The sequence below is a fragment of the Cyrtonyx montezumae genome, unplaced genomic scaffold (genome assembly GCF_038088225.1).
Source record: "Cyrtonyx montezumae isolate F1298 unplaced genomic scaffold, pur_monq_1.0 scaffold_9, whole genome shotgun sequence".
In the NCBI taxonomy this organism is placed as follows: Eukaryota; Metazoa; Chordata; class Aves; order Galliformes; family Odontophoridae; genus Cyrtonyx; species Cyrtonyx montezumae.
This window is the reverse complement of record NW_027072100.1, coordinates 5,451,656-5,507,076: the sequence shown is the minus strand read 5'-3', so window position 1 is coordinate 5,507,076 and position 55,421 is coordinate 5,451,656. Positions and strand designations below refer to the sequence as shown.

The following is a 55,421-nucleotide window of genomic DNA, read 5'->3' as shown; positions in this document are numbered from 1 at the left end:
TGTTACGGTAACACGGAGCCAGCTGTGAGTGCTTCCAATGAAATGTGGTGGTAGAAAAGCAGAAATCCTGGCAGAAAGGTCTGAACTTCATAAACCTGCAGGCACAGCAAAAGCTCCATTTGATCTCTGCAGTGGCATTTTTGAGACTGATCAGGTAAGGATTTGAGACACTGTCACCAATCCCTGCCAGCATCATCCTCACAAACACTGCTGTGTTAACGCTGCACACGATGGAATGGAGCTCCTGTGCTTTGTGTGCTGGAATGCTGCTAAAAGCTCTTCCTCTTAAAGGGGAATTTATTAATCATTTTTATCCATGTGCAGGCAGAATAGAAAAGAAAGGCATAGTTCTCACCTTGGGAGAATGCGAAGTTGTCATGGCTTTGCAGAGCTGTCATCTGCCCGATGCACGGTGATGCTTAAATCCTCTGTTCTGAAACAGCGGGCACTTGTGGGAAGGGGAGTGGGGCTTTTGCTTTGCTTTTGCTCCCCTGGCTCCTTCCCGGGGGAGACAGACATACCCAGAAAAGCTGAAGGGATGAGAGGCAGGCAGCAGCAAGGGGAGAGAAGGCAAAGCAAGATGGGAAGAAAGGTGAAATAGAATAAAACCATCGCACAAAAAGCAGAGGAAGAAGAAAGAATCTCAAAGGGACAAAAAGTGGCTCTGGAGGAAAATCCAGCACAGGCAATCAGGGCTGTGTCCTAGGAAGAAAAAAGGGAAGCGGGCAACACCGCGCCAGGCTTTGTCCCCATTGATACCAATATTTCACTCATTCACTTTTCTTGGAACTACATGTATACATCTCCTGGTTGCCCCTTCCTTCAGACACTGGTGCCACGGTCTCCTTGTACCCTCCAACGCATACAGAATAAGATCTGATTTGGAATTTGTCTTTGGGACACTTAGGGGAGAGAGGCACGAGAGGGGCATGCTTTTCCAAGCTCAAATAGTCTGGCCCAAGTCAGCTCTGCTCGAGTTGGGGCTATGGGCACTGCTGGAACAGGGACCAGGACGAGGAAGGGTTGCACTAGGGAACCCTGGTGCTTAGTGCACTGCTGTGCCCAGGCACTCAGCACACTGCCCCTCATCCTGGTACAATTCCATGCTCTCAGTGCTCACTTGCATGCACACCACACCGGCCCTTAGAGAAACTTCCCCGTGCTGTTCTGTTTGCATTCAGAGGAGCACGGGCAGCTGCACTTAAGCAGTAAAGCAGTGTTCACTGCTGACATTTTCCATCAGAGCCACCTCCATCCATAAAATCCACTGCTTGGAAAGTTTACTGGGGAAATTAGAAGCCTGATCAGACCCCTTGCACTTGGAAACTGCTCTTGTTGCAGTACAGTATTGTTAAACATTCAGAAGTTTTTTTCTTTCCCTCTAAAGAAAATAAGCTTTTCTCTTTTATGGAGATCAAACATCATTCTGCTCTTTTCTTGTGTAAAATAACACAGCCAAACAAGGAAACTTGATGTTTTAAAGGTCTCCATCCACATGTTGCTTTCTTTAAGAATCTTTTTTGAGCTAAAGATCAATTGCTTTTGAATCAAAACCGTGGAAGAATCTTAACAGAAACATTCTCCCACCGTCTCTCGCTTCCAGTAACAAAAGCACTGTGTTCACCTGCTGGCACTGTGCAACTTCGGGAGACTCTCTGAGCCATCCACGGGGGATGCTGGACACACAGCAGCCTCAGGATGCAAAACATGGCAGTGTTTGTCTCCAGCACACACTGATGGTGAAGCCCACCCTGCCTTTGTTGAAGTCTTGAGAGCTGCATGGGTGTCTCTTATTGGTGGAGGGGGGGCTCCTCTGAGTGTAGCTGCGCAGGAGAGCTCGTGGGGAGCAGCTGCAGATGGTCGTTGTGCAGTGATGTGGGCTGGTGGGGAGGCTGCTCTGGGCAATGCCTGCTGCTGACTCATTTCAGGTGACTCCAAAGGGTGGAAGATGCTGGATAAGGTCACCCTGTTCCTGTTCCTGCATTTAGTCACAAGCTCCATCTCCTCTCCTCTCTACCCAGCTCTCAGGTATGATATTGGCTGTTTCATCCGTACTGTAACTCTCTGCCTCACCTCTGACCTTGCACAGAATAACCATGTGCCAAATGAAGCTTGCCAGCCCTTCTGAAAGACACTGGCAAACGTTATGTCTTTACCCTGGCTTAATTTTTTGGGGAATGCTGCTAGTTTACAGGGGTTTCAAAAGAAGGTAGACACTTAAAGTGGAATATTTCAGCCCAGCAATTGGTTTTGGCATTAAATGTTGGGTCCTAGTAAAGGAAATGTGCCAATCTCCAGAGCAGCCAGCACCATCAGCTTCATCACTGCAATTTGTGCCTGGAGGCTACCTGCACTGAAATCAACTGCAGATATTCCAGTATGGGAACTCAACAACTGCTAATTAATATTTCAAGTGTTTCCTTGCCAACTGTTTAAAGTTAATACCACTTCCCACCATTACAAAATTGGCCATAGGGCTCTGTAAAGTGGATTCACAATGTCTCATAGAAAATGCTTTAGACTTGTGCCACAGCCACAGCATGATGATACAGTTTTGGTTGACACTGCTGGAAACTCAAAGAGGGTAAAATGCATTTGGGGAAGATTTACCAACTGCCTTTTTGCTGCTTCAGGGCAGTTTCTAACTGGGGAGAGTGATGGACGAAACTGGTGTTACTGATGAGGTAGAGTAAGAAAGGGGAGAGAGAAAGAGCAGAATGTGGAGTACTGCTGAAGAAGACCAATCCCTGCCTGGCATTGGAGCACATTTCACAGTACACCTTGGTTTTTTCTTAAAGGTACAGCCCAGGATCTGTTACTGGCAAGGCTGTGAACTTCCAGCTCCTGGACCACAGCCTGCTGCAGAGCCATAGCCCCTCAGCAGAGGAACAGGATGAGGAGGGTTTGTTAACAGACTCCACTGAGAAAAGGTTTGTACCTCGTCTCTCAGTGCTGCTGCAGCACAGGGTACTGGCCCAGCACTTCTGCAGGGAGCATCACCTCTCATTTCCACACCCGCCAGCAGACAAGGCATGGTTGGCCGTCTTAAATGCAGTGACTTCATCCTTGCAGCACTGAAGACCATGCATACGGTTTATGCTTCCCTGACCTGTGGATTTTCTGTAGTCTCTGTCCAAGGCTCCTGCCACCCAGACACCGGGGTGTCCCACAAAATGACAGCTCTGCTGCAGAGCATGGGAATATCCCACCCCCAGCTCAGCCCTCTCGCAGCCTGTGGTTCTTCCCTTCCCCACACCAGCACTAGCTGAGTTCAGTCCTTCAGTCCTTCGCCTGTAACTGCTGAGATCAGCCACATCTGGTGCGTTAGGACACGGGAAGCACCCACTCCCCACAGTGCTGCTCAGGGGCTCGCTGAGCACACCCTTTGCTGTCTGCCCCTAGGATGCAGCGCCATGCTGATGCCATATTCACCGACAACTACCGGAAATTCCTGGGGCAGATTTCTGCCCGCAAATTCTTACAGAGCATCATTGGCAAGCGACTCAGGTAAGGCACAGAGATCTGCTGTCCTCGGGACAATGCTTTGCTGATTGTTATTTACACACGTAGCAGAAATAGCTGCCTGTAGCTGCCTTCCACTGCAGCAGAAGCAATCTCTCCTGCTGCTCCACACCCAGAAGGACATTACACATTCCCACATCTAAGATCCCTCTAATCACAACAATCATCAAGCAGCCTAATTAATCCTTCCCTCCAAGCCTATCAGTGTCAGATCAGCTGAGAGCTCTACCATACGAGCAACCAGCAGCAGCCTTTGCAGATTAACAACTGCAACCATTCACTGGAAGGAATCACCTATTGCTGTGCTGTAAGTTCTGGCCTATTTGAACACAGAAAACTGCCTCTCTATCAGCACTTGGGCAGCTTTGCTTAGATAGATAAGCCCAGACAGTCAGATGTAAGCCAGCTCTGGGCAAATGCAGCTGTGCTTTCTTAGGGAGCACAGAACAGCCCCAGGCCCAGCAGGCTCTGTGCCATGCTGCTCAGCCAGAGCCACCATCCGAGCAAGGGACTGAAAGCACCTCTCACACAGATACATTTCTCATCTTCCTGTAACAGAAACAGTGAGAGCAGCCCAAGAGAAGGGGTGCATGAGCTCCTGACAAGGCGCCAGTCAGACAGCATCCTGATGGACAGCCGCTACCACCAGCAGATGGTACTGAGGGACTTCTTGGGAGCCATGCTGCAGCATCAAAGGTAGGTGGGAGCCAACTCGTTATCTGCTCACTGCAGGAATGAAACAAGGCCCTTTATGCTTTCTGGCAAACACGAAGCAGAAGTGAAGCTACTGGACCAGGTGTTATCTTTCAGATACACCCAGGGAAAGAATAAAGCTCCTGCCTGAAAGCACAGCCCATTCTTGGGCCGGTGGGGGACACGTAAGGCACAGTGCTGGCCAGCCTGCAGCACCCACAGCAGCACCTCCCTTGCTGCATCCTCACATCCAGAGTTCAGTCAAATAGCAGCGGAAAAAGAAAGCATCTTGATCCCAGCAGAGGCATCATTTATCCTACTCTGTTCTTTCACAGGCCTCAGGATGTGAGCAGCAGTCGGACAGAAGGGTTTCCCAGCACCCTGGCTAAGTTCATGTAAATATTTTTCCCTTTTTCGTCTCCCCACGCTCCGGTGAGTACCATCCCCTGTGCAACTCCGTAAGCACAGCACCCAACACAAGGCTGGAAGGTTCTGCCTTGGTAAAGCCAGCTGTCACTGCTGCTCACGAAGGAAAGAACATTTGTTGATGTTTCAGAGGAAAAAACTCCCAACGGGTTTTGTTAAATACCGAAAGACCCATTAGTCTGAACAGACACCGTGTGAACACCTAGGCACGTGTTTCCCCAGAATGCCACCTGATCTAACTGCTGCAGCCCTGTCCCACAGGTACAGCTCTCACAGCAAACCCACACAACTCCAGTGACCACTGGTGCAGCTGGGTACAGGCCCACAGCAGCCACAGGCAACCTCATAAAGCTGAGGTCAAGGCCAGGCTACAAGCAAACAAAATTCTTCTCCCAGGAAGCAGACCCTACCTTTACATGCCCAGAACATTTCAAGTCTTCCCTTCACAGTGCACTGAACAGAAAATGAAGCCTCACAGTTTCTGTACTCCAATGTCCTAAAATTAGTCTCCTGAAACTAGAAATATGCTCTAAACCTTGACAGCCCTGGGGGACTGAGTGCCCCCAGACAGACCATCTTCATTCACACAAATGTGTTTTCCTTTATGCAGCAATCCTATCTTACTCCTCTGTCTCAGAAATTAAGCTTGCCTAACTATAGCCAGCACAATACGAAGCAGTGTGAAGAGACCTGTGCAAGTACTACACTGAGAGGGGACTGTGGGTAGCAGGGCAAGACCAGAATGGTACAAAGAAATGATGCCTACGGATGCAAGGCATTTCAGCATTTGACTCGCCATGCCTGAGTTGGTGATGTTCAGCAGTTCTTCCCATAGATTAGACAAACCAAGAAAATACTTTAAAAAGGGGGAAAAAAACCCAACTTTCAGCATGTGCTCAACGATAGCTTTTTCTTGATTCTCTTTTCTTCCTGCTTCTGTCCAGAATGATTCAGAGCTTGTGGATCTAACCGTACAGCAATGAAGACATTCCTGGAGGTGACCAACTGGAGACCGATGCATACCCTCCTCAAATCTGCTGAAAGGAATGCAGTCCTGATGCACTACTCCATGTACTTCAGTCTGTACTATTCCCCTATCTAAACACTGGTTTGTGTACTGAATCAGAAAAAAAAGCCCCAAACCTCTGTGGTTTAACCTAAGGATGCTTCATATAGGCTAAAAAAACTCCAGCACACATGTAATCCTGGGGGCATTAATTACTAATTAAGGTTTGCAGATCATGAAGTGTAGCAAAATTTCTGCCATATCATCATTCTGTTTGAGGGCCCAATTAATATACATGAGGCCACCAAAAAGCACCTTTGGGCAATTCAGTGAACTCATTACAGCCTCCTCTACACAGATACAGTTCAGCACAGGGTGAGGTCCGACGTGAATCCACACGTTTGCCACCCACCACAAGCACTGCTAGGGGCTGCTGGCTCCTCGATAGAGCCCTGGCAGCAAAACTGAACTCTACAAAGCTCATAATAAGCAGTTACTGATCAGCCTCAAGGTGTTTGAACTGAAGCTACAGCTCAGCTCTGCAAGAGTTAAAGGAGATCCCTGTGCAGCAAATGGGGCTGACACTCTGTTTTTATATTCAATCTGGCTCAGAACTTCACTATGGCTATAGAGTTACAGCAGTAGATGTTTGCACTACCACTTACGAGTTATGAGGACAATAATCTCTCACACAGCAACTTCCTTCCCTGTCACCCGAACTCTTCTACTGTTTGTGTAATATTTACGTCTTCTGAAATGTAAATAATAGCAGGATGGGGTCTGCTCTCCCATCATTAGCAGGGAATAAAAGTTGTTCTAAATAAACCTGTTCAACAGCAGGCCAAGATGGCTCTTTGTCTGTCGAGACTTTAACTTTTTGATTCTGGGCACAGAATGGAACTGTTGAACCGAGGGACAGTGCACAGAATATGACTCAGAGCTGTGCTTGCAAAGGCACCAGGGCCAACCACTCAGGACCAGGCTGGAAATACACCTGCACACAAACATACTGGGGCCTACAGCACCTCTCCTTGCACCTGAACAATTCCTTGCTAATCTGCAGTACATAACCATCTCCTTTTCCCTCAAGTGATCATGTTTTAGCATAGTAAACTCCAGCGTACATGAAAATGAGCTCCTACTTGCACCAAACTCCTACAGATTACATTCTCCCTGTTCAGGTGACAATTTTAGAGCTATAAAATTACAAATGATCTCTAGTGGTCCCTTCCAACCCTACAATTCTGTGATAAAAAAAAAATTACCAACTGTCTTGCAGCTTGTAAAGCAATGAGGGGATGCTGTACATCAGTGAAGCTGCATTGGCAGCAAGTGCTCTAATGGGCAATCTGTAACCCTTACACAGGCAGGGAACTGTCACGATGAGACACATGACATCCTCCTGCTTCATGGTGCAGCTGGAGAAAGAACTGCAACAGAATGAACGATAGCTAACAATCTGAAAAGTCCTGGTTTGTAAGGCTGCTCTGTCACGTCAGCCAACGTGCCTGAAGCCATTACAACTTGCTCCAAGGAAAGGAGTGTGAAAAAAGAACAACAGAAAACCATATCTGAAAAAGTGTATTCCTAAAGTATAAAGTAAACAAGGTGGGAAAATTGCAAGTGGCACAAAAAGGGCTCATTTGGAAGTTCAGCTTCTGTCAAAATGAGAAAACAAATGCTCAAACTCTGACAGGTAAAACACTTGAAATAAAACAAAGTGTGCAACAAAAAAACTAAGGCCAGAAGAATAGAAGCATCCTTTCCAAACATATAGACAAATAAGTAGAAAGAAATCAATAGCAACAAGCAGAGCTCAGGAGACACATCACAGTAGGACCACGTGGTTTTCTTTTCGCATCAATACTCTCCCTGGGGAACGTGCCACAGTTCTCCTACAAGTCAAGAACTGAGGTATCTGTCCTCCTGTGAGTACGAGCAGAAGAACACGGTATGACACAAAGTTGATAGGTGTGTAGTAAAACAGAAGAAAACGTGAGGCTCAAACGAACTCAACAGGGTGAAAAGGAATTGCAGAGCATACGTATGGGAGATGAACTGACTTATCACCTGAGGTGAGCACTGAGTCAGCCACGGGAGCACAGGTGAAGGTAATGCACCTGTGTGACCAGAAGGAGTGGAGTCTTGACTCCACCTCTCCCAGACTCCATTTAAGGGCTGACTCCCCCTAGGAAAGGAGCTCTTCCTGGAGATTGCTCCTTCAGAGTGTCCTACTGTGAGCCTAGGACACGGGTGAGCATTTTATTTGGTTGTCTCTTTCCATCGTGATAATCTTTATACCATCTGTAAAATATCTCAGCTACAACACTACTTGGCACTATTCATTCTGTTAACCATACAGCACAATACTACGAATAGTAGCTGAACTATTGGTTACAAGGCCGTTATTCCCAGAAGGCTGGAACACAGCATGAGCTCACTCTTTTGAAGGAGTGCAGGAGAGTTCATTACACCAGTATTGTCTTCGGTGCCAAGCTCACCGTGAACAGAACAGCAGGAACTGGTATGACAAGGAGCAGGAACGGTGAGCTAAGTGTGAACAACTGCAGTGGGGAAGAGGCAACATGGCTGTCAGAAAGCAGAGCTGTGGTTCACACATGTTGAGGTGCTTTGGAGGAATTGGCCCCACACCCTTCAGCCGCATACTTGCTGGTTGATATAATTTTCTTGGAGTTCCAAAAGACATTTCATTAAGTTCCTCTGCCAAAAAGTCTTTAAAGAAACCCATCTGACATGGGACAAACGGGAGCCAACACAGAGATGCAGGGGAAGGAGCCAGGAGCAACTGCTAAGTTTTCCACGTGGAAATTGTTCATCAGGAGAGCTCTCCAGAAATCTGTGCTATTCCCCAATGTATTAATCCCCCATTTCCCTACAAAATTACTGAATACAACTTCAAAGTTCAGTGTCACAATTAAACGTGAGATTGATCCCTAAACCTGCTGGGGCTTGTCCTCTCTGAGCTGGGGGCAGCTTCACCCTGACTCACAGAGAACACCAGTTAGCACAGAAATGCAGATGAAAGCATCACAAAGGACAGGCAGGAGTGGGAAGTGTCCCCACATAAATGCATCCCTCTGGGAAAGGACAGGAAAGAACAGGAAGCTCCTCACCACAATGACTAATACACAAAAATTACCCACCAGAAAAAGCTCTTTTCACATTCATGTGAGCCCAACTTCCAACCAGAGAGTCTGAAACAGCCAAACCGAAACTCAGGACCATTCTTTCCTCTTTATTCACAAATTGTTTAGTATGAGGAGAGGGCACCTGGGGAAAGGCAGAATTACGTTTTCCTTTATCTTCTTTGTCAAAAAGAAATCAAAACATTCTAAGAGAAGAGGGGCAGGAATGCAAGGAAGAAAGGACTTTCTGGTTTCATATGAGAAACACTCAAGGAGCATGAACACAACAGTGAAAAATGAAGATTTTTAAAAAAAGTTTACCCAGAACCCTCTTGACTTAATATACATATATAAAAAAAAAAAAAAGCTGCTTCTGCTTTAATTCTTCTGCTCTTTCAATTACTTTTTCACTTCTTTTCTGAAGGCATTTGCTCAGTCTTTCCCCATTTCTTCCATTCTTCTGGTGCTACTGGGTCCTGGAAAGGGAAACCCAACAATTAACTCTCCCAGGCAGCAACGTGCTTCCTCACACAGTACAAGTGCCCCCAGACCCCTTATTCCTCTGAGAGGAAAGCGATAAAACCAGCGCTGCAATGTCAGTGAGGAATTAATTCAAGTAGTATGGAAACGTTCAGGCAAAATGAAGGGCGATTTCTGATGTAAAAGGAACAAATGAGCCTTGAAAAATACAAAACTGGTCAAAAAAGCAGGGCTGAATGCAAAGTAGCCTGCAGCCACTCTACCACTCCTCCACTTTCAACAGGGCCATTATATCCAATTGGAACCAGTTGGTAAACACAAAGGAAGGATCGTCAACAATGTGGGCACAGCAAGTCCATTTTTTGGGGCCCTTTTTCCTTTCAAGGAGCTATATCAAGGCATAGCTGAGTGCACTCAATGATCCAGCCCCAGATGCTGGTAGCAATAGTCTTAACGTATCTGAGGCATCAGAAAACTTAGCAGTAAGGAAAAGTGCCTGTGACTGCACATGGCAGCAATTATGGTTTGTGGATAAGTTATTTATATTTCCAAGATCTTCCAGGATTACTCACAGCCCATAGGGAATCAAGGAGTTAAAATACCCAGCTGAGAAGTAGAAAATTTGCGAGCTGTGGAGAGCATTCTCCCTAGGTATTTGGCAACAGGCCCCTAAAGCTGAAAACCACTGGCTCTAAGCTGTGCTAAAAAGAGAAGCATCTAGCAACAAGAACACAGTGACAAGTGACAGGCACCTCCAGTAACCTGTCATAGATTGTTTGCTGCTATTATACCTCTATACACTCCAGGGAGGGAAGAGGCGGTGCCAGGCTGTTTTTCCTATGGAACACAATGCCAGTTGTCCACAGGTAATTTTCCTGAAGCCATCCTCCATGCTACCTGATGTGCAAACAGGAGCTTATAGCACAGTGCACATGGTTTCTGATATGCAGCCACCCACACTGTTTTGCTTTGCACCACCAAACTGAGCTCTGTTCAAGGTGCTGTGTGTGTGCCTGGAGCACTGGCTACAAGCATGAGAGCAGGCTCTGATGAGGTGCAGCAGCAGTGCACATTCTGCAGTGGTTCTGGTCCCAGGGCTCATCCAGATTCTCTCTCTCATCCCTTTTTTAAAATGCGTTAATAAGAAATGGAGCCATACACACAAATTGGGCAGCATGCAGAGTGGCAGCAGTCCTGCCTCCCATCACACTGTAGATGTAACAAACCAGGACCTTACCTGCTCAGATTCAAAGGAAATGAAGGGCTTTAACCAGTACTTGCTAACAGAGATCCTATCAGATGACAATATTCATTCATGGGGAGTTGGCTGCTGCTGCCACTGACTGAGCCATCGTGACCAGTTCAGCCTTACTGAAGGGTGAATCCTGGATTAGGTTGTGTCCTCAGCTGAATGACATGGTGCTGACCTGGCTTCTGTTGCACACAGCTCTCATCATCCAAGCAAGGGCTCACTTTAGCTCCACCAGCAGTCAGAGGGCCTAGCAGCTGAATAACCAGGATACTGCAGATGGGAATAGGAGTACCCACAGCAGGATGGGAAAGGCCCAGATATGAGCCACCCTCATTATGTTCTCCTTTAGCTAACACTGCTAATTATTTACAAGAACAACACTGCTTGAACTATGTTCATTTTCCTACATCCAATGTAGCGTGCACATATCACCACACAGATGAGATTATTAAGAAATCATATGAAAATCATTGCATTCTTCAAAGACATACACTGCTAATATGCAAACCCAGCTGCAGCCAAGGACACCCTAGGACTGCTTTAGAGCCAGATGAACAATGCTGAAATGAAGCAGCTTCAGCTCAGGTATCTTTTTTGTGCAAGAAATGAGGAATGAAGTGAAATGAAGCAGACAGCACACCCCAGAAAGGCAAATTCCAAAAAGACCCTTACTTCTAGTAGAGTTGGTCACTAGCAAAACCCCTTTTTACCGCAGCGTTCTATACTTTGCCAACCTACTGCTCTGCTCTGCAGCGATCCTGCCAAAAGGAGAGAGGAAGAAAAGTTCAGAGAAGATAGGAAGGAGGAAAGCAGCCCTGCTCCAAGAACCAGAGCCCATGATAGAAATATGCAAAGAACAAAACCAGGCCTTCTGGTAACTTCAGAAAAAATACGGTTTATAGACAGCTCCCCTCCAGCCCCTGCCATCATTTTCCACAGTGGAACAGCAGCTTTGCCTCAAAGTGCCATTGAGTTAATTATCAGTGCACTTGACATCTGAGCCAGACCTGCTGCACATTAACAAAAAGTTGTCTTTTGTAACTTTAAAGTCACATACAAAGGGTTTAACTTTAGCCTGTACAAGTTCTACTTTCAAATTTGCCATTGCAGTCGCGGATTCATGTCACATACAGTAAAAAGGCACAGGACACCCCCTGCAGTGTTTTGAAGTGGGAACCAACCACCAGCATTTATGTGCTAACAGAAGCCCTGGTTGAGCTAAGACACTCAGAAGTAAACTTTGTTGTATTCTTTTCCCCTCACATCTGTTACTTAGGAAATCTGCTGTTAATAACGATTCTCCTGTTACTCTAAATTAAAGGTGAAACATTATTAAAACGAACAAGAGAACATGCTATGCTGCAGAGGGCTGGGAGCAAGTCAGAGACAGCTGAAAGGACAGTATGGAAAGAGCTGATTATAATAATTGCTGCTCTGCTAACACCATGCAAGTAGAGATGTTTGAAAGGAAGCACACCTATGTGAAACCACTGAAAATCCTACTCTGTGTCTGTGAGGTTTTGTTATTGTTGCTGTGCTTTTATTCATTTATTTATTTTTAACTGTTCTTGTCCTTTTGTCAAGTGTAATAAAAATAGGACAGTTCGTGGCTATTTATGCAAATAGGTGTGTAAGGATAAAGTTCTAATGGCTCAAAAAGAGGAAGCAAGAAGAGCATAGACTTGATGACAAAGCAGGTCATAAGATCATCTTCAAATCCAAACTGTATTAAAGTGCTAAATTTACATGTCATGTGGAAAATCCATGTGGCAGAAGTGTTGGAGAGCTAAGGGTTCAACTTCTGATTAATGCATTGTATTGGAAGCTTGGGTCAGCAACCAGACTGCAGGCTGCCTGGTGTGGCACAGAGATGAAGCATCCACACAGACTGTGTCCATACCAGGCAAGGCACTGCTGTACCATACTTGCAGTACCCACCCAGGTGTGCACAGTACAATGCATCACACAGAGCTGCTGTGGCACAGGTCCCAGTAGCAGCCTCATGGCCCCAGGTTTCACAACCTGGTCTTCAGCAGGGTTTCACAGTCTAGGAACAAAGCCACACTGGGCTGCTATACAACCTCTAGCTGTAGAGAAAGCTTGCCCAGGGCTGGCTGGTGTTTCACACTGCTTGATGTAGATACCTGAGTGCATTTATTACAGAATTGTACAATAGTTTAAGTTGGAACAAACCTGTGGAGATTATCTGGTCCAACTGTGAGCTCCAAACACAGCTAACATTAAAGCTGGAGCAGATTGTTCAAGGTAATATCCAGCCAAGTTCTGAATATCTCCAGGGAAATAAAGGTTTCACAACCTCTAATTCTCTTTTCCAGTGTCTTTCAACCTTCAATGAATTTTGTATGCCTAACATTCATCAGAATTTTCCATGCTGTTCCTTGTGTGTGTTGCACTTCATCTGCCATTACAATCCTTCAAAAAAAAAAAAAGCAGCTGCCTCTCTTTTCTAATTCTGGTTCAGGTAGAAGACAGCAATAAGATAACCCTCACCTTACCTCCCTCCTCTTAAAACCTATCTCACAAGCACGGTTGCATAGAAGTATGGATTTTCTGCATTTCTATCAGCTTTAGTTATCTAATATTATCAAAGCTTGGTACACAACGAAGTGGAGCAATTTTGTCAGAGAACATTTTGCCAGAAGTGGGTTTCCCCATGTCAAGGTGTATGTGCTTTCTTTCACTCACTGCTTTCTCCATGTGCCTGAGCACTTCACAGTCCATCCCTGCTCCCACTACAGCATCAATGCCTGGCTTACCGTTTTACTGCTTTCTGAGCCAGCATCCTATTGCCTGCCAGGAACGTGACACCACCCAAAATGGCCAAGTACTTCAGAGTTTGGAACATGTTGAGCTGAGTCCAGTAGACATACATGAGTCCCAACATTGCTGTGAAAAAAGACAGGGTTTAGAGTTGAATCTGTACTACAAAGAAAGACCATTAGCTATTCCCAGAGCAATTCTTACGTTGCACTGCCACACCTAAGCACTTGGTTTCTAAACTCATCTCTGAAGCTCCAAAGGGACAGATTTAAGGACTGCATATGTATAACTGCCAGGAGCAGAAGGCATCTGGGTCTCCATACTTCAGAAAAATGTGACACTGACAGCTTGCAACCAATCCTCCAGTGGCATAATTACAGATGTATTACAGACCTTGAAGGCTATTATACAATGGAGGATATTCTGGACTGTAACAGATGATATTAACCTTTGCTCACTTTTAAGAGCTTATAAAGCTTAAAGGAAACTGGCTTGGATTAAGCAGAACGTTGTCATATGGAAAGCAGTAGATCCAATGCTCTCCCAACCTGCCATGTTTCTGAGTCCACAAAGACAGTAAATAACTGTGCGACCAAAAGTACATTAAAATAGATGACAAAACTTGGTCCAGCCTAGGAAGATCTTCACAGAAAGCACTGTAAAGAAAACACGTAGATGGTAGTCCCAGATGTTTCAATCCCCACAGAAACTCTGCTTACAAAGGATAAACATGCAATAACAGAAGTGTGACCTCTGGAAATAAGTTCTATTAAGTACTGATAAACGGTGTGTGAGAGGAGCCCAGATAATGACCTTTGTTATAAGCTGATGGCCAAAACAGATTTATCATCATATTAACAATCATGAAAAGCAGGAAGGCAGATGAAAACACGAGAACAAACGTTGTGCTATTATGTCATTATAGTTAATAGGCTGCAAGCCCATTTACCAACACAGTTCACATCTGTAACTCCCAGGTGAGAAGGTCAAACAAAGCAGAAAGCCTCTGACACTTACCAGCATGTCCCATGTGGAAAACAATGGTGCTGGGAGCAAAGCTGAAGTTGGAGATGTTGGCACCAATCTTTATCCACTAAAATGAAAAGAAAGGAACTCTGAATGAACAGTCCTTGGAAACACAAGCTTTTATCTTAAATATCTTTCAAGTCTGTTTCCCTTAAGCTTAAGTTCTTCAATGAATACAGTGTATTCTCTACAGAAGCACATTGTTTTCTCGTATAGAGGACAGAATGGTAACTTTGTCAAAGCCAGCACTGTTGAGCTCCTTCAGCGGAAGTTTCTCCTACTGTTTCTGAATCCTCAAAGGCAGTCCCTCACTTCAAGCAAAGAGAAAGTATTATTCCAAATCTATGTTTTCTAGAAAAATAAATAATGCAATTTATTTTGAGCTGAATTAATTCCAATTAACCAAAAACACAGCGTTCAAGTTTTGGACAGAAGACCACCTCTAAGTGCAAGATCTTTCTTCATAAGAACAACAGTTTTTAGTGAATGGAAGAGAAAGGCATGAAAGGTGGAAAACAAGCAGACCAATAACATTTATCATCAGCACTTGCATTGCTAACTGCAGAGAGCAGTGGACATGACTATTTGAATGCCAACCTTCTGTAAGAATAGCTGAAGGGCAATTACTACAAAGTAAGGCTTACCCTCCAAATAAAGTGTAATTTAACTTGCCTAGATGAGATGTGACATATATTAAGTACAAAACACTGAGTTGACACAATCAAAATAGAGCTAGATGCTACAAATACCAATTAAGTTCACAAATGGGAATCAGGCTGATATGATTAATTTACACATATTTTGTGATGGTTGCATTAAGTGCAAGGCAGCATCACTGCTTCCCTCCTGTAGAAGTCTGATGTTAGTTAAAATTTACCTGCCCACTATTATTCACCATGACTAGCAGAACAACACTGGAGAAATCCCACTTCTAGCAGGCTGCAGTATTTTTCTCTTTTATAAGCTTGAAGAACAGCTTAGGAAAGAGACAAAAACAGACCAACATTCTGCACAGACACTCACTAGCTATTACTGCAGCAGTGCTGTGCTGATTATAATTAATCAGGAGTTTTAATATAAAGTTTAGATGGTCAATTTAAGTGACTTTAGACTGAATGGGAAAATTTCTCCTTGATCTGTGGCTCAGTTCACTCACCAGAATGAGCAGCAAGAGTAGTGGTGAGAGAATCAGTGCTGTGAATGTGTTAGACACCACAGTGGGAGGCCTCTTCTCAGGCTCCCTGAAGAGGTGCTGCAAACAAACAAACAAACTCAGCTGGTAAGAAAGTATTCAGCAGAGCACCCTCCCAGCTCCAGAGAGGACCAGCTGCAGCCCTGCTGCTGTCAGGTGTTGTTCTGGACAATAAGCATTCCTCTGACAGCAAAGCATGATTCTTTAAAGTAGTGTCTACTGCAGTCTGTGAACATTTGATCACTCTCTCAGTTAACCTTCCCTCACACTCACAGGAGCAGTGGTTAGCCTGTCATCAGCACAAATGATGACGCAGAAAGCTTTCTGTGGTGCCTACTATCTGGTCTACTTCTCATTTGAATCTTCTCACTGACACCAATTACTCTCTCCCTGGTGGGGCACACAGCTTACTCATTCATAAAGCAGAGGACTGCAATGGACTTCTTTTCATTAAGCAGTAGATCTGGTTTTATTTTAATTACATTTCTTATACAGTACAAAATGTTAACGAGAGATCACTCAACAAAAACAAATTATGATGAGGGCAGACTAGATAAACAAAAGTAGGATTAGCCCCCTCCCTCCAATCTCTGCTGTGTCTTTTAGTTTTGATTTTACCTGGATTTCAGGCTTGGGAACAAAGAGGTTCTTGGACTGGACTGTGGATGGCACATCCTCTTCTGGGAATTTTATCACAACATCAGCCTAAAATGAAATCATGTAACTTTATGAACGTCAACGTTAAGTTTTCAAAAACCTACTACATTTCTGCTGCCAGCTTGCTAATCATGCCAACCATACACTGAATGATATATATATATATTAAAGGGAATCTATAAAAAAGCCTCCAGAATTGAAAAACAAACTTTTCCTTAACAGAAGCAGCAACATGTTGGTTGGACTTCTTTCCAGCACAGCAAGCACAGAAAGGCTAAACCCTCAAGTGTTTGCTGTGAACTTAAAGTCATGAACACTCCTAAGTTTCTAATCTACCCTGTGAATAAATCAACATTTATTTAAATCCCACTTTTATGCTTACTTGGAGGTTGAAAACTTAAAACAGCAACCCTCAGAGTCCAAAAATTGCCAAAAAGTTTCTGCTTCACTACAAGAACATCAGAGCTTTTTTTCTTCCAAGCCTCTACAATACCCTTCTGCTAGACTGTCAGTAATCTCAGAACCACACCACCACACTTCCAACTACATACCACGTTCCACAGGATTGGATTTTCCAGAGTGGCATCTCCAATTATCAAGTACAGAGTATAGGTACCAGAGGCAGAGTCAAATTCAGCCTTCCTTTCAGAGGTATCCAGTTCAAACTTGTACACATTCTTGCTATCTGGTTCTGCAACAAATACTACCTCCTGGCCAGTCTTCTGGTTGTGAAGTCGGACAAAAGTCTGAAAGATTAAAGCGTTGCTGGAATATCTCGCTGTGTGAAATGAGAGATTGGGAAATGAACTGGGAGGCCTGCTGTCTGTGTTGACAAATGATCAAGAAAGTACAACACCTCTTCAATTAATTCTCTTAACACAGGGTCAACACCAACCTGAGGCCTACCCGAGGTACAGGGCAGTGTAAGGAATGCTACCAGAGAGGGTATGTGCAACAACAGACAAGAGGATGCATACATAGATATATTTTAACTTACATATAAAAAAATAAAGAAAGTCTGCAATCATGGACATTCTCAGCAAACAATCTATATTCTTAAGGATAGAAATGTACCCTTACAGGGCAAACTACCAACACTAATTTTGCTGCAGTACATGAAATACCAGAGCAGTAAGAGACTTCATCAAACACACAGACAAAACAAACAGGGTGAGTCCGTCAAAAACATAAGGCTTTCTGAAACCTACTGAATCCTTCCAAGAGCAACTGTCATCAGACACTACGAAATGGAACACTGTGCTGACACATAACGACACGAATTTGTTCTAACCTGGTGAGGGATGAGATCAGCTCCACTGTTCACATCTATCAGCTGGAAGGATAGAGCAAAATTCTGATGGCTGTCAGCAGTGAAGGAGCCCTTGGCTTTGGCTGGGTAAGCCACCCTAGGAAGCAGAAAAAGAGAACCAAGGTGATCATCCAAAAGAAGGCCTGGTGTTCTGTGAAACCAAGGCACACAAGTACACTAACAACACTGCAGTCTACTAGGCACAAATGATCTATTTTACATGATTTCAGTAATACTACATCCCAAGTTTCATTTAACCAAAGTTGTGCTACAAGAAGGTGTGATGGCAGCATAACAGAAAAGCAGTCAGATTTCAGCACAGAAAGGCTGTATCAATACAGAGAGGACCTCAGTGAAGCTATACAAATGAAGTTAAATTCAACACATTACATTTTAACTGATGTTAGTTAAAGCAGCTAAAAGCTCAAGTAAACACAGCCACAATATAATCAAACTCCCACAGGTAATAATAGAAACATTAAAGCAAATACTTTCACTTGCTTTTGCTACAGAGAGACTCCACAGAGGAACAGAAGATTAAGGTTACCTGGTTTCTGTTAGTACCTATTTTAACATTAAGGAAAACCTCCTATAAAAATAACCAGCATTCTCTTATAAGAAGAGGTTTAAGAGGAATAGCAATGCTATAGTTTTGTTGGCATTCCAATACAAAGTTCCTCCAGTTTAAGTTTAGCAGGTAAAGCTCAGAAGACCTGCAATCTAGAGACAGAACTGCTCCAAAAAGGGTAAAACAATGAGTCATTTTACCTGGTTGTTTTTGGTGCAATACTCTGATCTTTATCCACTGTAGAAAGATCCACATTAGTAATCCCAACTTCCGTGGACACTTTTACTTTCAGCTGCAACAAAACACAACAGAACGTTACTTGGACCACTCCTACTAATTATAGTCGAGTTCACTTCAGAAGCCTTAGTCCTTCTGTCCCCATTCCCCACAGAGAATCCTTCACTAAGCCAGGACAGAACCCAACCAGAACAGGCAGATTTACAGCAAATTCCCTTCTGGCAATGCTCCTGCATCAGTCACTATCCCCAGCCCACTCCCTCTCCCTGCACGAGCAACCATCTCTGAGGGCAGCTGATTCTCAGTGATGCTGGAGTTGGCTCCCTCTGGAGCACTGTTTTTAATGAAACAGTCCAAATATCCACATCTGACTAGTTTTCCTCTTAAACAAGCAGAAGCTAGCAATTAAATCTGACATCGCATACAACTTGAAGTTGCACATGCATGTGTACTTCCATGTCCTGGGCAGCAACCTGAGATGAGAGAAGTCTCCAAACAGCAACCAGTTAGGCTTTTGGAGCCAACAAAGGCATAACAGGTTTCTGCTGATTTTATTACCAGCAGGCAACAGCCAAAGCATTCCCACAGATCTGCAGTTTTGCTTTCTTTTTTTTTTTTTTTTAATTTAGACTGTGCCTCTGAAGGAAGGCTTGCTATTTATCACTTAGTGCATGGCAGCCAATAATGCTCTGCCATTTATCACAGCTCCTCTGTCCTAAGTGCTCTATAAACCTGAGCAGAATGACTCCCCGCCCCTCCTGCCCCAAACCACAAACAGTGAGCTTCAGTGGGTTTGGCCAACTCCATACCTCCTCTCAAACACAGCAGCTCCTGCAGTGTGTAGTTTTTAATTAGCACGTTTGTTCTCACAACTTACAAATGCTCCCCAGGAGAATTAGTTTCATTGCCAAGACACTTTCCAACACATCCTACAATTTGTTGCTGCAGGTTTGCTCATGCGAAACAGTCCCCACCAAAGTACTCAGCTCTGACTTCAAACACAACAATTTTGACAGTTCCTTTACAATGAAAGGTGTAATTTAATAGAGGTTGGCACCAAAAGTGGACCCATTAACATACAGGCTATTCAGACTAGCTGTAGCAAAAGCGTATTTTGTTCCAAGATGGCAGCAAAGAAAGATGGATTAATGAAATAACCATTAAAAAAAAAGTTACATGAAGGCAACTCAGATCTGCTGCACACAGCCCCTCTGACTGAACAGTACACAAACATCTCTCAAATATTTTAATGTCAGGAAATGCAGGCTCTGCCCGGAGTAATAACCCACTGGTTTAGCTCATTACTGTCAAAAACGACGGGTGCATTAAGGACAATTAATGCTAATAACAGTAAGGAAAAAAAAAGCAGTTCCCCCAGCAGTCCTCCCCCATAACAATGTGTCTTAATAGAAGCTGCTCACACAAAGCCTCCCCAGCGTTAATGCATTCCTACTGGTACCTCTGTGTGCCAGCAGCGAGCTTAAGCAGGACCAATCAATCCCCTTTTGACACTCCTAAGTGCCATTACTACTACAATGACAACATCAATTTGACACACACAGTAAAGGTCAGCAGTTGTAAGCAAGTGTCTTCCTCTACTCCATGCTGATGATGTTGCAAGACTTTAAAAGCTAAACTTTTCCTTAAATAGGCAACTAAAAGCAAAAATTAACCCTAGGAACAGACATCTCTGGAGAAGAGCACTGTCAGCTATTGACACTACAGTGAATATATGAACAGCCAGAGGTCACACGCTTCTCACCATTATCCAACTTGAGGAGGAAAGTAAAACCAAATGTTTAATACAAAACACTTCTTTATAGAAATACTTACACCCAATTAGGAGATGCCAAAAGACCACTAAGGCTCCTTCCTAAAGCTCTAAAGCTTACATAGACAGACAACATCAAATGCTTAACTTCCACGCACCAGGCAAGCACTAGACATCACTTGGCCACTAGCCAAGCCTTGAGATTTACAGGTTCTGATTTGAATGCTTAAATTTGAAGAACATTATTAGTAACTGGTTTTGCATAGCTACTTTAAAATATGGGCTGCTACACAAACACTTCCACTATCAGCCTTTGTTCACATGCTGTCAAATCAGCAAATATCTAAGTGATAAGTCAGTTCTGAAGTTTACAGAAATCTCTTTTGATCATACACTAATCTGGTTACTGGTCATAATCCTGAGTCAAAATCCAATGCATGTGCCAGAAGAAAACATGCTAGAAATGCCATACAACATTCTTAGCAGACATAAAAAGCTGTTTCACTGAATAGCACGGAAATGAAATGCCAACCACACACCCACCTCAACTTTGTTAGCAATAAATCGGTTATCTCCACCAACACTGATAGAGAAATCATAATATCCACTTGCAGGCTTGACATTCATGAAGTTCAGCTCAAAGACCTCCCTAGAATTTAAAAGAAAAAAAGCTTAAAGGACCTCCCAGGACACGAACAGAGTGGCCTACAAGTAGGTAGCACATCTTGCTACAAGATGCCTCTGAATCTATTAAAACAGACAAACATAAATGCTGCACAAAAATAACACTAATTAGTGTGGGGATGAAAAATGTGTTCAAAGTTCCCTCCAAGTCAGGAGCATGTTGCAATTTCACTATCAAAACATCTATACAACAGAAATTCAGCATCACAACAGACAGCACTGTCACCCACTGTCAACAAAATGTACGATGGAAAACTCAAAATGCTGTTGTTACAAGCATTTACCTGGTAGAAAAACATAAAAGAGAAACAAATCCAACACTATTTAAATTATTTTATTCTGGAGTTGAGGGAAAATAAATGTTAAGTTCTTACCCTGACAGAGTAAATGCTGTCTGCTGGAGGACAGTGGCTTTGGATGATGCAGACTTGGCATAGTCTAGCTTTACAGAAGCTTGAGTGAGCGGCTTGGACATAACATTGGTCACTTGAAGCTATAGGAGAAAAAACAAGAATTTCTGGGAAATCCATCGTCTCACAAAGACAGCAGCAGCACAAACTGCCCCTCTCTGTATGATGCACTCTCCTGCCCTGAATCCAAGACTGACCTAGTCCTTTTTAACATAATAGAAAGCAATTATGTTTGTAAAAGAAGCTGACTTCTACAAAGTCATGATGTGTTTTTCAAAGTAGTGTCTGCCAGGTCTTGGGTAAGCAGAGGTTTCTAACAATTCTCATAAAAGTACCAAACACCAAACTGCCTGCAAGCTGGGTCCCAGAGCCTACAGTTAAAGGTATCACCTTACACGTTCAGTTTGCCCAGATCTACAAGATGAAAGACTGAGCCAAGAGACGAGTTAAGGTTTTTGCATAAGGACTCACCCGAAGTACAGGCTGATGGTGAGACACAGCTGCAGGACCCTCAGGGACAATGACCACAGGCAAGTGGTAGCGGTTGTGGGATAGAGAACCTGCAGCACAAGCAACACTGAAAGCCTCTGAGAGCGTCTCAAAATTTTTCTTGCTAAAAATGGCATTCATCAACTGGATAATTTGATCCTGAAAAAAGCAAGCCACACATTAGCACCAGTAGCTTACCACAGCTGGCTCAGCAAAACATTGTTAACAAGAACATCACTCGTGTAGACTGTTTAATTTTTCCCATTTGATTTTAAAATAACTCAACTTATGAGGTAGCCCAAAATTAGCTATCTTTTGAATGTCACATTAGCATTGTTATTCTTGGTTGGAAGGTTCCAACCACAATCATTTTAATTGTGCTAAAAGTGCACAAAACCAAAATTTGGATCTACCTCTCCAGACTACATGCTTAAGAATGGAAGATGCTGTCAGCTCAACTATCCAGACTGCATGCAGCTGCCTTGGCTCCAGAAGCAGTACAACTGCCTTCATACAGCACAGAAGGACTAAACTACATGTTCTGGTTACCAGCCAAACTGGGACAACCTTGGAGTTGTGATGCAAAGCTTCCTAATAGCTCTAGGAGGAGTCAGTCAGGCTTACTCCCTTAGGCACAGTAGCATCCTTAGGCTAAGGATGGCTATGCTTTCAAGTAGTACCACTGAGAGCACAGATCTAAGCACCCTGACTTCGTAGTGTTAGTGCACCAGGCTGTTCTCACTGCAGACTACACTGTGTTATACAGATTGTTCCATTCCTTCCTGTTATTCTGGAAAGCAAGGGTTTGGTTACCTGTATTTTGATCCAAACAAAGGACTGTGGGCTAATTTCTAAGAATGATCAAAATAATCCCAAATAAAGCACTGTCATAACACTTAGTGACTTGCAGATAATGAACACTTTAAAAGGAAATCCACCACATCTCAAATTTTGTCCTCTGGCACCCATGAACACATCACCTGCTTACAGAAAGCACCCAGATAGATACCACAGAACTCCTGCATAACACAGTTTTCATTTACGTGAAGTGCATGGCATGGCTTCAGACCTTAATCAGCAACTGACACATTTAAACTGTGGAGAACCATTTACAGGAGACAAAGCTTTGAAGTCCCAACAACAGCACTTCTAACAGTCCAATTCTCAATCAGCACTAAACAGTTTTCCTTTATTGGTCTTTTTATTCTTTTCTTATACTGTCTGGATGCTGACTGCTAGAATTGTGTGTAGCAGAATCACCACCTGAATGACATTACAAAAATAACTTTGCAGTTAGTCTGCTGGCAGCAGCATGGAAGAGAGCCAGGAACTAACTCAGATGCCTTACACTGGCTTCTGTCCCAGCCCTGACTCTCTGCCTTTTATTTTTGGGAGCTGCTGTCCTCAATCAAAAGCATGTGCACTTTGGTTTACTTGTTACAGAAAAAAAATAACACCAAGAGAGCTTGAAATAAGCATTAATAATTAATAAGCTTGAATAAGCCCTACTGAAGAAGTACAGTACTAATGTTGCCTCCCTTCTGGACACCACTAACTAGGGTGTCTGTATTTCCTCACAAGTAAATAACATTTGTGAAACACTCGAATATTATAAAGTGCTAGGAAAGTGCCAAATACCAGAACAAACTCTGAAACGAGAGCTTTTTTCTCCAACAGCTTGTCTCAACAAACAAGATCTAGGTCTCACTTGCAATTTCCTTCTGTACATTTGAAAAAAAGCAACAAAAAACCAAACATACACAAATTCAGCCTATGATCTTGAAGATTCTTTTTGTGAGCTACAGTGTGTAAGGGAAGAAAAGGCAAATACAGACCTCTTTCATTGCTGGTTCTGTTCCCACATGGTCTGACAGCTTATAGGCAGCAGCAACAAACAGTGCAGTAGTCTCGATTCCTTCTTCAAACTGCAGATAAACTCCACCCAAGTCATCCAGGCGAGCAACAAGATCCTGACAGAAAAAGTCATTTCTACTTAAACTGCATTCCAGTAGACCCACAGAAGTTAACTGCACTGTTAAGCATCTAATCAAGAGTATTGGTAGTGGACTCACCGGAGTACTTTGTACATAATTTAGAAATAGGAAGAAAAAATACCTTCAGTCTTTACTGAATCTGATTACATTAAACTCAGTATAAGTCAACTGACTTTATGGCACAGTCCACTGTGAAACAACAGAAGTTCAAGGGAAATATCTGCTCCAAAGAAAGATCCAAGCCAACTCACATGATGCAGAAAAAGGATTAGCCAGATAGGCTTTTCACTGCACGTTTCACATTAACACATCTTTTAATATTACAAACATTAAGCAAAAATTCCAGAGTAATTACAGGCCACAGTGCATCCCTACCTCTATCTCTTCAACAATGCCACTTAAATCTGCCTGCTGAGACAAGTAAGATGCTGTCTCCAAAGCCTGGATGGTTCTGAAACAATAAGAAAGAAAAAAAAGTGTATGACTTCTGTTCTTTAGAAGTCATACATCATTGAAATCAAAGCAACTACAGCCTCTATTCCAAATGACATGTGAAGTAGCATTAGTGCGTTCAGTTGACCCCATGCAATGAACACAATGAGATTTACTGGAAATTTAGAATTCAATAGAGAATGCCATATTAGTTGGATCAGCTCTGGAATAAACTCTTACATTCAAAGAAGAAAGCAACCTTTGATCTCTGCATTGCACAGACCTCCAAACGTGCTAGCAAGGCTTCAGAAAGCAAGCCATTACAGGTCTCCCTTTCTGCCCTACATCTTGAAAAAAGCTCTATTCTCTCCTCTCAGTAAAAATTACTCTAACAATCCTCTGGTACTAATTGCAAAGATTCCTTGTGCTTACTGGCACCTCACTCTTTCACCTCATAGTACCTGCATTCCTACAAAGGAAATGGTCTAAGGAAGAACATCCAGCCTACCACAACTCTAAATTATCAAGAACTACAGCTGGGTTTTAATTTTTAGTGATTTTTTTTTTAAAGAAGCATCTTTGGCATGCACCATCTTTACTGACCATTATACTTGAAGCAAATTGAGTACATAAGGTCATTTGCAAAATCACAAGAGAACAGCTCAATACACATTTAGCAAATTTTCCCAGAGAGCGAATAATGAACTGGACAAAAATCCCTAATGAAAGTAGTGTGCTCTACCAAAACTAGATTACAAAACCAAACGTTAAAATACCCTTTACTGCAAAATCCAACTGACTACAAGGTACACATGCAACAGTGAAACATTTCTGTTTGAAAGACTTACGCCAGAACATTCTCTTCTTTGCTAAGGCGAGCAGTAAGAGCACCAAGTGCCTCCTGAGAAGCTAAAGGAAGGCCAAAGCCACTCAGGGCCCCAACAGCATGGAAGATCTGGGTGATTGAAGAATCCTCACTGACAGCTGCAAGCAGCAGCTCCCTGGTCTCATTTGAAATGGTAACCTGAGGGAGAATTCAGGGAATACATTAATTCACACTTCAGAACGTGTCTTTCTAGTCACCACTGACTTCAACCTGGGGCAGTACACTCGTCTGATGAACTACTACGAGCTGCAGGGAAGAAGACATTCATTATCTTTTAGTTTAATTAAGTACCTAAGCATTACTATCAACTCCCAATTAGTCAGGATAATCCAGGTTTATCCTGGTAACCTGCTGCTACCTGCTTTTCATCTGACATCACGTAACTGTGCAGCACCCAATGATATTGATGAAAAAAGGAGGTGTGCATAACTCAACCACAATTTAGCAAGTGTGATTCTGCGTGTGATTTGTTGCAGTGTTTCAATGCAGGGCTTTCATCCCAACAGCTTATCATCTGTCCACAGTCTACATAATTGATTCTGCTTTATTGAATTCATTGTTTTCATTGACTCAAATGCGTTGGTTTCTTTTTTACATGGCTACTGATGTTCTATCAAGAGAGCCCTGAAACACTCCAACCTTCTGCATCAACACTCTTACAAACAAGCTGGCTGTGCACACAGGAGCAGCTCTGCATTCACACACACACCTTGCTAGAGCATGCAAAGGGTATCTGGGAGCACTCAAAGCCATGAATATTGTAACCATCAGTTATGTGAAGAAGTATTTTTTCTGTATGAAAAAGTATGACCGTTCACAGAAATTATTCATTGTGTATAGGTTGAAAGAGCAAGTGCCACCATATAGAAGGTCAGAAAATAGCTGAATTAGGTGGTAAAAAGGGAGCAGAACACAAGAAGCTGCTGGATACCAAGTGTGAAATGCAGACAGGAGAATACTAAAGCCATTTGCTCATTCTGTTTCAGTTATCTGGTTGGTATCAGCAGGGCACAGACAATCCACCCTGTTAGATTTCCACATCACTCAGGGAAGAGAAAGGATACCATACATCTCAAGATGCAGCAAGTAGCACAATTTTAAACAGATTTTACACACGTCAGATTTAACAAAAAAAGGCTTTTTACAGCTGAGCTTTATTGATGATTGTGCTGTTCAAAATGGAAGGTTAAAAAACAACAAGAACAACAAAAACAACCCAAAAACCTGTGAGGACAGCTCCAAAAATTATGCCTCCTGTTTTACAATATTGGCCCATGATGCCAGAGGCAAACAGATATGGCAGCAGGAGCTGTACCCTCCTGCCAATACTGCTGAAATTCTACATGACAGAAGGTAGCAGAGGGGCAGTCTGACAGAATGATGTATGTAATGCACACACTCCCAATCAAAGCAGTGGAACTGAATACCTCCATGCAGGAAAAAATGGCACCCCTTGACACCTGCTGAACATTTATGGAGATCAGACAGTGGACGTGAGCACAGTGATGCAGTGGGTGGTGCATTTCAGCAGTGACAAAAGCAGGGCATCTCTGCTGGCTGCAGATTTTGATCAGTGCAGTGTGCAGGTTCTTGCTCATTGCTGGTGAAAATGGATAACTAATGGTGTCACTGTGTTGAAAAAAAATCTTGTTCTGCACCTGAGAATTTGCTCTACCAAATCACATTATTACGCTCTTTATATCTGTTATAGTTTCCATGGAAATAAACAGGAGGCATTACTTTCTGAGAGACCTACTCAGCTTCTTCTGCCCTGTTAAAACATCAGAAAGTGTCTGAGGAGACAGTATTGGATCAAGTACTCAGGGGTGCTGTGAAAAAATACTTGCTTTATATCTTTCCACATTTCCTTGTCTGGGACACTTTGTAAGTTATCTCCTTAAGGCACACCAGAGTAATTGTTGTACTTCTAGTAGAAGTTATGTTTAAAAAAATAAATGAATGAAGATATTTAGGTAAATGCTTACTTGGTAACACCTGCATTCAAGCCTTCAAACTCACCTCGCAACCAGACAGGACCCGGATAGATTGTGCAGCATAGAAAAGGGAATCAACGCTACTGGAGTCTACATGAGATTTGATGAAACTGCATGCAGCCTGCAAAGAAAGAGATTTTAAATTATGCATCAGTTTTAAGCCACCAAGAGGAGATTTCAATCATATTATTATCTTGAAAGAATTATAAAACAACAAAAGAATTTCAAAGTAATACTTTTGAACATGGTCCCTGTTCAAAGAGATAAGTGAATTTCAAATTAACTCTATTGCAACCAGACAAAATTTGAGTATAACATCTACCAAAATAAAAGACCCACGTACGTTTAGTAAGTAAAAGCTTCAAGGAGAGAGAAGAGATGTGCAATAATTCTGTGGGAAAGCTTGCTTCCATCTCTTCATCACACACACACTTATTTATGGATGCAGAATAAAGAACTTCAAAGCATACAGGAAGCAAAGCTAGTAAATAGCTACAGTACGAAGGTAAGCAATGAGACTGCTCACTGATTTGTAGCCAGCACACCAATGACTGGCTACATGGTTCACCCAAGAGAAGAGCAAGCCTTTACAATTGGGACAGGATTTTAATGCTCCAGATACACAAGAATATTATACTGCAGTGTTATGCTTCTCTGCTGTTTTTACTACTATTACCTCTTTAACAGTCTCATACTGTGAAGAGGTATACTGCCCAAAAGTCACCTGCAACATGAGCTTTAAGGAACAAAAGAAACAACTGGCTACCTGCAGAAGCAAAGGCTGTATTATCTTTGTCAAAAGTAGGAACCAGTAAAAAAAAACCCAGCCTCACAGACAAAAGGCAGAGCAGCAATTCCCAGATGAGCCCACAGATGATGATGAAGCATACCAAGGTATGTGGTGTGGTGGACCACAGCAGCTTCAGAAACCTCACTGTTAGGAGTTTGTGGTACAAAATCACAATATTCCAAGAAAATAAATAAATAAATAAAAACAACAACCAAGCCTGAATAGTTTTAGCAGTTAGTTGAAATTACTAAGAACAAACCTGTGCTCGCAGTTAGGTGAGAGAAATGGGGTTGCTTACTCTGAGGGAGGCTCAGGAGAGACCTCATTTACAGACCCTTGAAAGGAGACTGGTAAAATGGGAGTTGGCCTCTGCTCCCACGTAACAGCAGAGTGGTGATGCAGTGGCACAGGCTGTCCATGAAGGTAAGGAAGTCACTGTCCCTGGAAGTGTTCAAAAACTGTGGAGATGTAGCACTGAAGGACGTGGCCTAATGGGCAATTCCGGTGGTACGTGGATGGTTGAGCTAGACACTTAGAGCTCTTTCTCAACCTCAATGATTCAGTGCACCTCAGCAGGTCATACATGACATACTAGACCATTCAAAAGGGGTATGTTTAAGACCATGAGATTATCAAAGTTGATATGCAATGCACTCATTCCACTAACCTCGTTTTTCCTGATCTGCATATAGAAGATCATATCTCAAAGAAAAAAAAAACAAATCCAGTGGCCTGGCTGAGTTGGGCACTGGATCTGAAAAGAAGCAACGAGCACTCTGTTTCACAGGAAGGTGCAGTCACAGTACGGGTGAATGAACCCTGGGGCTGCCATTTTGGATCGGCAAGTTATGACACTACGATCCCGGTCAGCAAGGCAACAGCTTTACCCAGACACTGCGGAGACCGTGCTCTGACACTCAGCAATCAACGCCTGCACGCGTCACGGTCCACTGCAGAAAGATTCTCCCTCAGGCTCCGCACGGCCCCACGACACTCTGCCCGCTCACCTTCTCGTCTCCCACGCGCAGCCCCAGGCTGTGGAGGCCCACGATGGAGTGGTAGGCGGCCTGCAGGTCGGCGAAGGGCCGCTCCAGAGCCGCCCGCAGCCGGGCAAGGTCCCGCGCGGTGAGGTGGTGACTGGGAGCGAGGGCCCGGGCGCCGGCGAGGAGCAGCAGGGCCGCCGCCAGGCACAGCCGCCGGCCTGCGGAGAGAGAACCGAGAGAGAAGCGAGTGAACGCCGCGCTACCCCCGCGGCGCAGCCCGACCCCGCACGGCCCGCGCCTCACCCGGCGCCGCCATCTTGTTGCCGCTGCCCGTGGGGCCACGGAGCCGCTTCCGGTCCGGAGCGCACCACCGCGGCACGAGTGGGGGGTGGAACGACGGCGTCGTCCGCCAGGAGACTTCCACGCCACGGGCACCAAACGGGGACGACGAGAAGCTGTGGCAAAGGGTTGAAGCTCCGGAATCGAACGAGCTGCGGGTGGCGGCGGGGCGGAGGCTTCAACGGCGCCAAAGCGAACCCCCCTACGCTGTGGGATGGTACGGTTCTCCCAGCGGCCTTCGGCAGCGGGCGGGGCGGCCCTTGGCAGAGATGTGGGCTGCGCTGATTGGTCGGGCCGTCCTAGGCGCTCAGCGCGGCACGGCGCCTTAAAGGGGCCGCGACGGGAAAGTTCCATGTGTCGTGCCGTGTGTCGTTCCACGTCGCGTCATGTCATGTCATATCATGACTTGTGTTATGGCACGGCAAGTCAGGTCGTGTCATGCTGCATCACGTCATGCTGCGCTGTGTCACACGGTGCCGCCTCACGCCATGCTGTGCCCCGGAGCTCAGCTCTGTTGTGCAGACGCCAGCACTTGGGGCTCAAAGCTGGGGGAATGGGCCGCGCTTCCTCCTGCAGAGGGCACCGGGAACGCGTGCATGGGTCTTACTGACACCTGGCCTCATGAGGAACCTGAGCACAGCACCAGCACCGTGCCCCTGCCCTGAGCAGGGGGGTGGCAGCATGGGGACATTTGTGTCCCAGACCTCACCCCTCAGCTGCACACACGCACAGCAAACCCACTCATCCCTGCTGTTCACCCTAGGAAACACAGTGCCTCCGAAATGCGTTGCAAAGCTTTGCAAGGAGAAATGCGAGGAAATCGTTCTGTGGGGTTCATGGCTGGGGGGGGAAGCCAGCCCGAGAGACTCTTAAATCCCTCCAGAAATGGCATTTCTCTCCTGCTCGGGCCAAACGTGGGCTCGAGTCCACGGCAGACGATCGCAAACCCCCATGCAGCTGCACGGCCTGGAGGGGAGGCTGGAGGCCCACAGACAGCCCGGGGGGAAGTGTTTTATGAGATGAGAAAGAGCTGAAGGCCGCTTGTGCAATTAAGTGCCTCCGATGTGGATTTTATTTCAGTGTAATGGGATGGTTGTTGCATATAAAAGATGGGCCAGATGGCTGTTAAAACTGCTTTTACTGAGTTCTAATAATGGTGCAGCTGACCCATGTCCATCTCGAGCCCTCACCCCAGGCGCAGCCCTGGCTCATCTTCACTGGAACTGGCCCAGTCTGTACTGGAAGTGCTGGGGCAAGGGTTTCTGCAAGCACACAGTGAGCCCCACACCTGTACTGCAATCTGCCTCCCCTTCTCTGCCATGCTGCCGCCCTTCCTTCTTTGGTAAAGATTCCAACAATTCCCTTTTTAGGACCGATAGCAGCACTCTGAGAATGTTCCCACTCCCCCAGCCCACTCCCAGCCCTGAACCCACCACAGCCCACAGCCTTTTGGGGCTAAAGCACATTTCGGGACTGCCTGCAAATGATTCTTAGGACACCCTGGCCCCAGCAGCCCCAGACACCTCCAGCCTCAGCCCCATGGACGTCCTGTGCTGCTGATATCCCAGTCCTTCCATTTGCAGCTCTCAGTCCTGCCCGTCCCGTAAGCACTGGTGTGGGTCACCCACCCTGCAAGGATGGATGGAGTTGTGGGTTGGGGTTCCGTGTGAAGGCTGCACCAGATGGGTTGTGATTGCACTGTTTCTGCTGCACATGTTGATGTTCTCAGTTTTTTGGGGGGAATGATGTCAGACCTGGCTGCTCAGCCAGATTCCCTCTGCAATGGGGAAGGAGTGGAGGAATGCAGCAGTGAGGGCAGGGGATGCAGCCAGGACACCCCAGGGCAGCACACCCCTCTGTTGTGACCCCCACTCTTTCCTCTTTGGCTTTTTTCTCTCCCATGCTCCCCAGCAGAAGTCAGCCCCAGGTTTGGTGCCTGCTCCACAGTGGGAGTCCTGGCATTCCCCACTCCCCTTCAGACATGAAAGGGATGAGCAGACAGGTACTACGCTGTTGGCTCACCCCACATTTTTTCCTGGCTCCTGTTTTGTCTGGCATACCAAGATCAGGTGTTTTGCTGGCAGCTTCTCAGACCCCACCAAGGTAAAACTGAAGCAGAAAGAGCTGGCAGGAAAGTATTAGGGTTAGGGTTAGTGGGGGGCCAGACTGGAGGGAATGAGAGGATGTGCATCCCCTCCTATCAGACACAACTGTGGGCATCTCTGTAAGCACCAGCACTCCCACTTCTTGCTTTTCCTTCCACCTATCCGACTCAAGGCAACCACAGTGGTGGGGAATGCTCTTCTCCTTGAAGAAGAGCCCCTCACCCAAGTGTTTTCTCTGTCAGCCCAGTAGGGTTTTGCATTGAGGTTGGGAGGATGCTGGCTTTTGAGAGAGACAGAGGAGTGTGGGTAGAAATGGGGAGCTCAGCAGTATGGACCAACCTGGGCTGGTGCCACCTCAGTCCAGGGCACTGAATCTGTGCCCATTACCTGAGTTGTCTGGGACATGTCTCCCTGGGTGGCTGCATACCCAGTGCTGAGGATGGGGTGGCCCTGTCCCACCTGGCCCCAGGAAGGTGAGACACATTTCTGTCATGTCTGCCTGAGCACAACCAGCCCTGTGCTGGGGCAGCTGCTGAGAGCTTGACAGCTTGTTTGGATGGAAAGCAGGGGAGAGGCGTGCCGGGAGGGGCTGCCGTGCCCCACTGCACTCAGCGGGGATGCATCCCACCCTGCAGGCCTGCAATGTTTCCCATATGGCTGGTATGATGATCTGTACGAAACTCTGCATATTGCCTTGCTTTGGAGTGCTTGCAAGCGGTGCAAAGTCGTGACCCCACTTCCCCAGATTTCCCCCTGGAGCAGCACCAGCAGCTGAGTGTGGATGCACTGCAGACTGCCCATGACCCTGTGGGGATCCTTATAGGTCTCCTTCTGTGCAGGAGCACAGGCAAGGCGCTGCTGCCTGGAGAAAACCCTGTTCTTGGCTTCTCAGAACACGTAGGTGGTGATGGGCGGGGGGGACCTGCCTGCACGCATGTGGTAGACTTCCCAGCTTGGCTGATAGCATTTCCCTTTAGCTTTCCTCAAGCCTATAGATGAGGAAAAAAAATAAAGCTGCAGGGAGCACTCAGAGAAACTATTAAAAATAATTAAAATAAAGCCAAATAAATAAACAGAGAGACCGAAGAAATAAACCTGTGCCGATGTCCCCGCAGCACGACGCTGAGCTGCCTGATGGGTTTGTCTGTTGCCTCCTGGGAGGAGGAGCTGGTTCTGGAGTATTTTAGTGCCTGTAAGCATCAGGTTGGGTTTCCTCTGATTGCAGCAGCTCGCTTTGCAATTCTACTTTATAAATATTCAATTGCCAGATGCTTGAAAAAGTGCCGGTGATACCTTCCCCCTTCCCCGCCGGGATGCAGCCGGGATGTAGCCTCGCTGTACTGTTGCACGGAGTGATGGCACTGGGGGTGAAGCTGCTCAGTGTGGGTTTGATGCTTCTCTGATACACTTCGGCACAATGTGTCAGCCCTTCTGCTCCACCCCCTGCTTAACACCAAAACCCGAAGGTCTTCCTGTAGAGGAGATGCAGCTGCTCCCCACCCCCTCTCTGATGGCTTATCCAGGGATGGGGAGAACAGCAGTAGCACAGAGGGAAGAAACAAACAAGCTAACAAGAGCCCAAGGTGCACAGCCCACTGTTTGTCCAGACTGGAGCACAGCAGTGGTGCCAGCAGGGGAGACAGGGAAGAGGGGCAGAAGCCCCACACCCCGCCAGCCCCCATGGTGCCTGTGAGCCCCAGCTCCTGCTTAGCTTTCCTATTTCTTGCCAGAATCACTCCGGTGCATGTCAGCACACTGTCATTTCAGGAATCTCATTTCAGAGAGGCTTTTTCCCCCCCACCTCCCCTTCTCTTTTTTTTCTTTAGATGCAAACCAGAGACAGATCCATTTTATTGGGTGTGAGGGCAGGGCTACCACACATCCGGCCTCCCCCTGCTCCCACCCCAAAATGATGCTGGAGTAGAACCGAAGGACCTGGGCCAGTGTTTAGGATGCTCCAGTCAGCAGCACATGGGGCCATCCACACACACACACGTGTGTGTGCAGGGGATGCCATGTAGCCCTGTATGGACATGTGGGAGAAGTGCAGATCAAGAGATGGGATTTCAGGAGCTTCATGAGAGGGAAATGCTTATTCTATATGTTGGGGACTGAAATCCCATTCCCAAAGGAGAGCTGCTCCTTCAGAATGCTGCTGGGAGGTACTCAGCACCCATTTTTGCTCCTTTGCTCCAAATGTGTTCCACCAAGGCTGTAATCCTCTTGCATTCCCTTCCCTCTCATTCCAAGTGACTGTGGAGATGCAGAACACATTTTCTGCCCTCCCCTGGGGCACTGCTGCCATCCCCTTGGGATGGGCCACAGCAGGCAAGTCCCAGCCAGGATCACTGCAGCCTTCCTGCACCCCAACCCCATGGCAAAATGAGGACTTCTCCAAATAACTCCTTCACCTTCCTGGGAACAGCAGCAGAGGGGAAGGCAGATTGCTGCTGCCCTTGGCCATGTGTGAAAAATGGCAGCAATGAGCCAGATAACCTGTCAAAGAGCAGTCCTCATCCTCTCCAAGATGTGTCCCTTAGGAAGAAGAATTTGCTTAGGGCACTGAAGGATAAAACGTCCCTCAGTCTTTCGAGCTGCCCACTTGCAGCCTGCTGCCCCAGGCAGTTATGGGTCCCAGGAACGGAGCTGAGAGCAGCCCCCCTCCCAGCACCAGCCCATCTGGAGCACAGCCTTGTGAGCACACGGGTTTGTTTAAAAGTTCACTGAAGTCTAAAGGGAGAGCTCGTCTCAGACGCACCCTGTGATGCTTTTCCATCTTAACTCACATCAAATCATCACTGGACATTTATTGTTTCTGGGCACACTCCAACTCCTCCAGGAGATAGCATGCAGAGGGCCCCTCTCCTTTTCCTCCCATTGTCCCCAGACTCAACCCCTTCCCCCATAATTTCCATCCCTTAAAGCATCCAACTTCAACACCCCAAAGCCCCAGGCCAGGCTGGATTGAGTCCCAGAGGGGTGAGGGCTGTGTGTACCTGCGGGGAAGAGAAAACAAGGGGTCCAGACCCAGAAGGTGCCAACAGGAAGTTGAAGAGCCTGGGGAGGGCTGGATGGGTGCAGAGCACTGTGGTATGGGGAGGAACCACAATTGGCTGCTGCCCTCCCTCCCTTCCCAACCTTCAGGAGAGACAGAGGTGAGGAGATGCTGAAGTTGCCTGTGCCAGGACTCCTTCTGACCGGCGGTTGATGCTCCCTGCTGCCATTTGAAAACTGTTGCAGCCTCAGGATAAGGTTTCCAGAACAAATACTTGGAGGTTTTCACTCCAGATTTATGTTCCAAGAGTAATTTCTCAATATTCATGCAGGGAGTCTGCCTTTCTGCGGGTGTAAATTGGTGGACCTCTGCTGCCTGCTCTGATTTATATTAGCTGAGATGCTGACCCCAAATTTGCAGTTTGCACAAATATTCCTGCCAATAAAACTGTTATTTAAAGTATTCACAGAGTGCAAGCCCAGGAGGCATGTGAACATGGTCCAAACAAATCTAATTAAAGCTTTCATCCAGAAAATTCTTCCTTGCTATACAACAAGAATCCATATATGAATACTCACCCTCACTCCACTGGGTGGAAAAAGCCCAGTTTGGAGACTCAGGGTAATCAATTCTTGTGCTGGGCTGAGTTGAGTTGGACTGGGCACTCCCAAACCCCTCAGGCATTTGTCTCTGGACCCCTCGGTGATCTTTCATCCTCCCCCTACAGCTCATGTCCCAACATCACCATTCTGGATGGCTCTTTGCTCTGTGGAGCAGCTCCATGCTTCTCTCACCAACTGGACTGTGGGGAACCAGACATGCTGCTGGCTGGGCTGCTTTGGGAAAGGTTCAAAAGGAAAAGCCCTGCTGGGGGCTCGAGGGCAGACATGACATCCCTGACCAGAATTGCTGTTTTACTGCCTCATTATCCAGAGGACTAATGGTGCTGGAGCATGAAGCCTTACCTCCAGGATCCTTCACAGATGCCCTCACCTGCTGCTCCAGACATGAGACTGCTGGCAGGTAAAATATTTCTGCCCTGCCTTGTAAAACAGAGAATGAAACACCCCATCATCCCAGCCCAAATCCAAGGAGTGGAGACAGTGGATCATCTAGTTTCCTCTTTTCTCATTTCCTCCACTCGTTCTTTCTGGCTCTCTCCCTTGTTTAATCTGACAGTAAGTGGAAATCATCCTAGCACTATTTACTTTCCTGCTGCCCCTCCAATAAGCTAAAAAAAAAAAAAAAAAAAGAAAACAAACTCCCAAACCCCAAGCCACCTTCATTTCATCTGCCCTCCAAAAGCCCCATGTTTTTCCACAGGATTCCGGTAAGATGGCCCTGCGGGTGTTTTCCAAGACAGGAGAAGCTTCAGACCGGCAAAAATGCATAGAATTCAGCCTATTCTGTTCCCTTACCTTTTGGTGACCTTTGTGGAGCTGCAGACAGGCAGCATGTTGCCTTGTTCTCCTGTCACTGAGCTGGAGAGCTGATCAGACAGAGCAGGACTGAGAGTCGAGCCCACAGCTGTAGCTCACCTGAAGAACCCAGTGTTTGGGGTATGGGATGAACGGAGTCAAGGGGTGTCCTGTATGGAGAGGCTGAGGCACCCAGCTGCCCCAAAAGTTCTTCATGCAGCTCTCCATCATCCAGCCACCAAGGGTTTCATGACACATTTGGGACAAGCAACAACCTCCCCAGGACAGTCCTTGAAAGGACAAGGGACATGCTCCTTGAGCCATGTCCTCATGCAGTGCCGGGCCCAGGGACAGCAAGGGGTGGCTGCTTGTGGATGGGTTGTTTCATTGCAAGTTTCCAGGGTTGGGGTTAACTCCTTACTGCGGACACCACAGGCATTTGCCATACATCACATCCAGACTCAGAGCTTCCAGTGGTATTGTTTACACCATGAAAGGGCCACCACAGATCCTGGGGGCTCTCACATCACCTCCAAAAGGCACTGAGCACCTCACTGAGCCCTCTCAGCAGGACAGGAGGCATACGGGTCACGGTTTAGTGGACATGGTGGGGGTGATGATAGGACTTGGTGATTACTTGAGGTCTTTTCCAACCTCAGTGATTCTATGATTCGTAGCAGGACGTGAGCACTGCTGTCTGCTCCAAAAGGGTTTTACAGACATGGCAAATGACATGGAAGCAGGAGAGCTGTAAGGGAGCTAGTCTGAGCATCTCCCCAGGGCCTTGTCAAGTCAGCTTCAGTATGGTCAGCACCTTGTGTCAGCCAGAGACCAGCCAGGCCAGGCTGCCCCAGGGCCCATGAGCTAATTGATGTCAGGACATTCAGCAGCAGGAGGAGAAGGAAGTAACTCTCTCCTTCCCACCCATGTCCCCCATGAAGCTCTCACATGGCTCCTGGCTCTGCTCTCCCACATACCTGTTATCATGTGTTGCTGATTTCCAGCCTACAAAGCGCACATTTTGGAGGAGCTGTATTTACACAGTGGAAAAATATTAATTCACCCCAAAATTAAAAGAAAGATCAGGGCCAAAACCAAACAAAAGAGTATGAAATGTGTCTGTCAAATCAGCTGAACTTATTACATTTTCAGAGATCATTTCCTGACCAGGTCTCTTCCCTGCTCCACTTGTTTTCCTCCTCTGTTCTCCTTGAGCTGAAGCCTTGCTCCGAGCCAGCAACCCACCTGTTTCTAAACCAAAAGCTTCTGCTGGGAAATGTGGCACAGGAGAAGCGATGAGGAATTCAATGGAAAGAGTAAAAGATCAGGATGGAGCCATGCCAGGGCCGCAGAACAGAGCTACAGCTGGGAACAGAATTCCAGAAAGTGGCTCATCCTTCCCGGTGACAATCCTCAGATGTCCTAGAGGTGAGACACAGCTTATCCTTGCTCCAGAATCCAAGCATCTGGAAGAAGCCATGGCAAACAGATGACAACCAGGGAAAATGTGAGATCTTGGTTTGCAAGTGTGAAGGAGCAGGAAGTTAGGTGGGTAAGCACCAGAACTTAACAAGCTATACCACCAACACGTTAGGCAGGCAAGGAAACAAAGCTAGTGATGAACCTGGCAAAGCCACCATACAGCCAGCAGCAGATGTATTCGATTAACCCAAGAGCCAACATCCAACCAAACACTAACCTAGCCAGCAAAATGTAGACAATAGTCCATTTGTTCCACCAAACAGCTGAGTTAATAGCAAAAACGTGCGGGGAGTGAGCAAGCAGCCAAAAACCCACGCCAGCCACTCAATAAGTCAATTAACCAAAGACTCACATAATCAACCACTTAAGTAGAGCCGAGCAAATAACTCACAATGAGTTATTTATCCATTGAATTTAGCCTCTAGTTTTGCTTGGGCCATCTCCATGAGCACATGTCAAGCCCCCTTCCATTGATTTTCAATTAATCTCACTTTGGCTTGTTTACTCTGAGCATGGCGGGCCAGAAGTTGCATACGAAGTGTACTCATTACCTGTGATTGCCCAGGAAGATGACATGCCTCTCTCTGTAGTCTCAGATAAGATACGTACAGTTTGGCCAGTGAATCCCAGTCCCCAGAATGCCTGAACAAGACTGCTGCTCGTCATGCTGGTGGTCACACTGTTCAAAGAATGATGCACGAAGCCATGGGTCCCACCACACTCCATGGAAGCAGACACCACTGTGCCATGCCCATCCCTATGTCAGTCCTCTGCAGGATGGGAATGGACCAATCCTGGCTTTCCTCACCCCGGCTTGGCCAAGAAAAGCAACAAACCACAGTGACTGGCTGGGCAGGCTGCGAGCGTGGCCCCACACAGCTCAGGGAGCCATACATTACATTCCTCTCCTCCCAGGGCTGCTGCATCCAGCTCTGGCCAAGGAGGAGGCATGTGCTGCTGTCCCGGCGCTGCCAAACCACATTGTCAACTGCTTCACTGCTGCCTGTGAATCTTAATCCCGCAGGCAATATATAACCAGCGGGAACAACACCAGCTTTGAAGTGTGAAGCAGAATATCAGAGCAGTGCTGCTATCTCCTGCCTCTCCGTGGGGCGGGCGCAGGACTGCCAGATTAGTGCTAATAGCACTTAGCTCGCTGAGGCAGCCAGCTGAATCAAGTGATCCTTGCTTGCCCTCATGTCCTAATGAATCGCGTCTGATCCTCGCCCCAGAGCAGTGAGATATTGCTCACAGCGCAGCTCAGACCTCGCTGCTTTCACATCAGGGCCGGGCAGCACTCACTGCACTCATCTCTCTTCCTCTATGGTTTTCATCTAGTCAGCCTCTCCTCCAGCTCCCACTGCAGATTTGGTTTGGAGCTCAGCTTTCAAAGAGAACTGACCTCTTGAAAGCCAAGCAAGCGTTGAGCCTCAGCTCCGAGACCAAACAAAACCACCGATTTCACATTATTTCAATGAAGAACCATAAATCAGCTCCGGCTCGGCTTGACTTGAGGCCAAAGCTTGACTGAGAGGTTCATGAACCTTAAGGAATCCTTTGACGAGCTCGATCGGAGATTCGAATTTGTAATGAAACCCCCAAACAGTGAAGTTCTGCTGGTTTCACGTAATTACAGGTTTTGTTGTGAACATTTCATGCAGCTCTGGGGACACAGTTACACCGACATAAACCCAGTTACTCTTTAAAAATCAATAGAGCTGGCCTGGACTCGTGCCGGTGCGAGAGCAATCAGCCCAGCCCAGAATAAAGGTTATTTTTATTCCTTGGCTTCTGTTTTCCTAGAATCCACCCAATAAAAGTTCCCAGCCTCCGTCCAGACTGCAGAAATGCAAATGCTGGTAGAGCATAAACCTTAGCGTATGTCTGGAGGAATTTGTATAAATCAATGGGGTTAGTCCATCTGTGGGACTGCTCTGCCTCATTTGCAGATCAATCAAGTGAAATAAAACCAAGGGGAACCCACTGAGGCTCTGTGCCAGGGTCAGGGCTCCTCCCAGACCCCAAATCGCTCAGACCTGTGACTGCTGTCACTGAAAATGGCCAATTTTGGGGTTTGGACCCCAAGAGGTGAGCACTGCTGAGGGGTAAGAAACCATCCCATCTCCAACCTACCAGGCTCAGTGAGCTGTGGAGCTCCTGCAGCACTGCTGAGGGGGTGCTGGGCTGCCCAGGACTGCTGCTTGCAGCCAGTTTCTCACACAGCCCCAGTTCTCATCAAGCAAACTGAGTGTGTGCTTTGAAAGGAAAGCACAGGGCTCTGGGGATGCTGTTCTCCACCCTCACTGGTTTTACAGAGTTCCTGTGGTGCTGGGGCAGCACCAGATGGCTCCACAGCAGAGAGCTGATGTGAGGTGCTGAGTCAAACCCACCGAGTGCCTTCCTGTACACTCTTCTTCAGTGCTTGCCCACATAACACAACTCTGCACTTGCTGCCTCTCCAGATGTATGGCCCCACGTCCACTTCTGCCATCTCACAAGGTTTGAGGTGCAATGGCTCAGGGGCACTGCAGATGCTGACAGCACCACCACAGGCTGACTCTATGCCACGGGCCCTGAACAGGCTGGGAGCAGGATTCAGCAGTGCCCCTATTATTCCCTTTGGCAGGGGGAGGACCTGCTTCAATACAAACCTCAGAGACCAGCTTGAGCTTTAAAGGAGTTGAATCCAATTCCAAAAAGATGCAAATCACAATATTAAGAGATTCCTTCTCTATTTATCATTAGTACCATTAGCTATTTGTACTTAAATTACTTTCTTTTTCTTTTTTTTCCCAGCAAAAGCAAAACCCCACCACAATAGAAAATACATAGCTCTTTTCCTACCAGGAGTCAAGCTCAGGAGACAGATGCATTCCTGGGGACAACCCATGACACTGTCAGGGAGAAGAAGCCCAATCCAATCCAGCAGGCACCCACACACCTGGGCACAACCTCAAGCACAGAACAGACCTGGGGCTGAGCTCATATAGAGCTTGGGGCGAGGCAGGGGTTGTCCAGCTGAACCTATCTGGGTGCATCCAGGTGTGCCTCGCAGCTATGGATACATCACTAATGCACCCAAGGGATACAAGCCCAGGCACTTCAGTAGCACGAAACGTTTTTGCATTCATCTCCCCCTCCCTGTCACTTGGCACAGTAGAAAGTCAGGTTCCCAGTGCTCTCCCATCCTTGCCAGGGCCGTGCAGTGATGTTTGGGGGTTCCTTAGGGCACCCCACAGGGCAGCTGGGGCTCCCCACATGGTATTCCTGGCTCCAGTTGTGAGATGGAACTCAATGCTGAATGCACTTCAGCAGACACTGCGTTTTGGGCTCTGTGCACTGCACGAGTGGGGAGAGCCCGTCTGGGAATAGCGAGCTGTTCCAACTGGATGCGAGCTGCATTTTATCTTATTGGAAGGGGTTTGGAGGTGATGTAATCACTCAGTGTGCTCATCCGTGTGGGACCGGGACGAGATGCTGTTAATCATGAGCTGACAAGTCAAGGAAGGATGCAAGCAAACGATGTGGGACTTCCCATGCTGGAGCGCTGGGCTGGGACGTGACTGGAAGCTGTGAGGATTAATGGCCCCGTTGCTGCTGTACAAGGCGCGAATGAATGAAATTCTGTTCCCCTTACAAAGGAATGCCATTAATTCAAGGGGAGATAGTCCAGAATTTTCTCTAGTGTGATGAAAGCAGAATTTGGCCCTTGATCTCACAAAGAAAATGCCTGTCTAGCAAATTTTGAGGCGCTTCTTCCTATTTTCTCTTTTGATTTGATTGCATTTTTCCCCTATAGAAATGCTTGAGATTTTTTTTTTTATTCCCAGTGAATGCAGAGAAAAAGGAAGGGAGAGAAAGGCAGTCAGATGAGGTTGGAGAGGGGCTGACTGAGGGGAGCTGTACTGGGACAGGAGGGGCTGAGTGCCAGACCATGGGCATGGAGGTGCACAGCACTTTGGCTGAAATCCATAAGCAAACACCCGCTGCCACCGAAACTGCTCCTGCCCAGCATGGTGTAGAATGCAACCTGAGGCAGGATGGTCCCTGTTTGCTCACATTCCTCTTCTCGTGCAGTTTCGGGATACTGGGGGAGCAGGGGTGTGTGCCCGAGGGCTGATGGGCTCCCATGGCTCAGGGCTTGGAACAAAACGCCATTCATGAGCAGTTTGTGGCAGTGTACAAGCAGAAACAGCAGATGTTGTTTTTTTTTTCTTAAAAAAAAAAAAAAGAAAGAAAAGAAAAAAAAAAAAGAAAGAAATAAGGCAATAATCCAGCATTTTGCTGATATAAACATGATACCAGCACTGAACACAACTGGAGGAAGGCAAAAACATCCCAAAGACATAAAACATCAGGCACCCTGGAGAACCTCCAGCCTACACGCGCTGACATCCATCAGCCTTGGAGAAAATGAATGCTTAACCCTTTTTCAATCCCAAAGATTAACAGTGGGCTCAGAGTGAGAGATGGCCTCCCCTCCCTGGGCATGGACAAGGGGTACCCCGTTGCCACAGTCCTCCCACAGAGGTGATGAAGGCAATGGGACCAGGGCCGGGAATTCCCCTCTGCTGGCCCCGCTCCTTCCTCAGCGCTAATTACAGTGGTGCTGCAGGGACCAGCACGGCTGGACCCGGGGTCAGGCTGAGCTCCACTGCCGGCCCCACTCCACGGACAGCGCTGATGTGATTTGACAGGACTTAAGGACACCTGCTACTTTCGGAGATTTTTCTCTTCTGCCAGCGTGTGTTGACAAGGGCAGACATCACTGGAGGGCATTGAGGAGGGAGAGCACGTCAGGAGGGATTGTTCCTGGCTGCGTACCTGGCGGTGAGCGTTGGGCACTGGGACTGAAGGATTTAACCTGCTTGCGGTCCGGTCCGCTCCATCCCATTATTTTAGCGAGATTTCATCTGCTTTATTGCATTTGCTCCCCGGGACCACAGCCTGCTCGCAGCCTCCCTGGCATGGAGCTGGAGGAATTCCGCCAACCCCAGCCTTACGCCAAGGTTACTGAGCAGAGCCTGGCCCCGTGTGTGTTAATTGTTCGCAGACTCATTACTGCCCTTTGTTGTTTCCTTGGCCGGGCTGGCTGGGAGCCGCACGCAGGCCGGTCCCAAGCAGAAAAGCGCTGTGGAATCAGAGCTGGCAGCTCCCAGCCAGGGGTGGCCGTGGGGGATTTTGTGATTTTGTTCCACCGCCGCTGCCGGGGCTTTGTTTTTCCACCTCCATCCAATGAAACAAACGCTTTCACATGTCACAGAGTCCTGTGGATGGAGCTGGGTCGTGGCTCGCCATGCCCCTGCAGAGGGGCTGCCGCCTTGAGCCTGGGCAACGTTGGGGACCTCAGTGCCCTGGTGGCACCTTCCCTAAGGACAAGTCCTGGATGCTGCCAGGCACTGCACAGCGTAAGGAGCAGAGGGGCCCAGTGCCCATCTGGAGCAATGGGAGAGAGGAGGGGAACTTGTGGGGTAACCCCTGATCTTTCCACTGCTCTCATGTTCCTTGGCACCCCAACCCCCTTCTTGCAAGCCTGGGTCTGTGGGCAGGAGGGGAAAGGGGTGTCCTTCGAGGGGAGCACCTCCTGTGCCTCCTTGGGTGTGAAGCCCCCTCTTCTGAGCTGTTCTGCATGGAGGCTGTCACTCCCATGGTGTCCCCAGTTGTAGCCATACCAGATGGGACAGGACTGGGATCAGTGCGGAAACACGAGTGGGACTATCAGCCATAAATCCAGCACTGACCTCTGTCCTTCACATCTACCTCCAGGTCAGGATCCAGCCTTGGTGCCCACAACACAGAAGGTCAAATTCTCCTAAAAGTTGGGTCTGTTGTGGGATCCTGCTGCATCACTGGCATGAATATCCCAAACTCTTGGGTCATGGTCAGGCCAGAATCCCTCCCTGAGTTGGGTACTCAGATATGAAGCCAAGCTGCTTGGGAATCTGGAGCTTTGCATGAGATCCTGAAGGTCCAGGCTGCAGTCCGGATGGAATCCTGCCTGCTCCCTCCTTCCTTGTACAACCCCAAAGCTGGCATGTGCCCCCAGCAGGAGGCAAGGTGCAGAAGCATCGTGGCAGGGATGCTCATGTCCCTCTGCAGTCACAGACAGATGAGCCCAACATTGCTCCTCCAGCTCTGCTGCATTTCAGCTCCACTTTCCCGATGCTGGAAATAGAAGTGAAGATAAATAAATAACAATACAAAGAACCCATGGAATGAATCAAGATGACCCTGTCTGTGAATGAAGGGAAAGAAAGGGCGGTTCCCTCCCTGGATGTCTTGAGAGCTTCCAGAAATAGTCTCCAGCCCTCAGCCAAAGGGAGTGCAGCCGGGTTGGCTCAGCCGGCGCCAGTCCTGGAGCAGAGCTGTGGGGCTGTGATGCTTTGCTGCTGTCCTCCTGCTGCCCTGCACCATGCCCATGCCCCTCAAGTAGGCACAGCACAGGGATGGGCACCCCTGTAGGATCAGACCCATACCCAAATTTCCGTGTCTCTTGAGGCAGACCTAGTGAGTTTTCCTGACTTACCCAGAGGTTCCATGATGTTATTTCCATCCTGAAAGCAGTGGTTGGTGCTGGGCTGGGTGGGATGCTGGGTTTTTATTCCAAGCCTTACTGCAGGAGCATACCTCATACCACTGCTGTGTCCCATATCTGGATGCCACGTGCTGCAGTGTAAGAGGGAGAGAACCATAAGTGCAGCTGGGGCTGAGGAATTTGAGCTTAGTCCTGCTGGCACAGCCCACAGGGACCTCAGCACTCTATCCTCACTGTGGGAGCAGCTGGAGGGCAGGGCTGGCCAGCGGGACAGGGACAGGCAGAGCTGGAAATGCTCCTCTGCCTTCCTGCTCCTCTGCCAGAGTCATGTTCCTCACTTCACCCAGCGTGCTGCAGCCCAGCGAGTGTATGCATGAGCACACACGTCCTCTGAGAGCCCCAGCTGGTGGCCAAGAGGCTCCAGATGTTGAGGAGCTGTGTGCAGCTGCTGGCCAGTAATGGCAGAGGTGGGAAAAGAAACAAAGCATTGACATCCTTGCCTTGCCTTACCTTGTCTTTCCCTGCCTTGCCTCTTTCCTTTTTCCCCTTCCTTTTTCCCCTTTTTTTCCCTTCCCCACTCAACACCCCAACTCCTTTTCCCTTTCCCTTCCCACCCCACCCTGCTGCTTGCCCCACAGTCTGTTTTCTGTCATGTATTTCACCCCATCAAGATCAGATCAACCCTGTACACCTCTCAGACAGCAAAAACTTTCCCCACATAACGGGACGGGAGCCCCGTGAGCTGGGCTGTGCCGCTGCATGGGGCCTGCCTGGGAGATGAGAGCACGGAGCAGGAATGCCAGGTATTTCCTCTGCTCCCAGCGATGGAGGAGCCCCAGGTAAGGGGAAAGGGAAAGGACAGAGAAGGGACTATTGCTGCTTCTCATACACAAAGCAGGGATGCAGGATGGAGAGACGGCCGCTCCCCGGAGTTGAATTCAGGTCACGCTCACTGCCCCCTGCTCTTGTTTCTCCCTCTTTGTGAGGCTTTGTGGCTGAAGCTGTCCCAGCTCATCTGGCAGAGGCAGAGCTGCAAGACGCAGCCTTGGCACAAACCCTACATTGGCTCTGCACAGCCCCCAGCCGCTGTGCGTGATGGAAAAGCACAGTAAAGCTTTTGCTTCCTCATTTGCATGAGCATCGCTGCTGTTTCCTTGCAGGACTGTGAGCAGCACAGGCAGAGGTGTGGAGCAAAACAGCCAAAACATGAATGTCATTGTGTCTGCGACTGCTGCGGAGTGCGGCTGGGTGGGTTCAGGCTGCAAAGCCCCCCAGCCCCTGTTCTCCCGGAGCAGCGTTAGGTGTGCAGCCCCTGCAGCTGCACAGCAGATGTGCACTGTGCTCCCTGGCCTGGCAGTGCTCTGCTCTGCTGCAAGCACTCCCCGGTCACACGTGCTCTTCCGAAATGCGAACAAAAGGAAAAGAAAGGAGCAGCGGAGCTCTGTCCTTCCCCTCACTAAATGCAGGGGTTGTGATGTTGCTGCCACGATGCTCCCATCCAGGGATGGGGCAGGTTGCAGTCTTGCCAGCTCCTTGAAGGTGGTTATAAAATGGGAATCAAAGGGAATGGAGCAAAACAAGACAGCTCCAAACTTAAAATCTGTTATTTTGCTTTTATCTTTTTTCTTCCTTCTGCTTGTTTCTGAGCAGCAGCAGGAGGTCTGGCCATGCCAGCTCTCCCAGCATGCGAGGTTTGGGTTCGATTAGCAGCAATGCCAGCTGCTTTCTATGAAGAATATTCAGTTTTACTTAAATTTTTTCAGCTGAAGGTTGTGGGTTTGGAAACCCCAGCCTTGCTTCTCCTGGGTACCAGTGCTGCAGGGGGTGCCCATGCTCACACCCAGGCAGAGCTCCATCCCCCATGCCTGTGCTATGGCTGTGTCCTCCACCCCAGCTCCTGCACCCTGCTGGTATCCCACATCGCTGTCTCTTCTCCTAGTGGCTCAAAGATCATTTTCCACTGCTTGTTTCCTCTCATTTGGCACCCTGGGTGCTGGATGCGGACAGCAGCCCCATAGGGATGCTCATGGAGCTTCAAGCCCTGTGCTGCTCACTGGGGCTGAGTGGGGTCTTTGGCCCTTTGGAAAGGTCAGGGGAGCCCTAGTGCCAACCCCCGCCCTACCCACAGACTCCAGCTCCTGCAGTGCATGAAGCTGTTGGGGTGTTCATGCTGTACCTGCAGCATTTTGGCATGGGGACCCTTCCCTGCCTGCAGATAGAGTGTGGGCTGGCTCCAGGCTGAGCAGAGAGCATCATCTCTGTGAACTGGTGCTGAGCCCTACAGCAGGACAGGGTTCAGCACCACTGTGTGGAGGCCTGATAATTCTACAGCCTGCTGCAGTCTTGCAGTTCAGTATTGAATCTCGACAGCAGAAAAGAAGGGAGTGCACAGCAGAGGAATGTGGGTGCTGCAGATGGACGTGAGGCCTGGGGGTGCTGGGAGCCCTGGGGAGTGGGTTCATGGTGTGGGTGCCCTGCACCAGGACAGGAGGGAGCTGGGGAGAATGGGGCCGTCCCTGTGTTTCTGGGGTTGGGGAGGGAGGGATGGTCGCCTGTATATATTTTTCCTCTCAAAAATCAGGTACTTGCCAGGAAAAAAATAAAGCATATTTTCCGTCGCGCCTTGGCGGTGGAAGTGGGGCTGTGACAGCCATGGAAAATGGGAGGGATTAGGTAATGTGCTGGGGAGCAAATAAATAAATAAGTGCGGAGGTGAAGGTGGGGAATAGACCCCAGGGCAACCACAGCCCCGTGTCCTGCTGTGTGCTGGAAGGGGATGCACACTCCCAGCCATGGCGACAGGCGCTGGGAGCAATAAAAGCGGCTTCTCCTCCCCCCACCTTTAATTCATGTGCTGCATTTCCTACAGTCCGATTTCTCCCCTCCATCGAGCCCAGGTTTCACGTTCCCAAGCATCGCGCTGCGGTTTGAGAGCAGCAGTGGAAACTCCTTGGCGTGGAAAGGTGCCAGAGAGGGGGGTGGGAGGAGAAGGGGGCTGAGCAGGGCTGTGCTGGCAGGGGAGGGGGAAGGAGCTGGGAGCTGCAGGCCCTGCGCTGTGCTGCACTGCTCTCCATCTCCTCTGACCCACCGGGGGTTGATGGGGGTGCTGCCATTGGGAACTTGTTTGCCAAAACCCCTTGGAAGTCCAAAAAGAATGCTGGTGCTGTTCTCCTTCAGGGTGGGTGCCAGCCAGGAGACACAGGGCAGGACCAGGTGAGAGGTGTGGGACCGGCCATGGGCTCCTTAGGAAATAATTCCCAAAGGAATTATCCTAAATGGGGTCCCACCCAGTGGGCAGTGCCTGCCCACCGCAGTCCTCATCACATAACACATCCAGGGAGAAGGAGAAACAACACTGTGGTGTGGGTTCTGGCATGAGCCAATGCTTGTGCTAGAATCTGCTGGTCCTTTGGGAGCTGAGAGTATTTTCCCAGTGTCAAATATTCATGCAGTGAATGTACACACAGTGACAGTGATTCTGTCAGCTATTACAGTGAGCACACAGCCCTGGGCTTTAGCTCATTACTGTATCTGCAAAGCAGTGCTTTCCCTGCAGGCTCTACTCTCTCCATCTCTCATGCTATAGCACTCTGAGGCTGCAATCTGCAGGAGCTGCCCATGGGAGCACCAGGTCCTGCAGCTCCCATGCTTCTCCAGCAGAACAATGACTGAGAGTGAGGAGAGTACTGCTGGGAAATAGCAAAGCAAATGCAAACTGAAGCGAATCTGATCCTCTGCTTCTTGGTTGCAGTCTCTCTTTGATAAGACTGGTAGGAAATCAGCAGCAATGCAAAGAGGGGGAGAGAGAAAACAGCATCAGAGGGGCAGTGCAAGAGAAATGGATGCAGGGACTGCTACCAGCCCAGGAGGGGCCCTTCTCCCCAGCAGCCCATGGTTCTGCTCCTTTGTGCAAGACTTTCCCATTTCTGTCCACTGCTTGAAGCTGTATATTAACACACAGAGAGGCAAAAAATAAAGAATTCTTGTTTTCAAGGCCTGAAGCAGCCAGACAACATGTCTCAGGATGATGGCTGCAAAAAGGAAGATGAGAGCAGGCTCACATCAGCCCCGAGCAGGGCTTTGGAAGTCATTTTGTTCCCTCATCTTGCTCTCACCCTTCTTGCTGGGAGCTGCCTGCTGGTGATGGCAGTGAGGAATGGGAGTGACTTTGGAGAGGTGGGAATCCAGGAGGGCATCAGCGCTGCTGCACTCTCAGCCAGAGGCTGCAGAGTGGGAGAGGGCGTCCAAACAAAAGAAAGAGAAAAGGAGTGCAAAGAGCTCTCAAAGGAGAGGCTGGGTTGAACTTCATGTCTTTGATAGCCCGGTGCAAAAAGAGATGGAGGTAATCTTTCTCCAGGGCATGGAAAGCCAGGGCCATCCCCACACTGTCCAAGTGTGTAGTGTCCTCACTGCCAAGAGCTGTTAGGAAAGTGTTTGCAATCATCAGTCACTCTGCTCTTTTGCTGCTTGCCAGAACAGCTCTTACCACGTGGCCGTGTCGGGATTTGTGTTTCAGACGTGTCCAGGTACACTTAAAGCTGCTCAGTGCTCTGGTGGTGTGGGGCTGCACTCACTTTCCTGCAAATGGATTAGCAGCGAGAAAGGGAGTTCCACAGCTGCACAGTGTCCCCATAGTCCCCACGGTCTCCCTTCAGAAACCTCAGAGCTCAGGACCGAGAGAACCCTTCAGTTTCACCCCAGCCCTGCACCTGCCCTCAGCCTGGAACCTTCCCCCCGTGCCCCTGAAAGCAACAGAGAGGAAACAGCCCAGCTCTGAGCAGGAGGGGGATGTTTTATGAGAAGCACTTACAGCCATTCTTAGAGGACTTTGGCTCTGAGCCCCCTCTGCCACATTCTTCAGAGAGATCATATCAAAAACTATTTTTACTAAAAATGTAGTGGTAACAGGCTCCAGATGTCTGTCGTTATGTAATAGGGTTTGTTTTAATGGATCTGACTTCCAGATGTGCTGCTTGGGCTCGGGGCGTCTGCACAGCCCCATGGAGGGAGCAGCCAGCCCTGAGCAGCTTCATTGGGGCAGCACATCCCTGGGCATTGCCTGTCCTTCCCTCATTTTAGCTGTCCTGGGTCTGGTCTTGGGTCTTGAGATTCGTTTTTGGAGGAGGTCAGGAGGGAGGGTGGGCAGCGCTGGGGGACAGGGCAGTTCCTGGGACTCGCTGAGACTGCCTGCAGGTGTCACATCACCACAACATCACCAAGAAGTATTATATATTTGAGGATTCGCAGTAAACAGGGGTGGAGGAATTAATGGACTGGCTGTGTCTGGACACCCCTGGGCACATTGTATGGCTTCCCAATTGTGAGACGAACTTGTACACCGTGGCTTCTTGGAACAAACCAGTCTGAGGCTTCCTTGGACCTGGAAGTGGGAATGGAAAGTGGTGGGAGCTGGGGAAAGAGACAACCACCTTCCCACTGAGCCAATGGGAATGGCTTGGCCAACACCACTGGTCCCAGCACAGGGGCAGTGATGGGACACGTGCCCATCCTGCAGGAGAAAGGCATTCTTGCAGGGTTCACTTGCAGAGTACCAGCAGGCAGGGCTGTGCCTTCCCACCCTTCTCTATTCCTCCCAGTCCACACCTGATGTAAACGCATCAGGCAGAGCCCTCGTGCAGCATCTGGTGGTGTGCTGGGCTCACGCTCACGCCCAGCTTGGCCTGTTTTGGAGGCATGCTGGGACACAGCATCTCCTCCTTCCCTTGGTGCAGGTTGGGTATCCCCATCCCGTGCTGCGTGCAGCCTGCAGTGTGCAGGGAGAACTCCAGGGTTGGGAAGTGGGAGATGTCTGCGTCCGAGCTGCCGCAGGATGAGCGGCGCACGCTGAGCTGGGAGGATCTGAATTCAAAGCACGTGGCTCCGAGCCACTGCTATTAGCATCTGCTAATAAAATGCTAAGACTTATTAAGTGCCCAAATCCAGGAGGGAGGTTTAAGCGGGATGCACTTGGACTGGAAGCAAGAGGTCTGAGAGCACGGGAAGGCGGGCGGCTGCGCTCTGGCAGACCTGCAGCCTGCGGAGGGGCCCAGGCCCTGCACTGCACTGCTGGCCCCCAGGATGGGGCTCCCAAACTGCTCAGGTAGAACTGCAGCCAGAAAACTCCCTTTGGGTTTGCTCCATCTGGGTTTGAGTCTCCCTAGTGTCAAAAAACAGAAAAATTGGTATGGCACAAGGATCTTGTGTGGGACAAAACGGTGCATGGACAGGATCCGCATCCCCTTGTGCGTGCATTCAGCCGTGGAGCTGATCAGAAACCCAAATGCTCACACACCAATGAGAAGGTTTCCGAGGTTTCATCAGAGGGACTCCTCTTATTTTTTGTCCCCCTTGCTCACTATGATGATGCCCTATGTGTGCACGGATAGCAGTGCCAGGAGTGAGGGGTTAGGAGGTTTGTGGGAGGTGCATTCCACCCAGCAAAGGGCTGAGTGGGAGAGGAGAGGGAAGCAAACACCAAGGCATGGGCAGAGCAGGAGGAAGGTGCAGAAAGCTGCTCTGTGAAATCAATGACCACTGCAGCACATCCGTATGAAATGTGGAGACTGGTTGGAAAACCTGCTGAGGGAGGAAGTGCATGCCTTTGATGGAGCAGGTCTGAGAGGTGCAGTGGCAGAACATGGAGACGCAGCGAGGGGCATTCAGGTAATCAATTTCCCCATACAAGTGTGACCTGGCAAGCTCTTGGCATCCCTCCTTACAGCAGGATGGCTCCTCCAGCACAGCACCTGTCCCCATGTCTGCTGGTGGCCTCCAAATGGGTTAGGGCATGGTGTATCCCTGCCCTGGCTGCCTCTGAATTGAAGACAGCAGTGATGAAGGAGCAAGTAAGCCCCTGTATCTGCTTTGTTGTAACCATACTCAGCATTCTGTTCCACACAGGTTTGATTATCCCGTTCAGCTCACAGCCATGAGGGTACAGGAGGTGCAGTAGCACAGGACAGGAAGGCAGAGCAGAGCACGGGCTGCGCACCACAGTGTGTTGGAAATACTACTGTTAATTGCACAATGGGTTCCTTATGTTCCCTGGATATGCACTGTGCAGGAGTACTCCCATCCAATTCATGTTTTAGGACAAATCAAGGCAATATATTACTCAACTCAGCTCCTAAATTCAGTCATACTTCAGCTTGTGCATTCAAATGTTTGTGAGTTAGGTTGGCCAATGCCACAGAGAAAAGTGATGGGGTAATTATCCTAATTAGGAACAAATGTATTACTTCTGTGAATTATTTAGTACTTGGAAGAAGGCCTCCCCATCGCGTGACTGCTCCGTGTAGAGTTAACCCCTGCTGAGACCTCCAGAACATTGCATTTCTGGAAGACAAGAAGGAAACCCAGTGTCCATCAGATTGGTGGGCCTGGAAGCTGTGCAACACAGGGAGATTTCACAGCAGTAGGAGTAGGCTTGGAGGTATTCCTTCCCTGGCATGAGGCAGCTTCCACCTTCTGGGTACCAAGGACCAGCCCGTGGGGCTCCAGCACACCCAGCCATGCTGGGTATGGCACCATCTTCACCTCACAGTGAAGAGGGTTCCTCTTGCTCCACCCCTAACTCACAGGTCACACATGCCAGTAAAGCCACATGATGCTTATTTAACCAATTTTGTGTGATCTTCCCAGATCACAGGCAGCTTCTCATGATTTTGGGGCAGTAACAACCCCCTTGCACTGAGGCTAAGTGCTCCCCTTCTCAACATGAAATGATGACACCATCCCTACCTGTCAGGGGGAATCAGGTCCAACAGATGCACTATATACCCAAGGCTGGAAGCTTGGCACACCTCACCTGGGCAGCCCTTTGGGATCCAATCTATAGCTCTGTGACCTGGAATGATGTACATCAAGTTTGTTTTCTTCCTTCAGAATCTTCTGGAGCCAAGGCACAGAACAATGAGGCAAGTTCTCTTAGTTTTCATGTAACTTCTGTTGTAATGGGACCTAATAGTAGAGCATGGATAGGAAATAGTAGAGCATGGATAGGAAGAGGTTCTTGTGACCTACAAGAATCCTTTCTTGTTTCTAATGAGGATGATATGCTGACGTGATAGAATGTCACATGTCTGCTATTGCTCTTTATTCACTGGTCTATCTACCTATCTATTGTGTGATAAGGTTCTCATAGTTGGTGGTTGCAGAGGTGACTATTTTTTTTCTTTTAAAGCAGTTTCCAATCATTTCTCTGTGCTGGAGAAGGCCTATTCCAGCTGGCTGGAGACACAGTCCCCTGCTTGATCACGCTGTGCTAATGAGTGACTCTGGTTACACTTCTCTCAGTGACAGCTGAGTGGTCTCCTCATCTTTATCTCAATCCATGAGCGTTTTTTCCATCACATTTCCTCCCCCACCCTACTGAGGCAGGCAGCAATTGAGCAGAGTGGTGGTGCTGAGCTCATTACCACTGTGCTGCAGCCACTGTGACCCATTAGGAAGCATCAATCATAAAAACATTCAGGTTGGAGAAGACTTCTGAGATCCCCAAGCCTATCCCTAACCCTCCCCACTATGCCCACTGACCATGTTCCTCAGTGCCACCTCCTCATAGTTCTTGAACACCTCCAACGACGGTGACCCCACCACCTTCCTGGGCAGCCTGTGCCAATGCATCACCACTTTTTTGGACAAAATTCTTTCTAATCTCCAACCTGAACTTCCCAGGAGCAACTCGAAGCCATCGCCTCTCACCGAGCCCCTCTTCAGCCTGCACTGCTCGACAGCACAGAGCTTGGGAGCTGCTCCTACCCCAACTCCTTCCCTTTTGCCTTTCTCTCCTTCTCCTTTCCCTGCTTTCTCAACAAGGGCCCAGATGCCTTTTCCTTTGGCTGTGCTCCCTTGGCCGACAGCCCGAGGAGGCACCGAAACGCCGCGTGTGAGTGCGTGTGTGCGCGATATTCATGCACAGCAATGGAAGACAACCAGCGTATAAACATTCTTTACTGTTTGGGTCACAGCCCAGGGATCTGTAAGAGCTTTTGTGCAGAGTTTTGAACACAGACTAAATAGAGCGGGAGTGGGAAAGGCGGTGAGGAGGAGAGGAAGGGTGGGAGGGGGAGAGGGAAGGGGCCAGGGGCCGGGCAGGGGTCTGCACACGGTCCTGGGGACCCGAATGGCTGTGGCCCCTGGGCTGGGGGGTGTTGCTGGGGGCTTGTTTCCACATGTTTCCTTTTTCAGCATTAAAATGCAAGATAAATAATAATAATGTTAAAAGGAATATCCGCTGGAGGCTGAAATAACCAGGATTGCAGTGCAAACCTCATCGGAGGGCTGAAGTTCTTGTTCAGGAGTAGGAAGGAGGTGGGGCTGTGTGGAAGTGTTTTCCAGCAGCCGACAGAAAGGACGGTCCCACCGGAGCTAATGGGACCCATCTGGGTCCCTCCTGCAACCGAGAAACTATTAAATGAGAAACTATTCCTCCAACAGCCAGTTTGGCCCAATATGAAACGTTCACAGGGAATCAATGGCCGGTGCTGGTGACGCAGGAGCCAATAGCCCTGACTTTTTTTCCAGAGCCTCCACTAACACTCTCATCATTTTGGCCTTAAAGGGACAGGCTGTGCTTTTTGCGTCGATCATGAGGTGCCCGGAGGACTCCAGGTCCCAGTGGGGGAGTGGTGGTTGTGCTGCTCTGATCCACTGGGTTTGGTGCACACAGGGCCCCTCCGCTCTGCTGGGCATCCCAGTGGGTCCCACTTACCCAATCCCAGCCAAGAAACGGCAGCCATGGCGTGTCCCAAGTCACAGACAAGTAGGACAGATAAATCACCACCATACGAAAGATGGGCTCTTTGGGATAAAGGGAAAAAGGGCAAAAGAGAGGATTGGATAAACACAGGTAACTTGGGCAATGGATGAGTAAGGTCTTTGTAGCAGCATTTTCTGCAAATCAGCCTTCATTACTGCTTGGAGGAAAGCAACACTGTCCTCCTGCCCAGCCCTTAGCTTTGCCTTCTGGAGCCCAAACCTTGTGTCTGAACATGGCAGTGTCCTCAGGCACCCAGTCCTTCCTGGGGGTCCATCCTCAGTCCCATTTCCAATGGATCACCTCCTCCATCTGAGATCTGGTTGTGCTGGAGCCTGAAGAGCCTTCACTGCACCCTGAAGCCAATCCCCAGCAGGTGAGGGGCACTCTACAGCCCCAGCCCTGCCAGCTGGACACAGATGCCTGCTTGTGGCTACCCTTATGTGCCTGCCTGCTGGTCTCCTCCCATGGATGTGGCTTTTATTGGGGGCCAGAAAGCTGGAGAAATGAGACAAGCATCTTGTTTCCCTTTCCCTGCTGTAGGCAGCCTGCATTCCCACCAGCTGCTAGCATGTGGCTCCAGCAGCAAAAAGAGTCCTGCGAATTCTCCTAGGAAATGCATTTTGGGAAAAAGCAAAGCACATGGGGAGATCGACCTGGGGAGGGATAGGGGTCGTGCAAGGGCTAGGCAAAACTAAACAGAGGACAAGGAGTGTCTGTGTCTGTGTCTGTCCTGAGAAAAGGGGCTCCAAAGGAGTTTGGCAGCTGTGTCCCATCGCTTTGGAGTGACATGGAGCAACGTGTGGCAGGGTGGCACCAGGTGACATCTGGCAAGGGCAGAGCTGGCTGTGGAGGCAACAGAAGGGCCTGTTCCTGGGTTGTGTCCCTGCTGTCCCTGCACCCATCATCTGTGCTGGCAGCTCCCTCTTCTCTGTCTTTCCAGAGGTACTTCCAGTGGAAAATTCTATTTAAAGGGCTTTTTTTCCCCTCTCTTTTTTTTCCCTTTGGGTGAGAAGCCAAAGGGCAGTAAAAAGCAGTTTCCCACCTAGCTGAACCAGAGGAAATGATGCTGACCAAATGTTTAATTTACCCCACTGCAGCAGCAACAGGCATCACCAAGCTGTGCACTGTGGTTTGGCCCATGCATCTCCCAAAGGAGGTGCTGAGCAGGGGGAAGGTCTGCAAGAAGGCACCTGAGGGCACGAGAAAATCATTGCTGCTTTCTCCTTGCCCTCCCTTTGCTGGCTGCAGCACAGATCTGTGCTAGGTTCCCACTCCCTGGGGGTAATGCCACAGCTATACTGGGTTCCCTGAGTGAAGGGCAGCCAGGCCCCCCCCCCTTGCCTGGGGTACAGCACACAAAGTCACACACTGAGCGGTCCCTCAGAGATTAGGCTTAATTAACGCTAATTCCTCAGCATGCTGCATTTTCCCAGCCTCAGCTGGTTTCAGTGCCTGCTGTGGGACCCAGATGGGTCAGTTTTCTTGGTGGCCCTGGTGGGTCTTCTCCAGTGGGGGCAGCCCACTGCTGGGCTCCTGGAGTCATTGAGACACGGATGGGGACAAGGAGGGACACCAAGAGCCCTGTGTGCATCTGCTGCTTGCACCAGATGGGGATCTGAGCACTGGGAGGGCAAATACTCCACATCCACAAGCATGTGAGCAGTGATGCTCGTGGATGAGGAGAGGCTGGGGCAAATCCCTGCTTGAACGGGACTTGTGATTGTGTGACTTCAGGGACCTGAGCTCTTCTGGAAGTGTGGTGGCTGAAGGTAATGCAGGATGGACCCAACTCTGGGCTGAGCTGTGCCAGTGGCAACGCATGGGGCCAGGGGTCAGACCCAGCTCTGGGATCGGTTACAGTGGCACTACCAGGGAGCATGGTGCTGACCCTCAGGTGCCCTGGGATCTGCCCAAGCCCTGGTACATGCCAGAGGTCAGGGTGTCCTGGGATTGCCCACTCCCAATTAGCAGGTTGGCTGCATGCCAAGCACTTCTTGGGTCTGCAGGAAGGCAGCTCCCTGCCACGGGGCTTGACCCCCAGCTTCTCCCCCCAACCAGA

At 48.2% G+C, this 55,421-nt stretch overlaps 2 protein-coding genes across 3 annotated transcripts; one reads left to right on the top strand and one right to left on the bottom strand.

Moving 5' to 3' along the window:
- The first annotated feature begins 1,933 nt into the window (after positions 1–1,933).
- GHRH (growth hormone releasing hormone) lies at positions 1,934–5,719 on the top strand. The gene is made up of 6 exons (XM_065754382.1): positions 1,934–2,028; positions 2,799–2,930; positions 3,403–3,507; positions 4,081–4,218; positions 4,551–4,647; positions 5,586–5,719. The coding sequence occupies exons 1-5, from the start codon at positions 1,949–1,951 to the stop codon at positions 4,612–4,614; spliced, it is 519 nt and encodes a 172-aa protein (XP_065610454.1). The 5' UTR covers positions 1,934–1,948; the 3' UTR covers positions 4,615–4,647; positions 5,586–5,719.
- Positions 5,720–8,883: 3,164 nt separating this feature from the next.
- Positions 8,884–29,065, bottom strand: RPN2 (ribophorin II). 2 transcript variants are annotated; one of them, XM_065754480.1, is made up of 18 exons: positions 29,032–29,065; positions 28,753–28,946; positions 26,981–27,076; positions 24,924–25,099; positions 24,019–24,094; positions 23,485–23,619; positions 21,632–21,808; positions 21,125–21,243; positions 20,610–20,715; positions 18,259–18,350; positions 17,473–17,587; positions 16,733–16,927; positions 16,143–16,229; positions 15,489–15,584; positions 14,324–14,399; positions 13,303–13,432; positions 11,198–11,283; positions 8,884–9,269 (listed from the first exon to the last, which is right to left on the bottom strand). In XM_065754480.1, exons 1-17 carry the CDS (start codon positions 29,042–29,044, stop codon positions 11,232–11,234), a joined length of 1,935 nt encoding a protein of 644 aa, XP_065610552.1. In that variant the 5' UTR covers positions 29,045–29,065; the 3' UTR covers positions 8,884–9,269; positions 11,198–11,231. The 2 variants fall into 2 exon arrangements, with proteins under 2 accessions (XP_065610552.1, XP_065610553.1); XM_065754481.1 differs by lacking the exon at positions 11,198–11,283.
- Positions 29,066–55,421: the final 26,356 nt, after the last annotated feature.

Bases quoted from the DNA above. Each gene is read 5' to 3' on its own strand.
- RPN2 (XM_065754480.1), bottom strand. The intron at 24,095-24,923 runs GTAAGTCTTTCA...TTATTGTTTCAG, and splicing joins AAAGAAGAGAATGTTCTGGC to AACCATCCAGGCTTTGGAGA. The intron at 13,433-14,323 runs GTAAGTGTCAGA...CTTTTTTCACAG, and splicing joins TTTCCACATGGGACATGCTG to CAATGTTGGGACTCATGTAT.
- GHRH (XM_065754382.1), top strand. From the start codon at position 1,949: ATGCTGGATAAGGTCACCCTGTTCCTGTTCCTGCATTTAGTCACAAGC. The intron at 2,029-2,798 runs GTATGATATTGG...TTTTTCTTAAAG, and splicing joins CCTCTCTACCCAGCTCTCAG to GTACAGCCCAGGATCTGTTA. The intron at 3,508-4,080 runs GTAAGGCACAGA...TTCCTGTAACAG, and splicing joins ATCATTGGCAAGCGACTCAG to AAACAGTGAGAGCAGCCCAA.